The sequence below is a fragment of the Pinus tabuliformis genome, chromosome 2_1 (genome assembly GCF_031772625.1).
Source record: "Pinus tabuliformis cultivar Carrire ecotype Pingquan chromosome 2_1, CPIR1, whole genome shotgun sequence".
NCBI lineage: Eukaryota > Viridiplantae > Streptophyta > Pinopsida > Pinales > Pinaceae > Pinus > Pinus tabuliformis.
This window is the reverse complement of record NC_142299.1, coordinates 489,886,817-489,958,905: the sequence shown is the minus strand read 5'-3', so window position 1 is coordinate 489,958,905 and position 72,089 is coordinate 489,886,817. Positions and strand designations below refer to the sequence as shown.

At 33.5% G+C, this 72,089-nt stretch overlaps 2 protein-coding genes and 2 pseudogenes across 2 annotated transcripts; all 4 read left to right on the top strand.

Annotated features, from left to right (window-relative positions):
- Positions 1–14,578: 14,578 nt before the first annotated feature.
- LOC149201060 (UDP-glycosyltransferase 86A1-like) lies at positions 14,579–16,428 on the top strand (annotated as a pseudogene).
- Positions 16,429–28,159: 11,731 nt separating this feature from the next.
- LOC149201059 (ras-related protein RABA4d pseudogene) lies at positions 28,160–28,486 on the top strand (annotated as a pseudogene).
- A 1,890-nt stretch (positions 28,487–30,376) lies between these two features.
- Positions 30,377–65,592, top strand: LOC149201058 (uncharacterized). The gene is made up of 5 exons (XM_089401186.1): positions 30,377–30,472; positions 30,564–30,774; positions 30,927–34,522; positions 63,025–63,462; positions 65,503–65,592. Exons 1-5 carry the CDS (start codon positions 30,377–30,379, stop codon positions 65,590–65,592), a joined length of 4,431 nt encoding a protein of 1,476 aa, XP_089257312.1.
- A 58-nt stretch (positions 65,593–65,650) lies between these two features.
- Positions 65,651–69,829, top strand: LOC149201057 (uncharacterized). Its single transcript, XM_089401185.1, has 3 exons — positions 65,651–65,746; positions 65,838–66,048; positions 66,201–69,829. The coding sequence occupies exons 1-3, from the start codon at positions 65,651–65,653 to the stop codon at positions 69,827–69,829; spliced, it is 3,936 nt and encodes a 1,311-aa protein (XP_089257311.1).
- Positions 69,830–72,089: the final 2,260 nt, after the last annotated feature.

Here is a 72,089-nt window from a genome sequence, read left to right as displayed (position 1 = left end):
TCCGATTTGGTGTTGAATTGGCTTAGGTACTCTACTCCATGATGCATTGACTACCACCTTGACCTTGCTCCACAAAATGTATATTTTTCATGTAGCAGACTTGTTTTTCCAATTTATCTCAAATGGTAAATATGATTCTCCTGAAATTTTCTGATATTGTTACCATTACTATTATGCATCTTCCCACAAAATATCTCGTCCAATGGGTACACAGATCTTGAAAAAATTGAGAAATGGTTGTAGGTGAAAGTGACCGACTTCTTGAAAAATACAAACTGAAATTTCTTGAAATTTTGTGTATTTATTTACCGTAACTCAGTGCATTTACCATAAAAAATTCAGGACCAACAGATGCACGGTTTGCAATATATGGTCAAATCAATTTTTGCTCTGTTTCACCCTTCACGTTGCCCAATGTTGCAAAAAAAACATATGCCACGAACTAATTTTAAGGCCAAATTGACTGTTTCAAAAGGAGAACAATTTTTTTTTACCTTTTTTATTGCTACATGCCTTCAAAATCCACTTTTGATGATGAAAAGGAGATGCTGTGCAAAAATACCAAATTCTGTGTTAATCTGTGCACAGTGATAAAAATTAAAAATCTGCCTTAAAAATCAACCGAAAAGTCCTGGAAAATTGCATTTTTTGGAATTCTCCCCACATCTTACTCAATTTATCATACTCTAAGAAAACCTGAAATCTCAATTTTTTTTTTAATATTTCTGCTCCAATCTCTTGCAATACTTGTGCCAAAACTACCTCTGGAACAAGTTGCTACAACAAAGAAAACGGGTTGTTAGAGAAATAGATGCAGAAACTGTAACTTTCCATAGTTGTTGTAGAAAATGTCAATTTTTGCAGAAAGTTGTTTTCTCCGAGTTTGAATTTCTAATTTGGATATTGTACGACATGATAAAGTAGAAACCATGAAACATAATGCATATTGTCTGAAATAGACCCAATTTTATTGTTTTCTTGAAAATGAAATGAATGAAAAAGCATTTAATGGTGTCATCATGCTGTCGTTTTTTTTTTCTAAGTTAAGACTAACCTAAGTACCCACGGGGGATTTGAACCGGTGACCTATCGCAAGGAGTGTCTTAACAGAACACCCATTCACCGTCAATGCAAAACCCCGTGGGCGTCATCATGCTGTCGTTGAATGACAAAAAGATGAACATTCTGCTACAAGAAACCAATAAAATATATCGCTGCAAGTTGTTGTTGATTCCATAAAACTATATAGTCTTCATCCAAAACCAAAATTCATGGTACACTTCTTACCATGCGAATGAATGTGCCGAAGTCAAGCATGGAAAGAAATCATATTGTCGTTTTTTCCCTGCTAGGTTTAGTTCTTGTGGCGTTACTTTTAATGAAAAAATGATTTGTTTATTTGTTTGATGTTATGATCAGGTAGTCATGAGGGAAGGCTATCTTTTTCCGCTAGGTCGAGTTTAGGTGACGTTATGTTTGGAGAAAAAAATTATTATGTTTGATGCTATTATTAGGTATTTAAATATGAGAGTTATTTTCGTTGGAATAGATTTTAGAATACTTTGAAATTCAAAGCACAACAACAATGTTAATAGTTTCGAGTATTTGTAGAATTCATAATTGAGATAAGTTTAGTTGTTTTCACAATTTTACCAATAACAACAATTTTCACAGTTATACCAATATTTTTTTATTAATAGGTAAATTTACATTGTTATTTACAACATAAGCACCTAATGCTAGTATTATAGAGTTTTTGGAGTTGTCTTTAGTATGACTTTTTTGAAGCTCTTCTGGTGGGTTTTTCCGGTCAAATTTTTCTAAAATCCGGCAACAATTTATTGAAATCACAAGTTTGATGGGTAATCCCTTCACAATTTTAGTATGACTTTTTTGAGGCTTTTCTGGTGGGTTTTTCTAGTCAAATTTCTCTAAAATCCGGCAACAATTTATTGAAATCACAAGCTTGATGGGTAATCCCTTCACAATCAAAGTGTCTTAGGGGTTTTTGAGGGTGTTGAATCCAAATATGCGGTTAAAAAACCAGTTTGAATAACACAAAACAAGATTTCACCTCAAATTTTTCCGCGGATTCTGAAATCTTCAAAAAATCGCACTAAATGGGCTTAAATCTGAAATCTTATTTATAAGCTCGAAGGGAATAAACATTCATGAATGGGCTTTGTACAGACTGATGACTCAAAAGAAAAAGTACTCAGGCAGATCTGGGCGGATCGCCGAAAGAAAGATTCGGGCATAGGACAATATCGTCCTATGTTATCTCGTCCCTACTCTTTATCAGAGAGCCTGAGGCATGTGGGGACCGAATCTTTAGTACAAACTGTATTTACACAGAGGAAATTCATAAGTGAACCCTCGAAATACTGAAATGACATAAGGGATGAGATTTGCAAATCTCAAAATGTACAAAGTGGAGATTCCAGAGCGAGGGAATCCACGAAAGCTCGTTCAGCACCATAGTCCGCTGAAAAGACATCAATCAAAGGTATAGTAATCAATCTGTGGATAAGTATAGTACTGATAATTCCATCTTTCAATCAAGTAATTGGAATAATATTGTACCCATACTTCTTTTTCAGTTTCCCAAGTTGAATTATCATGAGGATCTGGAAGATCTAATTCATTTAGATTCAGGAAATGATTTAGTTCAGGATCAGCTTGTCGATGAAAATCTTCGTAACCGGTACTTGGGTTTATTATTCTGCACTTGTAGTGATTCATTACAAACCATCTCACATGGCCACATCTTCTGACACCATTCAGGAAATCTGTACTGTTGATATTTACCAAATCTCTTATTGATTTATCCAACACTAAAACCATCAATGTACTATTAGGACTGAAGTTTGGTATTTTCATCATGCCCATGGAGTATGGTTTCATGAGTAATGGGGATAATCCATATTTCTCCCACCAATCCATGAACCATTCTGGTACAGGATCATCTTCTTCCATGTCTTCTACTGGAGTGTCTTCAAACAAAAATGAAAACTGCAAAGAATAAAACATATTAGTGGAATAATTTTGCATATTCATTGCTGTGTAAAAAGCTTCTTGCTGCCTATCTGAATCATAATTGTCTCTATGAAGATGATTGTCAAATCTTCTGAATGTTATATGACAACTGGTGATTTTGTTATCATCTTCATGATCTCTTTCAATCACATAAGCAATGCTCCCAATTTGTCTTAAATAATCTAAAGCTTCAAGAGCTTCATCATTCGCTTCATCTTGATGAGGATCTGTCCAAAGAAAATCAATCCCTGTTCTGTACCTGACTTCTTTTATTGGTCTCCAATCTTCATCATGATCTAGAAGGAGTGTGTCTAGATTATATGAAATCCATCCAGAAGAGGTCTCAATTTCCACAGTATTTTCATGTCTTCTGATGAAATTACATTGCAGACTCATTATTGAATGTTCAGATAAAAATTCTCTGCTTAACATATCTGCAAAGTTGTTCTTATTTCCTTTGACAAATTCAATATCAAAATTATACTGGCTGAGGTGCATGATCCATCTTACTATAGCAGCATCTTCAAAATCACATTTATGAATATCATATTTTAATGCTTGGAAATCTGTTTTAATGGTGAATCTGGTATAAATAACAAAATCTCTGAATTTTTCTATCCCTAAACAGACTGCTCTAAGTTCTTTCTTTAAGCTTGACCAATTTAATTGATTCTTGGCCCACAAACCTGATGCATACTGACATATTTCAATCTCATTTTTGCTGCTAGGATTCTTCTGGCATAGTACTGCTCCCCATCCTTCATAACTGGCATTTGTCATGATTATTTTCTCCCATTATTCTCTAATAGGAGAGAGAGGTTGGATTTTTCTGACTTTTTCTTTTATTGTTCTGACTGCCTGGGTGCAGTCATTATTCCAAGGTATTGGATCCTTCAGAAGCCTTTTATTCAACAATTTCCTTTCTTGTGCGCAATGCTTCAGAAATTTAGAAATGTAATTCAAACTTCCCAAAAACCTTTGTAATTGTGTTTTATCTTTAATCTCATCAGGGAAGTGATCAATGAAATTCAAACTTCTTTGGATTACAATATATGATCCATACTGTATATTGTAACCCAAGAAATCTATTATTGGCCAAAATAATTTCATCTTGGATTCTGATAATACTATGCCCATCTCTTTGACCCTGCGAAGAAAGATTTTCAAATGTTTGATATGGTCAGCAATTTTATCAGAATGAATCAATAAATCATCAATATATTTTTTCAGGAAATCTTCCATTCCTTCAAATGTTTCATCCATTATTCTCTGGAAAGCTGAAGGAACATTGATCAGACCGAATGGCATGATATTCCACTCATAATGTCCTTTCGGTACAGAGAATGTTGTCTTCCGTTTATCTTCTTCTTTAATTCCTACTTGCCAAAAACCAGATTTGAGATCAAACTTGGAAAATATCTTGGACTTTGATATCTGAGCAAGTATGGAAGATGGCTTTGGCAAAGGATATGCATCATAATCCAGAATATTATTCAGAGGTTTATAATTCACGACTAACCTTGGTTTTCCTCTGGCAATTTCAGCATGCTTATTAACATAGAATGCAAAACATGCTATGGGACTTTTACTTTTCCTGATAAGCCCTTTCTTTAAGAGATCCTTTATTTCTTCTTTGCAAAGCTTCATCTGTTCTTCATTCATTGCTACTGCTTTGGATCTCCTTAACTTTCCACTGAAATCTTTTTTGAGAGGAAGTTCTACTTCCTGTTTCTTAATATGCCAAAAAGCATTTGGATCATCTGAACAACATTCTTTAAACTGAGCAGTGAGATTTGCTATTTCTGAAGCAAATTTTCCATTATCCAAATGTTCTTCTGTTTTTAGTACTTCTCTCTTTATTTCCATTTTTGCCAGCAGATTTTCCATTCTTTCTATTCTCTTAATTCTAATTGGAGAATTAGAATTGATAAATGGAAAAAAGACTTCTTTATTATCAAAATTGACAAAGTATCCATACCTCTGGGTTTTTATATCAAATTTTGCTCCATGCATGTTAAAATTCTGAAAAAATGGCGTCCCGAGGTACATTGCACAATCCAGTCCCGGAACAACAGGACAAACTAAATGAACTCCAATTTTTTCTGTAAGCAGAACATCAATTTCTGCTTCATGCTTTGTGGGGATATCACCACTTGCAGTGATTACCCTTGGACATGTTGTTGGCCTTCGGTGATGCATACCAACCACTGTATCACTTACAATGTTTAACCTGGAACCAGTATCCATAAGAACTTTCCAGAATTCATACTGGTTTCCAATTTTTACCTTCATTTTGACACAATACATGACATCTCTATTCATGCTATTGCATCCAAAATCTGTTCTTGCTATCTCTTCTTCTTCTCCTTCTTCTTTGCTATACTGCTGGTGAACTGGTCCTGAATGGTAAGTCCAATTTTCTGTTTTTCCTGAAACAGGACCTTGTGATGAAGAGGCAGAAGGTGCTTGTGCATTTAATATCTTTAGACTTAGCTCATTGTGCCTTTCAACACACAATCTTCTATTTTCCTTGATTGTTTTTCGCAATTCCTTGATAGCTTGGTGTACTGCGGGCAAAGTCTGTGGTAGATCTTCTCCAAAATCTTCATTTTTGAATTGTCTTGTCAAAGCTTCAACAGAGAAAAGAGTAGCAGGAGGCACATACCCTTTATTTGGAGAATTCTTTGAACTAGAAGGTGACTTCTTCAAATGTTCTGTCAGCAAAGATCTGTACATTTCTTTCATTTGCGGATCTGTAGCAACCATCATTTGTGCAAAAATATTTTTACTGATTTCATCATAATCAGTCTTCATCGTCCTGACTGCATTACAAGTACAGATATCAGGGTCATCACAATCACAGTATTTACATTCTGTACAATGGGGATCATTACATAATTCTTCAGCAGATGATTCTTCTGATTCAACAAAATTAAAGTCATTCTCAGAATCAGAAGATACAAGTTCATCACAACTGCTAGGAAGATCAAATGAATTTATCTTTCCTTTCTTATTTCTCTACTGGACTTTCTTTTTAGAAGAGTCTTTCTTTTTATTTGGACAATTTGGAGCTGTGTGACCTTTTTTGTTACAGTTGTAACAAATTATTTCTTTATCCTTAGAAAACATCTTTGTATGCTTGTAAGGTTTTGCTTTGTAATGTTTTCTTTTTGGCTTTTCTTGGGAGATCTGGGAATTCTTTTTGAAATGTCTTTTTCTCCTCTTATGCCCCTCAGAATTTCCAGCTTTACCAAGATGCCATTGCTTGCAGAGCTGTTGATATCCATGTGGCTTTTTAGGATTAGTAGCTGCTCTTGCAATCTTCATTTGTGAACATAATTCTACAATAATTGCTTTCACAGCTTGTCTGATTATGCCAACTTTATAATCCCCAACCTTCCTGGGTAATTTGTTGACAATAGTTGAAGAAACCCATTGAGGAAGTGATGCAACAAAAATTTCCTTCCATTTTGGCTCAAGAATAAGATCTGGAGTCAATGTATGCAATCTATGAAGGAATTCATTAAAGTATTCATCAAAATGTTGCATATTATGCAATTTCATGGCTAGCAAAGTAATGGTAGTAATGTCATTGGTTATCTGTGGAAAACCAATAAAGTTGACAGTAATAGCATAGAGAAGTTTTCCTATCATATTACTGACAGGCAAATTGGTAACAGGATCTATGTGAGTAGATCCATCTTCATTTAAGACAACAGCTTGTTCCCATCCTGCAAGGAGACTTGGATCTTTTAAAGTCTCAGCTTTTAGCCAAGAATCTAATGTTCCTTCAAATCCTCCTATTATTCTTCTTGTAGCATTAATAGGACCTATATCATCTGCAAGATAAGTCCTATAACATACAAGCATGGAATGCAAAACAGACATAATTTCAGCCTCTGTACAATTATCAATATTCCATGAATAAGTAGAATTTGCAGACCAATCCTTATGGTATTCTGATTTCATAAGATCTCTTCTATCAGGAGCAGGGTTCCAAGTAGTCTCCCATCTTGACCTTGATGATGTAGCATTAACTTGATCTTGATCATTATCAGATTGGTCTTGGTCTGTAATAGAGAAGTTATTGATGCAGATCTCAAGATCTTCAATTTGTGGATCTGCTTCTATTTTGTGGAGAGTCATGTCAGATAGTGATGTTTCTATCTTATGAAAACTTGTATCATAACTCTCTTCTTCATCTTTAGTGTATGAATCTTCAGATCTGAAATTAGAAGATTCTGGTTTGCTTGACTCTTCAGTTTCTTTAAATTGCTTTATGGCAGGATGTGGGCTAAAGAAACTGGGATTTGCAAACAGGGAATATGGATGAGAGGAAGTAGGCGGTGGAAAAGTTATAGAGTTGGGTGTTCTGATAAGGCTTTCCACAGAAGGAGTAATAGAATATGGAACAAAAGTCTTGGGTTCTGAGAATATGGTTGCAGATTTATAGGCCTCGACCCTAGGCTTCTTTTTCAAGGATTCTATCCCCTAAGTTACTTCCCAAACTTGTTTCTTTACTAGAGAATTACTGATCTTTACAATTTCTTTTCCATGAGCTGAGGTAGCATCACGGGTTTTATTATCTATCTGTCCTGTTTGTAAAGATAATCTATCAAGACTCTTAGCTAGAGCCTTATCATTTTCTGCCAAAGTTGTAACACTACTATTCAAACATACTGTATTGTAATCTTGTTTTCTAAGAACACTTTCCAGCATGGTCTTCATCTCGGAGTTAGCAGTTTCAATGTTTTCAAACTTAGAGCTGACAAATTTCTCAAGGCTAGACAAAGCTAAATTTGTCTAATTAGTAGCAGCCACAGCATCTCTTGCTCCTAGATTAGAATCATCAACATGAGATGGAAGTAGTTTGTACAGCTTTCCATCTTGGCTTCTTATCACAAAATTTTTCCAAGGGGGAAACTCTGTATCTGTTTCTAAAAGGCTTCCATCAAGGAGTTCCCACTTGTGTTTATTTGGGGTCCCAGTCCGCATCATATTTACTTGGAACTGAGAACAAATCTTTCTTAGTAGTTTTTCTCCTTCAATTTGAACAGCAATCAGAGATCTGGGAATATTAGGCTTATTCAACATGCTCTGAATTTTTTACTGAAAGACATGTGCTTTCAAAGGCGGAGGAATAACTACTGGATTTTCCTTCAACTTTTCTTCTACAAATTTTTCTGGATCCTTGATTCTTTTCTGTTTAGCCTGGTTCCTGAATTGTTTCATCAAGGACTGTTCTATTATATTTGCAGAAGGATAATACCATTCATAGAATGATATCCATTGATTTTCTACCTTCATCCATTCTTTCCAATTTTTAACATTCTCTCTGTTGAAGGCAGGACGATCATCTCTTGGAAGAAGCATTACTTCTTCAAAATAAAAATGTTCCTTTTCATGTGTGAACATATCCCAATTGAACATTTTCTTTTTCCACTGATCATCAGGATCATATGGACTGATTCCTTTAAAAATCTTTAAGAATGCAATTATCTCTGAATCAGAAGGAATTTCTACAAGCTTGGGAATTTTATCAATGGGATTCCTTCTGTATTCAGGAATAGGTGAAGAATCAACATAACCTAAACCATAAGTAGAAGAACTGGATACAGTATGTACAAGTAGTTCTTCTTGTGGATTAAAAAATACAACTTTTTGTAACTTTCTTCAGATGAATCAGACGGAGGTGTAAATCTGATCATGTTTATTTTATGACGGTCTGATGACTCCCCATGTGGAGTTGGTGGTTCTGAAGAAAACTGACAAAAGGTTTTAGAGCAGTGTGGATGGTCACAGACTGAACTGAAAGGCTGAGATGGGCCTGGCTGTGAAAATAATCTTCTGATAGAATCATACACTGCTTGGTCAATTACAAACTGAGGAGGTGTAGAAGTCTGACCAGGATGTAACTGACTAATTGTAGTAGGGATTGCAGAGACAGAAGTAGAAGGTCCATTATGCTGAACTGTGTTGACTCTTGGAAATCGGGTGGTAACCTTTCCATCTATCTCTGTTATTATTGACTGTGCAGCAGCAACAGGTTTCTTTGTGGGTTTTCCCCAATTGGTTACCCAGTCATCAGGAGGACATAGGTCATTTCGGGAAACATAGACTGGTGCTACAGGATTGCAAGATGAATCATACTGGATAAGAGTGACTCGGCCTTCATCTTTATCAGGAGTATGTAATACAGCAGGGATTGTTGTATTATAAAATCGGACACAAGTAATATAAAAAATGGCCAAATTTTTTGATTTTCTTTTGAAATTTTCATACCCAGCGGTCTGGATACCTAAGGTTAGGCATTGCAAGACATTAGGGTCATCAAGTGCAACAGAGAAATCTGGAAAAACATCATACTGTACAGGGCCTTCAGCAAGGCTTGTTTCAATACCACCTATCATGGCTTGTGTAAAAGTGGTCCATCGATTATCAAATAGGGCTGAGAATACATAGGCTTTTTGTCCTTTTCTATGGAGTGCATTCAGTCCTATTCTCACCATCCCCAGATGGACATACTGGTAACCTGCTTTAATTGTTGCTTTTATATGTTTGTCTTCTAGGAGAGATAAAGTCAGCATAGCATTCAAAGTTAAGTCTGCTTTGATGGATTTCTCTTTGATTTTGATTTGACTAAGGGCACGGAAATTAAAAGAGGATAAATTTCTATACACATCATGTGGCGAAACTGGTGGAAGTTTCCAATTAACAGAGGGATCTGTTTCTTCTTGTTCTATGATAGCTGAATTACCAGAAGTAGATTCAGATCTACATAACCCTTCCAATCCAGATTTTAATTTTTCTTCATCCTTCATAGTTCTAAAGTGCTTAGATCCAAAAATAGATTCAGAAGATTCAGCTGAAGAATTTCTAGAAGCATCCATTTTAGAGTAGGTAAATACCCGTTCAAAAGTCTTGCAGAAAATGATGAGAAGAATTGCGGTCTTCTTCTGAGGGAGAAATTGCGGCAAATTCTCGTCCAACGTCTTCAACGCTCTCCAACGCCAACACCAGCAACAATGAGCTCGAACGCTATTCAGGACTCAAACGAATTTTTTCACTCAAACAATATCTCACGACAAAATATCAACTCAAACAATACTTGGCTCTGATACCATCTCACAACAAGATCGCGGAAATTTTGAACTGGAATTTTATTATATGGATGCAGATTTTACATATGAGATATCTCCTTACAGAGATAGACTGTCTATGCTTTTACCGGACTTTATACCGTTCGCAAGGAACAAGTATTACCAGAGGCTACCTGGCAATAGACAGACTCTACCTAAGAGATCAGACAAATTCTCAAACTTCCCTACTTTGGGTGAGACCTCAGTCCGCGCTCTGCAGATTGTTGCCGAAAGGGCCAGTAGTACAGGGATTTGTTTGGCTAATTAACTCCGAACCTGGGTTAGGCCCCAACAAGCCAACAATTGTTTTGCATGCCTCAGCCCACAAGTGTAGTGGTAGGCCCTGATCATGCAACATCGCCCTTGCTACCCCTATTATGCTCTTGTTCTTCCTCTCGGCAGCCCTATTCTACTGAGGGTCAGGAGGTGTCGTCAACACTCATTTAATCCCTTCTGGTGCACATAATTTATTAAACTCATTGGAATCATATTCTCCACCATTATCACTAAGTAGAGCTTTAACCTTCTTGCCTAACTCTTTCTCGACCAATGCTTTGAATTCACAAAACTTTGTGAATATCTGATCCTTTCTCTGCATGAAAAATATCCAACATTTACAAGAATAGTCATCCACAAATATAACATAATACTTGTGTTTGATAATGGATACTCTCGAGAATGGTCCATTTATAGTTACTTTATTAATTGAATAGTGAATTTATGAAATTAATATAGTTTAAAACTCTTTTTCATCATTCATCTTAGATTATATAAAAATAATTTTTAATTTGATTAAAGCTCTTATAGCACTTTTATCTCTGAATATTCACATTTCCATAAAAATTTCTTAAGAATTCTTCATCTCATTATCTTTTCGATATCCCAATTACTTACAATGCTCTATTTGGTCCCTGATGATGGATGGAGTCACCATCTGAAATGTTGGACAAATCAACTACATTACAAAGTGAATCTAGAAACATCAAACAATATATTAAAATATATCATTTAAAAATATTTGAGATATTAAAATTTGTGTAAAAGAATCATGTAAAATAAATAAATAAAGTTATAGTAAAATTTTAACTAATTATATAATAATTATTATTTATAAATTTTTTTAATAAATATAATTATTAAATTTATAAAAAATTGTTTTTATTAACCATTAGTAATTAAAACAAAATATGTTTTGTCAAATTAAAAAAATAAAAAATAAAAAATAAAAACAAACAAACAAATTTCTTTACCTCATAATAAATATACAATCACAATACTCATTATAACATTATGAATTCATAATATTCAATATTCTAAAATACAAATATAAAGATAATGTGTCAATCTCCTAACTAAAATATAATAGGTAATAATCCATATAATTGAAATCCTAAATCATCCACTAATAATAACATTATAAATATTAGAAATTTTATACGCATAATGATGATGAGATTGATTCTACTTTTCTCTAATGCTTTTTCCATTATAAATTGATCTATACACAAATTGATATAGTATTGTATTGATTTGTACAAATTGTTTGCAATATAAAACTTTACATCATGGAAAACATAAGAACATAACCATATTAAATTAACATAAGAACATAACCCTATTAAATTATATTATCTTAATTGAACCATCTGAAATGTTGGACAAATCAACTACATTACAAAGTGAATCTAGAAACATCAAACAATATATTAAAATATATCATTTAAAAATATTTGAGATATTAAAATTTGTGTAAAAGAATCATGTAAAATAAATAAATAAAGTTATAGTAAAATTTTAACTAATTATATAATAATTATTATTTATAAATTTTTTTAATAAATATAATTATTAAATTTATAAAAATTGTTTTTATTAACCATTAGTAATTAAAACAAAATATGTTTTGTCAAATTAAAAAAATAAAAAATAAAAACAAACAAACAAATTTCTTTACCTCATAATAAATATACAATCACAATACTCATTATAACATTATGAATTCATAATATTCAATATTCTAAAATACAAATATAAAGATAATGTGTCAATCTCCTAACTAAAATATAATAGGTAATAATCCATATAATTGAAATCCTAAATCATCCACTAATAATAACATTATAAATATTAGAAATTTTATATGCATAATGATGATGAGATTGATTCTACTTTTCTCTAATGCTTTTTCCATTATAAATTGATCTATACACAAATTGATATAGTATTGTATTGATTTGTACAAATTGTTTGCAATATAAAACTTTACATCATGGAAAACATAAGAACATAACCATATTAAATTATATTATCTTACAATTAAATGTTTTTTTATAATTAATTTTTTTATAATATTTTATTAAATTTTATATTTACAATTATCAAATTATTAAAATAAATTTAGCTTAAAAATATATATATTTTATGTTTATATTTTTTGTAAACCAATTATAAAAATTATAGATGTGTGATAAGTTTTAGATATTTTATTTTTTTAGTTTTAGAAAAATAAATAATGTAATTTTTATATATAATAAAAAATTTTAAAGTAAAGATATATTCATTATGAATAGAATCTGGGCATTAGACTTCTAAACAGTGTTAAATTGTTAAACAATATTAGATTCATATTTTAAAATAATTTAGTAATAAAAAAAATCAGAACTTAAATGATTCATTTGCACTTTAAATGAGTGAAGAACATTAAATAATGTGACGTATTAAACATTATGAAATATATGTTTTATTAAGATAAGTATCTGATTAGCAATTAGTGAACATTGATAGGTATAAGTGATTATGCTCCATGTTTATCTTATCAATATTTTGTTGTTAATGACATATTTTATAATGTTGAAAATTATATTTGAAATTAAATATTTAAATTAAGCAATTAAATCTACATTAACAATTTAATGGAGATTAACAAGACAATTAAACAATTAACTTGAAAGAAAATATTCTTTAAATAATAAAGATAAAAAATTATTGTACCCCATTTTCAATAAAATATCTAAAAGCAATTTAAATAATTAAAAAATACTACTTAATAAATTATGTATTTTAAAATATCTAAATATAAATCATTTTTATAATTCAAAATTATATCTTATTTATTCAAATTATTGAATAATATATATATATATATATATAAAAGAGTAAATAATTAATTTTTTTTATTAAATTTAAAACTTTAATTATATTTAAATTTAATTAAAATTTGTTTATGAGTACTTCAATTGGTTATCATGAATTTGTGAAAACGGAAAGATCCAAAATTCTAATCTCTTGTTTGGGACCTTATTTACAGAGAAGAAAACAAGTTGTAAACCCCAAAAATTTATGTCAAACTAGATATTAAAAATTATATATCAGTTTCTCTAAAATACAAAAAAAAATTCAAATTAAAATCTTTAATTATTTATTTATTTTTTACATTTTAATATATATAATTTAAGAAAAATTAATATAATTCTCTCGCATTCAAATCATAATGTTTCTTTAGTAAGTACTACTATCTTCTCCTCATCTCCGCCATTTTATTATTCATTTGGTCCTTAAAATACGCCTAATGTATTTATTTAAATTTATAAATTATTACACAAGATTATTAAAATTATATATATTATGTATTTAGTTTATAAAATATAACAAATTTTATATGGTTTAATGGTTATTATGTTTCAAACATGGTTCCTAATTAAAGAAATAGACTATACATATATTTTATTTATTTATTTGTTTGCTTTTTACATATTTCATTCACATATAAACTTATGTTATTTCTACATATTAAATATAAAAGAAAAAAAAGGTGAAAATGTCATTACTACATGGTTTTTGTATAATTATGTTTAGTTAGAAATAATTAATTCTTACTTGTGTATGGTTGTAATTCTTCATTTGAGGAATTTGTTCCTACATATTAGGAATTTAGTTTCTCCTAGTTTAGTGTGTGGTTGAAAGAATCTCTCAATCACACTAGTGTACGTCCAATGTAGAATTCTTATCTTGAAACTATTAATTGTATAAATATGTGTGTAATTTTCTCATTCATGAATAATAAATAATATATTGCTGTATGTAATTTTATCTTGTGGGTTGAGTGGGTAAACATTGTTCACCCTAACAAAACGAAAACTTGGATTTCGCCCTTCCTTTATTGATGTATGTTTGTCCCTCCACCAATAAAATCTTTCCATTTGTCCAAATAGTTTTATGCCCACGTTTCGGCCACCTGATGCATATCTCTACGACACGCCATGGCTCCATACCTGTGCTCTCCCTTCCGCCTTTCGTTTTGACACCCTTCTCCTTCCCATTGTTCAATCGAGCCTGTTTGCCATACCTCCTGCATTGAATTGCACTGTCTGCCATCTCCCTTACATGGCGTTACCTGTGTCAACATGGAGTTACCTGTGTTAAAGAGGCATGTACCCTTCTCCTTGTTGTTCAGTCGATCCACATCCACCATACCTGTGCTCTCCCTTCAACCTTCAATTTCTACGCCCTCCTCTCTGGCACGTTGTACCCTTCTCCTTCTAGCTGGTCAATCAAGCCTCTGCTCGCTGGTTAATGAAGCCTGTTCGCCATACCTCCCGCGTTGGATTGCATTGTCCGCCATCTCCCTCACATGGCCTTACCTGTGTTAAAGAGGCTTGTACCCTTCTTAGCACAACTCTATGAGACATTATAAAACGATGAACATTTAAACAAAATGAAAGGGAAAATTTTCGGATCAGTGTGAAGGCAAAACTAGTATTCATGTCGTAGTCATTCCGATTCCTGGGCAAGGCCACATCAACCCCATGATGCAGCTCACAAAGAAGCTCGCCTCTAAGGGCATTGCCATCACATTTGTCCTCACACAATCATGGCACAACATCATCACTCACGGTCATATCGACAACGGTCTGGATGCATTTGCCCAACCTCGAATTCTTGGCCTCGACATTCGGCTGGTGGCAATACCTGATTTCCTGCCTGGCGAGTTCGAGAGATGGAACAAGATCCAGGAGTTTGCTCAGTCTTTGGAAAATATGGAAAGCCATTTAGAGGAGCTCATAAATAATCTCAATCAATCCAGTGCAACCCCCGTCTCCTGCATTTTCGTCAATACTTACCTTGGTTGGGCAGTGCCTCTCGTCAAGAAGTTGCGCTTGTTGTCCGTTTCCTTCTCAACGCAGAATGTGTCGATCTTTTCCATAACTTACCATTCATATTTAGGTGATTTCCGCCATTCATATTTACCATTCATATTCATGTATATTTCCCACTTTTTCTCAATGTTCTAGTAATTTGTTCTTCAAGTTGTTTTGCAGCGAAACATCCGCAGGAATCGACAATCCACATTCCTAGCGCGACCCCTTTATAGATCGCTGATCTTCCCTGGGAGTTAAAATGAATCCCAGCTGATGTAATATCTAGAGTGGTTGCTCGTTGTTTTCAAACAGTCAGAGAGGCAGACTGGGTTGTAGCCAATTCCTTCCATGCTTTAGAAAGTCATGTGGTAGAGGCTTTGTGGGAGAAAATGCGAGTGTATTGAGTTGGGCCATTGCTCCCTTCGACGTACCTCGACCTCTCAAATTCTCGTGAGTACGTTATGGGAACTAGTTATCGGGTAGAGATGGACTGCACACAATGGTTGCACGACAAGTCCCCCAAGTTGGTCATATATGTATTGTCCAACAGCCTATTCCCTATGTCAAAAAGCCAAATAGAGGAAATAACAATGGGTCTCAAGGAAATCGATTACAATTTCATTTTGGTTTTTCAACGTCCAGGCGAAGAGTGCTCCGAAGTCTCATCCATGCTGCCAGATGATTTTATGAACAAAACAAAGCGACAAGGACCGGTTGTTCCTTGGTGTTCATAGGTGAAAGTGCTCTCTCATCCACCCATCGGTGGGTTTTTCAGTCACTTTGTGTGGAACTCCACTTTAGAGAGCATCTCCTTAGGCCTCCCCATGCTGGGATTCCCTTTGGGTGGGGAGCAATTTACCAACTGCAAGTTCATAGCCGATGAATGGAAGATTGGGCTGAGACTAAGGACCGAGGATGATACAGAGAAGGTTATTGGTAGGGCTGAAATAACGGGAAATATGAGGAGATTGATCGAAGGGGACGAGATGAGAAGGGCGGCCGAGAGACTAAGAGATGCTTCCAAAATGGAAGCAAGGAAAGGAGGAACTTCTGACAGTAATTTGGAAAGCGTTGCAAAGGGGTTAATGACCAAACTCTTTGAAAACAAAATATAATCTTCATCTTCTCCCAGTGGATTCATGTGAGGGAAGAGACGGAAAATGAATGCTGGTGGAATTTAAATTTCAACGGTATAATAAATTAAGCAAGGTCTGAGTATTCTGTGGAGCAGCATTTGATGTTGTATATATGGGTGGATCCTATTATAATGATCTAACCACAGTATTAGCCCTATAAAAGAGATATGTCAATCATATTGTCGTTTTTTCCCTGCTAGGTTTAGTTCGTGTGGCGTTACTTTTAATGAAAAAATGATTTGTTTATTTGTTGGATGTTATGATCAGGTAGTCATGAGGGAAGGCTATCTTTTTCCGCTAGGTCGAGTTTAGGTGACGTTATGTTTGGAGAAAAAAATTATTATGTTTGATGCTATTATTAGGTATTTAAATATGAGAGTTATTTTCAGTGGGAATAGATTTTAGAATACTTTGAAATTCAAATCACAACAACAATGTTAATAGAAAATAATGATAATAGTTTCGAGTATTTGTAGAATTCATAATTGAGATAAGTTTAGTTGTTTTCACAATTTTACCAATAGCAACGATTTTCGCAGTTATATCAATAATTTTTTATTAATAGGTAAATTTACATTGTTATTTACAACATAAGCACCTAATGCTAGTATTATAGAGTTTTTGGAGTTGTTTTTAGTATGACTTTTTTGAGGTTTTTTCGATGGGTTTTTCCAGTCAAATTTCTCTAAAATCCGGCAACAATTTATTGAAATCACAAGCTTGATGGGTAATCCCTTCACAATTTTAGTATGACTTTTTTGAGGCTTTTCTGGTGGGTTTTTCCAGTCAAATTTCTCTAAAATCCGGCAACAATTTATTGAAATCACAAGCTTGATGGGTAATCCCTTCACAATCAAAGTGTCCTAGGGGTTTTTGAGGGTGTTGAATCCAAATATGCAGTTAAAAAACCAGTTTGAATAACACAAAACAAGATTTCACCTCAAATTTTTCCACAGATTTCGAAATCTTCAAAAAATCGCACTAAAAACAACTCATTTTTTTTAACACAAATAAAATGTACATAAATTAATTTGTGTGAAAGGAAATTAAGAATAAAATTAATTAAATTATTTCAAAAAGTGTCTACACTCTATTTTAATAAAATCATTTCACTTTAAAATAAATATTCCTTACTATTTATAAAACTAAATCCACACTTAATTTGTTCACACTTATTAAATAATTTTCCATTATTTAATAAAATAAATTTGTAAATTTTATTTATTTATATTCGCTATAATTTTAAACATCGTCTATACCCAAACCTAATAATAATTCGTGTATAATTCATGGTACGATGGTATAAGGTTAGAATATTAATGATTACTGCACACTGATCGCCGAATCCTGTCAAATATGATCTGACGCATCGACTGCAGTGATCATACTGCAATTACGTCTTTGTATATGACGTACTTTGGTAACACAATAAGTGTTTCCTTAATAAATTGTTATTGATTTTCTTGAACACAGCTAACACCATAGCCATAAACCTTTCAGTTCTGTTCTCATGAAATGGAGATATCTTCAACCACATTAATAACGAATAAATTTTTCCATGTTTTCTTTGGACCATTTTAGTAGTGCCTTCATCGTTGGTTTACTTTATCGTGCTTGTATTCATTGAATGCTACATGGATTAAATGAGTGGTCCATGCATTGATTAAATATATGTTAATTTAAATTTTAGGTATTAGTTTGCACAAAATTTTTATATTTGTTTTCACATATGTGTTTCAGAACTTTGTTATAATGTAGGTAGAGTCAATGTTCGTAATTTATTGATTTTTATATTTTGTTGGTATTATTTTGGTTGATGGAGATGTTTTTGGTTTAGTATGTAAGAGATGTTCATGTGAATCCATGGTATTATCTATCATATTCATGTGGAATATAGCCTATTTAAAAAGAGAAATTAAATTAGTCTAGATTTATCTTAACTCTATATCTACTGAAGGTTGAGAGGAAACAAATCTCTTGAGATGAAAATATATTAATATGCAAAAAAATTAATCCTTTCAAATCTTGGAGTTAAGATAGTTATTTTTGAATCATTCAATCCCTATTCTACATAAACAATATATTATATATATATTATGACTTTGATATATGACTTTTAAATAAAATTATGGTAAATTTAACAACATTTTGTTTTTACAAATTAAACAATGATTATGAACCAGATATTAAATTTTACTTTAATTAATTAATTTAAATTTAAAAAAAAAACATATGGTAATATGTAGTGCTCGCAAAAAAAAAATGGCATACCCATCAAATTGATTGCCCTACTCCATCACTAATTTTCAAAGTTTATATAATGATATTGCGTAACTTATACCTTCACTGCAATCGCATGAATTGCCTCAAACATTTCACCATGAGATCATGATATATATTATTATTTATATTTTACTATTTTTAATTAAATATATTTTATTATATCTTCTACCATACTCCATATAAATAGTTATATAAATATAAAAAAATATTAAAAATTAATATAAATATATAATAGTATTTAAAGTTAATATAAAAAACAATAATATTTGTAATAATCCTATGAATTTATATTATATATAATATTTTTTAAATATTATTATAGTTAACATTATAATTGTAAAAAAGAATATAAATTTATTTTTACATTATTGTATTAAATATTAATTGTTTCATTTATTTTATTTTCAACAAATGTTTTATTTTTTTAATATCAATTTAGGGTTAATTTTGTTATAAACTTTATTATATATTTTAAAAATTATGTGTAATAAGTATTTTATATGTAATTTTGATTATTTTATATCTTGCACAATAATAAAGAGTACTATTATCTTTATTTTTCTTATTTAGCTATATTTAAGGTAAGCGCAGGTACTAGCTATTATGTAACACTTGTATTGTAATCGTTTGTAAATGGAAATATTTTGATATATATATTTAGGCAGATAAGCATTTTCTTTGTTGGCTTGGGGTGGGCAAACATTGTTCACCCCAACCAATAGGAAAGGTTGAATTTCACCCTTCCAACCAATAAAATTTTTCCATGTGTTTGTCCCCCTAACCAATGGAAATTTGCCATCTATCCAGATTGATTTCCGCTTGTTTTCCCATAGCTACCTGTTTCTGCAGCGCTCTACTAACAGAAATCCTCCACCCTGTTTTCAACCCTTCTACTCCTCTCTGGCAGGTTGTACCATTCTCCTTCTACTCCTCTCTAGCACACTACCCTTATTCACGTTGATCAATCGAGCCCCATTCACCATACCTCCAGCATTGAATTGCACTAAGGATAGGGTATTCGTTACAGGTGTGATAGGAAACACTGGAAAAGGGATTGTAACCCAACTCTTATCCAAAGGATTCAATGTCAAGGCCGGTGTCTGTGATGTGGACTGTGCCAACAACAATTTCCCCTCTAATGACGACAAAATTCAATTTGTCAAGGAAAATGTGACAGAGGGTGCTGCTAAATTGAGTGAAGCAATAGGCAATGTTGAAGCTGTCATTTGTGCAACAGGGTTCCGCCCTTCTTTGGATTTTATGGCTCCATGGAAGGTTGATAACTTTGGTACGGTGAATCTATTTTATGCATGTCAGAGTTTCCAGCTCTAACGTGTTTACAGATTTTACCTAACGAAGCAAGGATGTGTAAGAACTGCACAACATTGAAAGACCTAGGTTCCTCTTCTCCCCATCGATTACCTCCATCTTCACTATTCCAGAGCTCTGAACGTTAGGTTTAGATTATTTTCATCATAAGCTTGGATTCCCAATTTCCCATTACTCTTTTTCAAAATTGTGACTGATAGGCTTAGCAATCTCAGTGTTTGGGGATCTAGGTCCTCAACAAACTATTGATTTGTTGTGTGCAAAGGAAGTGGGTCTAATCAAGCATGTCTTCTGCGGGATAGAATTTGGCAGCCTTTTCATCATATTTGGGCACCCGCGGTAGTTTGGCATACTGGGGAAAATTTCCCCCATTCTTTTCCTTGAGGGCCCAAATGCCTCTTTTGTGATACATTTTTGATCTGGAAAAACGACCTAGTTGTTGGAAATAATACTGAGAGGGGGGGTGAATCAGTATTATCAGATTAATAAAACCTTTTCAATTTCCTACTCAGAAACATATACGCGACTTCTGTTAAGTGAACCAGCGTGTACACGCGACTGTGTCTAAAGCAACTAGCGTATATGCAGATATCTTATGATTCAGTTAATCTTATCTTCAGTAAATGCTTCAGAACATTATTAAGCAATTTAGCAGTAAACAGGTGCAGTATAACAGAACAGAATCATCACACAAGAGCCACACACATGAACACCATGATATAAGGTGGAAACCCAATGTGGGTGAAAACCACCTGCTGCAATTCGTCTCTTTCTTTCTTTAATGAGAAACTTCTTTTACAATATACTGGTGCAGTCCTTTACCAGTATGCAGGCTACAACCTGCAGAGGGCTACAACCCTCTCTCTCGTTTTCCAACTACTTTTGGAAGGGAGCTACAACCCCCTCAGCTCTTGTACTAGCTGATCTATTTACTAGTACGTAGGTGCTGACCCTACAACCTTCAGGGACCACGTTTCATCAATTTTCAGACTGGATCCAAGAGTACAAAGCAAACATTACCACAATACAATCATCAACTATACTTGCATCATAATTCATTAAACAACCCAATACCGAATCACTGAAACCCTGTCATTAAGAACACAGAACCCAAACCAGAATCTAGAACTCTGCAACAACCACCAGAATCAGCAACAACCTGAAATATCAACCCTTATCATGCATACGCTACTTCACTGTACCAAAACCGCGTGTATACGCGCTTTCTCCAAAGGCAACCCGCGTGCAGATCTAGAAATGATTACTCCTGCCTTTGCTGTCAGATCCGACCCTTACCAAGCGTCCCGAACAGATAACCAACAATACCAGATCCTCTCACTGCGTCAGCCACACACAATTCATACTCCTTTGCCTAGTGATCTTCTCCTTATATAGCTTTAGGCCTTGTTCAATACCAAGAGCCAAAACCATAGAAACACAATACCATCAACCTCGAAACTAGGGATCAACACGTCCGTCGAGACATTATGGTCCAAAAACCATAGGCACAACTTCCAAGGACTAACTGCCACTGACCAAAGGTACGTTTCCACATACACGCGCTTTTGCTGAAGCCAACCTGCGTGTACACGCTGATTCTCCTTGCTGAACCTGCGTATATCTCTTTCTTGACCTGCTGTACTGAGATCTGTCCTCTGATCAAGTTGCCATCGCCTGTACCAACTTCTGAGCACCTGTACCAACCTCTGAGTGAGTTGCCATCAAGGACAACACTTGAAACATAAAGCCAACACTAGTCCCCTTATCAATTCTTTGTTTCTTGAAACCCTCTACTTCCTTGTTATGGTCATCTCTCCTGTTGCTGCATCAATCTCTTCCTCTGATATCAGTTGTAGCAATCTCTTCCTGTGATACATTTTCAATCTGGAAAAATGACCTACTCCCCTTATTGGTTCTTTGTTTCTTGAAATACTCTACTTCCCTGCCATGGTCATCTCTCCTCCTACTATTGCAACAAACTCTTCCTTTGATATTAGCTACAAAGGACTATGAAATGCTACAATTTTACTGCTAGGGTTCGGGCTTTAACAAAGGTTTGGTGCACTTGGTTTGGTAATAAAAACATGTGTAGACCGCAGTGCTTTTTATTATACACCAATTCTAGTCCCTTGGATACTAATTTAACATGCGTTGAGTTTTATGGAGAAAATGACCTTGCCTCCAAAGAAAAAAGAAGACAAAAAAGTCCTAGATGTTGAAGTCCTAAAGGCCTTATAATATGTTCCTGAGATGAAGCAGTATTTGGCTGCGAGGTTTAGTTTGAGATCAGGAGTGAAGACACATGAGCTTGTTTCCTGAAAGATGAGCAACTCCAGATATTCCTTTTTCATGATTGAAACTATTGTTAATAAGTTTAGAATTTTTAATATAAGCCTTTCTCCAATTAAGGCTTGAAATGTTTTGCGTCAATTTTATGCAGTTGTTTTTGGTATCCATATTTAGAAATTATTAAATTTTAGGAAACAATGTTTCACTTGAACCCTGTGGGTGGGCTTGGTAAAATATATGGTTTATATTACTTGATGTTGTTAGTTGATATGAGAGAGGGCATGCTGGGGAATATTGTCCCCGTTATTTTCCTTGAGGGCCCAAATACCTCTTTTGTGATATATTTCGATATGGAAAAACGAAGGCTACACCCCTTATCAGTTCTTTGTTTCTTGAAACCCTCTGCCTCCCTACCATGGTCATCTCTTCTCCTGCAGCTGCAACAATCTCTTCCTCTGATATCAGCTGCAACAATCTATTCTTGTGATACATTTTCGATCTGGAAAAATGACAGACTCCCCTTATCAATTCTTTATTTTTTGAAACCCTCTGCTTCCCTGCCATTGTCATCTCTCTTTCTGCTGCTGCAACAATCTCTTCCTCTGATATCAGCTACAAAGGACTTAGAGGCTTACTATGAAATGCTACAGTTTTACTGCTAGGGTTCGAGGTTTAACAAATGTTTGGTGCACTTGGTTTGGTAATAAAAACATGTGTAGAACGTAGTGCTTTTTTTATACGCCACGTTTATTCCCTTGGATACTAATATAACATGCCTTGAGTTTTCTGGAGAAAATGACCTTGCCTCTAGAGAAAAAAGAAGATAAAAGTCCTCGATGTTGAAGTCTTAGAGGCCTTAGAATCTGTTCCTGAGATGAAGCCGTATTTGGTTGTGAGATGAAAAAGCCCATTGGTAATATTGAACTTGCAAGTCAAAAGGGCAAAGGGAAATGAACCAGTAGAATCATTGATGTCACTGTTAATTTCAATTGAGAAATGAGAGAATTCTATGGATCCTGACTTCTCTCCCAAGGACTCAATGACAATGCGAACAAGTTTTTTTGGGTATCAATAATGCTCACAAAATTCGTAATATGCATTCTTTCACATGTGATGCATAAATATAAATATATTGTAGATATTATGACTACTAAATAATTGCCTATAGTGGTTCTGGTGACTCCAAGCTCTCTCATAATCTTGCTCTCCAAAAAAATCAAACAAAACTGCATGATGGGAGAGGTATTGTTGAATATAAAAAGTTAAAATCCATTGGTCTGCCTCTGCGTCATTATCCAAATTATGTTATCCAAAAGGATCAAACAAAACTACCTGAGGGGAGAGGGAGGGTTAAACATAAAACCCAGTTGGTTTGCCTCTGTGGGCTTTGAAGAGAGAGCAAGCCCTCCTCATATGTGCGTTAACTCATGAGTCCTTGGTTGGCAAAAGTCATTCCAACTGTAAACTGTCACAAACATTTGAAAAAAAAAAACAAATATGTGATGGATGTTTTTGGTTCACCTAACTTTATAAGTCAGTCTAGTTGTAAACTCTCACAGACATTTGAAAAAGGAAAATGGAAAAAAACAAACAAATATGTAGTGGAGGTGTTTGGATAAGTAATTTCATGCTCATTAGGCATCCATGTTCAGACTATGGTTTGGGAAGACCACACCTATCACTCACATATTTTCAATTATTTTGGTTTTCTCCATTTATGATGATTTCTCTTATAGTGGTTTTGGTGACCCCAAACACTCTCTAAATCATTCTCCCCAAAAGTATCCAACAAAACTGCATGAGGGGAGATGAGCGTTGAATGTAAACCCCAATAGCTTGTCTCTGTGTGCTTTGAAGGGAGTGCTTTCTCATTGGTTGACAAGAGGAAATCCAACTTTTAACCCTCACAAACATCCAATAAAGGAAAAGGAAATAAAAACCACAAAGAAATATGTGGTTTGTGGCATTGGGCTACAACTCATATGTGCACCAAATGTCTCCTTAGTTTTGAAATAGTGAGGACTCGTGCCTAGTTTTTGTAGAGGAGAAATTGGGGCACATTAATTGATGTGTATAAACAAGTGGGAAGGCAGTAAAATGGAAAGAGTAGGGTTCAAGAATTCATGCCCACACAGCTCCCACATTCCACATCTATGCTTGGGAATGGAAAAATTACTTTCTTTTGGCTAGGTAGATGAGTGTTATGGCTTTCGACTGGCCTTGACACAATGCCACAGTGATTTCATTTTGGTCACTTGCAAGTATTTTGAAATTTTGTTTCTCTAAATGCTCATATTTCCATATGATTCATAAGTAGAGTGCAGGGTTTGTAATTTTGTACCTTCTTCAATAAGATTTAGGAATTCATAGACTTCGTGAAGTTGGGGACAAAAGAGAACCCTTTGAATATCTCCTTTGTTTATTCTATATATTTTTTTTAATCCTGACTGATTCTCATGCCATGCAGGAACTGACAAAGAGATGTATGTGCCAATGTGCTAAGCAATTTATTCTTTCTATTTTAATTGTGCCAATGTGCTGAGCAATGTATGTGTTTGTGTTGTGTCTGTAGGAAAGACAGAGAGAGGGAAGGTAGAGGAAGAGGGAGAGAGAGAGGTATTTAATCTAAAATTATGATATCTTTGTGGCATTGGCAGAATTGGATAGAGATGTTGGCAAAGAGGAAATTAAATCTGCTCATAAATGTTTAGCCAAACAGTATCATCCCGATGTTATGCATTTTTTTCTTCTAGTTTTCAACTACTGAGGAGCTTAATAATATGCATTTAAGTTGGCCAGTCTATCTATTATTTGTTCTTTGATGTTTGAATCTACGAGTTCATATTCCAAGTTTCTAAACAGTAATAGATTGACATAATATCACCAAAGTGAAGTAGTAAGAAGCTGCAGGTATTTAGTGATTACTTATGCTCTAAAAGAATTGAAATTTGTTGTGTCGCATTGCATATCTATTTAAATAACAAATTCTCTTGGATTCTTAGTAAAGGCACCCACCATAAATTTTATAATTGCCAAGAAAGGCACAATAAATTTCTTATTTTAACAAGTTCTTCCTAAAGCACTCTTAGAACAATAAAAGATAGTCCTTCATGTGGTCACTAGTTAGTGAATCTTCTTTGTAATCCCAAATTATAATATCTGGAATTTCCCTCAGAAAACAATGGCAAGCTGGCTTGGGTTGTCATGCATTGATCTATTTCATGAACCATAGAAGTGAACTTTCATGTTGTAGGCCCTGCACCATGTGTGCCCTGCTTATATAATGAAAATTCAAAAATAATTTTTGGTTCTTCAATTCGTTTCACCCACTAAATTTTATCTACTTGGTTTACTTACAAATCCATGTTGTTTGCTGCTGAACGATTCGGTATGGCTTGTTGAGCAGCCGACCCAAAGAATGCGTACATCAAGCTGAAACCTATCTGGTTGATCCGGATTTAAGCAGGAACGCAATAGATTACAGAGATAACCATAAATACAGAGATGCGATAACCATAAAAACAGAGATGCAGCGGAAATAATACTTCATTTCATTAATGGAGAATACTAAAATATGCTTACAAATAGAAATAACCCAGCTAGGGCGATGGTAGCTTATCTCTGAGAAGAGATGTGTCGGCTACATGCCTCTGAACTGTTTCGAACTGTGTTTACAATGAGGATCGAAGGCCTATTTATTATTGAGAAACAATGGAAAACCCTTCACATTCCAAAACCTAACCCTAGAAGATGAAACGCCAAATTGTGGACCCCGTTTTGGGGTGAGTTGGACAGCCAACTTACCGGGGTCACAAATTAGTCGTATTATCTCCGTTTGACGCGCATGATAGCCCGTTGGAAAGATCTCTCCGAGGACTACGACGGAAAAGACGATTTTTATCAAAAATATCGCTAGCGGTGGATTTCCCAAAAAACTTCGTTTAGGGCCTCAAAACAGCTCCGGAAGTTTAGGACCGGAAAAACTGCTAAAAATAGTAAACTGTGGTATAATTAAGGAAACTGAAAAACTAAAAGAGACAGTTGTGGGGGTCCAAATGGGATAGGTGGGTGGCCACCAACATCCACCTGGATCACTGGTAATGATGTGACTAAGCTCATTCCCAGCACATGATTCCCATATATAGTGTGGCTTGGAGGATGTGTAGTAGTCAATTCTCTATTTAGCCCTACCATACACAATCATTATTCTAAGAAACTGTTTAGTGATCTATTTGATTGAACTGGAGGCCTGGTAAAATATATGGTTTATATTACCTGATGTCGTTAGTTGATGTGAGAGAGGAACTAACACCTTTTCAAAAGCGGCATAAACAAAGAAAATAAATTTGTTTTTTAGATGGGTTAATAAAACTATAAAAGGCATCAATTTGATTCCAATTTGTGTTGTGAAGATATGTTTTATACATGTTAAATTGTAAACTACTAAATTTTAAATCTTCTAGTTTGCTCAAAGTTGTTTCTTATGTATACATTTATTTGGTTGATATATATATTTTCCTCATTTTGGGGACAATTATACAAATTTATGGCAAAGCAAAACTGATTTAACTCTATTTGATGATACAAGAATTGGAGTTGTTGGTTTAATCTGTTGAAAAACCCTTTTGTTGAATATATTTAGTTTATCGTAATTTGTAAATTATGAATGGAACCTGAAATTGTTCTCTTATTTCATCTATCTTACTTTAAACAATTGTAAATGCTTTTTGGTTGCCTATTCAAGTTTCTTGAACAATTGTGTGTATCCATTGAATTTTGTCTACTACTTTGGAAAAGTTAAGATGTAGATTGGGTAGGGAAATTGATTGAATTCAAATAAAAATGATTGTCAATGTTATGGGAACCACCTTAAAAATAACCCCTAAAAAACTGTTAATTTCATATATTACTAGTTACAACTGATATTAGTTACAACCTATATCAATAGACATAAGAGTTGCATGAAGATCTTCTTTGTAAGTTCTAGACATGAATATATATGGTCTTAAACAATACCCCAAGCAATAAGGAGTTTTCATGCTTTGAAGCATATTAATCTGAATTTTGACATGGAGTGTTTGTTGATCTTTGAACACTCTGAATTCTCCTTATTAGAAGTGTGAATTGAAAGTGGATTCCTCGAGCGACAGTTGTGCATATCTTTTATTAAGGAAATGCAATAACAAAAAGTTATGTGGTTTATCATATCTCTTTGCAGCAAACCTTTGATCAGTTAAGTTTGATAATAATATATAAGTAATTGTATTACGGTTGAAACTTTGCCCACCAAAAAAGTTATCTTTGCAGATAAACATGGACACAAAGCAGGGCATGCTTCACTATTTCTCATTTTCAAATCTCTTTGCAACAAACCTTGATCATTTATGTTTAAAAGTTGTATACACATAATTGTATTTTGGATGAGTCATACCCAACAAGATTTGCAAATAAGCATGGCCACAAAACAAGACATTGTCCACTATTTCTTCTTTTTAAATATGAAACACTGAACATTGAAAATTGCAGAGATGTTTTCTTTATAATAAGGTTAAGGTTTTATAATTTTTTAAAAATTTCAAGATAGAATTCCTAGAACTGAAATCAACAGAAATCTAAAATTTACTAAGATATAGTTATCTATTAAGTTTGATATTCACATATTGACTGGTTTTGTTAGGAATTAAACAAAAGCAGGTACCCGACAATCATAAGAACTTATTATAGAGAAGCTCTAGGGTCACTAATAGTGTACGATATCTCCACATGGTACTCGTTTGAGCATGTACCTTGGTGGCTTAAAGAGCTGAGAATGCATGCAAACAACAACATTGTGATCATGCTTGTTGGCAATAAATCTGATTTAGGGAACTTGAGGGAAGTCCCAACATACGATGTTAAACAATATGCAGAGAAGGAGGGCATGTTTTTTCTTGAGACTTCCGCTCTTGATGCCACCAATGTTGAGAATGCATTTCTCACTGTTCTTCGTGAGGTCTACAAGGTGGTGAGTAAAAAGGACTTCACTACAAGCCAGGATGATGGGCCTGGGCTTAGGTGCATTATGTCAGGAAGAAGACTGGCTTTAACTCCATATGATGATAATAAGGCTAATAGGGTAGGATCTTGTTATTCATAAAGATATTCATGTTCATAATTGGGCCTATGGCCATTCAAATTCCAGAGGAGAGGCCGACATTGGATGTATCTGAAGCATAAATATCATGACAGATATGTGATACATATGAGGAATAAGATCAAGGGTTATTGATCCATGGCCTATAATGTTCACTTTCTTGTAAAGGTATACCTTTTTTTTTAATTAATTGTTCTTTCACGGTAAAACTGATGAATACGTCATACCAAACTACTTTTTCAGTTAAATTCAAGTTGACAATTTAATACAAAAGTTGAAAGAAAAAAGCACAAAAGCAATAATTCTTATAAATGAACATGAGTTAGGAGTTGATTTATGCAACTGCAATTGCTTTTTATTGTTTTTAGTAGTATTTACAATTGATTTACTGCGTATTTACATCTAGATTTCAAGAACTTGGGCGTAAGTTAAGTCTCGTTTATCCTGGTCATCAACTTGTTTCAGGTTTTGCCATTGAGCAGAATGCCATACTTAATGAAGGTCCTCCCATTTAAATGGTAAACTTTTCATTTATATCCCTCTAAGAATGTCATACTTAATGAAGGTCCTCCCTTTTAAATGGTAAGCTTTTCATTTATATTTCTGTAAGCCTATTGTCGTATATTTATATCAAATTAAGTTGTTGCAAGAGCCTTAACAAAAGCTAGAGCGCTGGTCTTGAGAAAGCGTTCACTGAGTGATATTTCCACAAAAACCTAATTCCCTAGGTATACATCCATCTAATCGGTATTCATCTAAACTAATGGCGATCAAAGTGCTTAGATTACCTAAGTGTACTTGATCATTGTATTATGTTTCAATGAAGAAAAATAGACTACTATATTCATGATCAACCATAATGTGACCATAATTAACCATGTTCAAACATAATTACGGAACATAATCATCATCAAATTTATCCATAATCAATCTTAAGATGTTGTAACTTAATATATGGCGCCAAAATTTCCTTCCATATTTCCCCACTCCTTGTAGTGAGGTACGATACTATGTTGCAATTGCTAATTATATGTGTTTTCACAAAATTAAAAAAAATTAAAAAATAGCTTAAATTTCAGATATATGAGGAAGCCATTAATTAATGTGTTAACAGCCCACACGAACATTTCTCGTCAACAGTTAATACTAAGGTTTTATTTTGAAGTATGGAGTTTGGAGGCGCAGCAATTATGGAGAGGCCATTACTTTGATATCTTGGGAGGCGCAGCAAGTACGAAGAAGCCATTAAAACACTAAGATCTCCATGGGCTGCGCAAGAAAACGAATACGAACATTAATGGTCACAAATACTTCGGTGGCTCCGCAATAAAACGAATAACTGGCATGCCAATTCACAGAAAATGCCGAGCCCATTGTTAGATTACTGGCTTGTCAATATCTAACGGTATTAATTATTTATTTTCGTTGGATTTTGGCAGAACAGTGATCCCACTACGAACATACACAGACTCCCAATGCCAGCTACTTGTTGCCTTGCGGAGCCACCGAGGTATTTATGACAATATTATTGTTCGTATTCCCCAAATTTGACCTGATCTGACCCGACAAATCGTTTCGTTCGGCTTTGAGTTTATTCTATTCCTGACAATTTAGAGCTTCACGTGAAATTCCCTCCTGTGATCAAGGGTTAGTTTGGCCGTTCTACAGAGGGAATCGTGATTTACTGTGTTGTAATTGAAGTTAAGTGTCTCTGGGGGTTTTAGTATGTTTTGGGACTTTTACAGTGGAGTGGACGTTTAATATGTTTGGGGAATTTTACAGTGGAGTGGTCGTTTAGTATGTTTGGGGATTTTTACAGTGGAGTGGTCGTTTAGTATGTTTGGGGATTTTTACAGGAGTTGGAATTAAAGTTGTCTGTGTTTGGAGATATTTATGGCGACCCCCAAGGAACACATTGAAAAGATCAGGAAACAATTATCTGATGAATTATACAGCAAGGATGTGCGTTTTCTTATGGATCTCATCCAGGTAATTAATGAGTTTCAAAGTTCTAGTCGTTCTTAATTTTATATGTTTTCTCTGTTTTCACGGTAAGATTAGTGTTTTGATTTGGGTGCAGAATGCGGAGGATAATGACTATGCACCAGATGTGCAACCTTCGTTGGAGTTGGTCTTTACAACCGAAGATGTCGCTGGCGTAGGCGCTCCTGCGACATTGCTGGTTTTTAACAATGAAAAGGGATTCCAGAAACAGAATATTGATTCCATATGCAGCGTGGGACGATCTACCAAAACGAATGACAGGGGAGATGGTTATATTGGAGAAAAAGGTATTAAACATATGTTTCAGTCACTCTGTTCCTGCAATGAAATAGACACCTGCCTTGTTTCTAAATTAGACATTAGTGCAATTAGATGATTGTGTGATTTTTATTTTTTATTTTTTCGTTTTTGAAAGGAAAATTATTATTTTGCATTTCAGGTATTGGATTTAAGAGCGTTTTCTTGGTCACAAGTCAGCCTTGCATTTTCAGTAATGGATATAAGATCAGATTCAATGAAATCCCTCCATCTGATGTTAATATTGGATATATTATCCCCGAATGGATAGAAGATAAGCCGTGCATTGCACAACTCAAAGAAATTTATGGTTGCCAACTTCCCAATACTGTTTTAGTTCTACCCCTGCGTCCTGAGAAGGTTGAAGCTGTAAAGCAACAGCTCTTGAGTATTCATCCTGAAGTTCTCTTGTTTTTATCTAAGATAAAGAAGCTCTCAGTTCGTGAGCTGAAACACGGTGATCTTAACAGAACTAATAAAATCTCTGTTTTTCGAGAAAATTACATTCGAAGGTCTGGGACCAATGACACGGAATCCTTCGTTCTGCATTTGGTCGCAGAAGAAGATCACTTTTTGACGAGACAATGCAGTTATTACATGTGGAGGCAATGGTTTCCCGTGGAAAATGAGTATTGGGTTGAGCAGAGGAAAGATGTTGCAAAATGGGCCATTACATTAGCTTTTCCATTGGGCAAACGCTTTACAGGAGAAAATATGATAGCTGCGGGTATCTATGCCTTGCATCCCACCGAAATGGTCACTGGATTTCCATTTATTATACAAGCAGACTTTCTACTGGTTTCATCCAGAGAAAGCATCATTTTCAATAACAATTGGAACCAGGGAATCCTTCACTGTATCCCGTTAGCATTTTGTTCAGCATTCCGTGCTCTGATAAGTGCTAAGTCACCCTTATCTTCAAAAGTCGGGGTTTTTGGGTACCTTCCACGTGATATTCCTTGCTATCCACAGCTAACACAAGTCAGAGATGCCATTCAGGCACAATTAAAAGCAGAAGATGTGATTTTATGCGACATCAGCTTTGGGGGTAAAATTTTATGTAAGCCAACAGAAGCTCGGACCATACTCCCAGCGTTTAAACACATTCTTGAGAGAGCAAGTAAACAAGGTCAGCAAAGCGAACAAGCCCATCTGTTTTGTCGTAATGTACACATAGTCCATCCTTCCCTTGATAAAGAAGAGTTTCACAATAGTTTAAACTTCTTGGGCGTAGTTCACGTCTCTTATAATTGGTATGCTCCCTGTATTCGGTCGTCTGGTTGGTTGCAAGGCCTTCCCGAAGATTTGTATGTTGAACTTCTTTGTTTTATTGCTGAAAATTGGGAGGGACTTTCAAGTCACCTGCAAGACGCTCCTTTGTTGAAGTATATAAGTTCCTCCAAAACCACAGATTTGGCTAGTGTATTAGATGCTACAGGCCAAACCAGAATTTATCTCTCGTCGAAGGAATCGCATATATCATGGCTTACAAAATGGTCTGGAGAACTTGCAAGTGCCGTCGAATATTACTTAATGCCCGAATCTACTCAGAAAGCAATTACAAATCTGGATCCCAAGGAAAGTAAGAAACTGTGTGAGTGGTTGAAACAGCATCCTGAAATTACAGAACTTTCTACGTTAAAGTTTGCTGAGCAGCTACTGGATGCTGTATCAAAATCGAAAGACAGTCAGCATGCCATCACCACTGCACATTTTTTGCACTATTCCTATACAAATAACAAAATCTCGTACAAACAGCTTGTCAGCCTTTGCAAGAATATTCCCCTGGTTGTTGAAGATGGGTATCTAATCAGGGAACGACGGTCGCGAAAGTTTCTCGTGCCTGCATCAACAGGTAACTGGGCCAAGTTAATGGGGAATAATCCCTGGACTCTGGATTTTGAAACACTTTCTGAAGATTACCTTAAACTACCACCTTGTGCAGAAGATTTGATGTATTCGGGCAATGATTTGGTTTCTGAAGATTCCATTATGCTCCCACCTTGTGGAAGAGGTTCGATGTATTCAGATATTGATTTGGTTACATTTTTTAGAAGAGACCTCGATGTTGTAGATATTCCGGAGCTATTTCCTCCGAATGCCAAGCTTCCTGCTGTTTCCCATGCTTTGACAAAGGAGAATGCATTTCTTCTGTTAGAGTGGATCCGATATTTGAAAAAAAAACGCAAGTTGCCTGATGCTTTTCTACGTAGTATTTCGGAAGGCAGATGGCTAGCAACATCCAGAGGCTTCGAATCTCCAGCCAGGTCTTTCGTCTTTGATTCCAAGGGGAAATCTCCCCTTCAATATGATGATATTCCCTTTATTGATGAGGACTACTATGGAGAAACTATTCATGAATTCAAGGACACTCTTAAAAAGGTGGGAGTGGTCACTGAATTTGGAAAAGGATGTGACATAATTGTGGGTCATCATATTCGAAAGCATAAAGATTTTAACGCTATAAAAAGGTTGTATAAGTATTTACAGGCTTCAAAATGGAAGCCTCACGAGAGCAAACTGTTAATCATTTGGATTCCAAATGATGGTTGGCATGAAGCAAGTTCATGTGTTGTGCATGATGTGGATGGCATTTTCAAATCAAGGCTAAAGGTGTTGGAAGGCTGGTATGATGAGCCATCGCTACTTGATTTCTTCTCGAAATCTCTGGGTGTACCTAGACATCCCCGAATGGAAGACTACTGCTCCCTGTGGCGGGAATGGGTAGCGAATTCCAGGCATCGTATAATATTGGAATCAGAATGTTGTTTGGTGTGGAAGCATATTGTACAAAACTGGTCATGTTCCCCCATTCGTATAAAGCAATATCTTAAAACTGACGGTGTCTGTAAAGTGCCAGTATGCACAGATAATGGAGATATTCGTGTTTGTATCAAAGACAAAGCATTTGTCCCTGATGACTTGCAGCTGAAAGAATTGTTCAAAGAATATTCAGGAAGATTAAATTTTACTTGGCAGCCGAATCCCTGTAATTCTGAAATACCTTTGGAAGTGTTGTTTTCAATTTATAATAATCTTGGAGTTAAAAATCTCTCACAATCGGTGAGAAGAATAGAGATCTCTGCTCCAGACAATATGATGCCTTGGGAAAAGCTGACACCAGGGGAGGGGATATTGGGGATGGGATTGTACAAAATTCTTATTGCATATCTTGCAAATCCTGCCTTCAAAATTCCAGCTAATAAGAGACATCAGCTTGTGAAAGGGCTTCTGGATTGTCCAGTCTATGGAGTGAGAGAACCACTCGTGATGCAATATTCTCTGTTATTGGCAAGAGAAACTGGTGAAGCGGAGAATATTCAAGTGAACACAACGAGAATGGTGCGATGGGAAAAGGAAAAGAAGCGTTTACTGGTACAAACACCTGATCCTCACAATAGAAAGGAAACGATGTTGTTTGCCACTACTTTTGCTGAGGTAGTCTCGGATGGTCTGTTAGTAGAATTTCCTGATTTAGTGGCAGGACTATATGAGATCATTAAAGATGGTTGTTTTGTAAATTTCAACTTGGAAGCAGTGGATGTCATGCTTCAGGGTATGAATTTTCAGTTGTTTATGGAGGACGAGCGCTTCCTTTCTTCTGTATTTCTGAAAAAGGAGGTTTCTGGCTCAGAATCATCTACATCTGCACTGTGGGTTCGTGACGCGATTACATATCGCAAGAGGAAGGGTGGGCGCCGAGGAAGGGCAATTTCCAATGACTATGAAGCTGGCAAGGTATTCAGCATTCAGCGGCAGAAGGTCGTTTGACCCTTCAAGTTAAAGGATAACCCCTGTAATGTGAAAAGTGGAGGTCAACCATCTAATCAATGCATTGGAAATCAGATGAGTTAGACATGGTGAATGTTTTCATGTTTTGCCAACTACTGCAAACAGTGGGCCTGTTCCATTGCCGTGGACATGAAGAAGCTGTTTTACTGACACATGAAAAAACCAAAATAGTTTTGACTGGAAACCGCTATGAAAGCGTGTTATATGGATAGATAGCAGCACTGGCAGACTCTTTCATAGGCTTATTATCAATATTGCGTATCTTGTTTTTTAATTAGTATCGTTGTTGTTTTTGCTATCTCTGTGTGATGTTTTGACTTTTTCAATTTTCTGTATCTTGTTTCTGAATCATTATCGTCGTTGTTCTTGATTTTTCTTGCATAGGAATTGTGAAATGTCTGAAGAGATCAATTTATTTTTTTATCCGTTTATAGGAAAGTTTAACTATAAAATTAATGATTAATTTTATAATTAATTTTAAAATTTTTCTTATAATACATAAAAGTAAATATGAACTGTTTTTAAAAAATTATTATGAAAACCACATATTGAAATCGACTCTAATGTAAAATAATATTTCTGCCTTTCAACACTAATACTGTGTAGTATCTGTCTTTTTCATTTATATATATATAAGTAATTTTTTAAATTTATTTAGATAAATGTTATATAATTTGTATAATTGTTATTTTTTAAACATATGATTATATATATATTTTTTCCATTTCTATTACAATTATAAATTATTTTTTATTCATTATTTATATAAATTTAAAATTTTATATATGTTTTTATTATTGGTAAAATTTATATAATTCTGAATACTATTTTTCTTCAATATATATAGTAGTATATATTATTATTTAGTTATTATTTTAGGTTTATATATATATATATATATATATAATTATTTATGAATTATGAAGTATATATTTTTCAAATAAATTTTATTTTAGTATAATTTAATTTAATTATACTATTTCAAATTAAATTAATTAAACTATATAATTTAATTTTTATTAAATATTAAATTCATGTATTAAAATAACAAGTTGAGGATGAAAATTGATTATAAATTATAAAAAATATCATAATAAGAACATTACACAATGATTTTTCTATTTAGTATATAAGCTAACCCTAATTTAAATTCAAGCTAAAATTTCAAAAAGAAACAATCCAAGAAAATAATAAATTTAACTTAAAATTAAAAAAAAAAAAAAACAATCTAAAAAAATAATAAATTTAAATAAATTTATATGAAAAGCAAAACACAATATTTTTTTGGATATAAAAAATATAAATATTGAAAAAATACTTTTTAAATGCTATTATTGTTTGATAAAAAATAAAATTCCACATTTCAAGATTATTAATGTTCAAAATTTTAATCATTTTATAACTGTGCATTTGTTCGATTCATCATCTCAACTCTAGCTAGAGATTGATTTGGTGGGACTAATTTTCGAATATGGAGTTCACTTTTGTGTACTGGTCACCATTTTGGAATATAGAATTCTATTCAAGATAATTTTATTTGTTTTGATTTTTTTTATTATTAATATTTAGAAGTTATGATATAATAATATCATTTTTTTTTATATTATTTAGTCTTAATTTTTGAGAAGAAATTTAAATATAAATTAATTTGATAGATGCTAATAGCAATATAGTTAATTTTAGGTTAAATATTTTGTATTTTTTTATTATGCTCTAAAAGGGTTTATTTTAAATTAAGTTTTCTAGAATTTAATTTAATTGTCAATAATTTATTAGGGGATGATATGTTTTATTCTATACATTACTAATATTCTAAAATGTTCTAATAGTAACTATAAATTAAAAGTTAAGAATTATCTTAAAATTAATTATAAATTAAAAGTTAAGAATTATCTTAAAATTAATTGTATTATTTTTTCCTTTTAATTAAATAAATATAGTTTTTTTTGAAAATATAATATTAATAAATTATAATATTTTAACGAAACTTATTTACATATTAACAATATCAATGCATTTTATCTTTATATATATGTATATCTATTTTTAAATCATAAAATAAGTATTTTAATATCACTCTACATATACCAATTATTTGATTTATATAAATCGTTGAAACCGTCCTGTACACTAATATTGGATTTGGTTGGAATGAACCAGCAATCATTTATATAAGGTATCAAGTTCCAACACCCCTATATGATTTAATATGGATTGGCTTGGAATGAACAATCAAGCATTTATATAAGGTATCAAGTTCCAACACCCCTTTATGATTTGACATGAACTGTTAATAATTTTTTTTTATGATTGTTATAGAAAAAATTATATGTAAAATTTCTCATTTTAATCTTCCCATTTTTAACTAACTTATATTCCTTATATATGATATATGAGGTGCTCAGTGTCATTGTTTTTTGAATTCTATGCTCTCTCCTAGTTGAATTTTTAATGGAAACTTTTATACTCCCGATTTTTTTTTATTTTTTTTAAAATAAGAATATTGATACGGGAGATCTTTCCAATGTTTGCTTCCAAATTTCAATATTAGATGAAGGTGGAAGCATTATCAGGCAACCTGGCTAAGTAAAGAATTTCATTATTGCATTAATGAGGAAGTGGGCCAAATTAATGGAATGGTACACCTCAGTGAGATGGATATTCGAAAGCAATTTCTTTGCAATGTGCACTTTTCCTTTTTAGTTGTACCTCCTCCTTATACATGAACAATATTGGCATAGGTAGTCTTTGGAAGGCTCGGCATACATCAAGAATGAGTATATTCATCTTTGTTACGCTATTGGAATTATTTAATATTTGTTTAAAATAAATTAATAATATATATAAATGTACAGATAAACAAGTAAAAATAATACAATGTCCTTATAAATGAATGAGGTTTGTAGGGAGAATTTTTGTTGGTTATGATTAATTATTATTTAATATATTTGTATTTTTATAATAATAATATTTTTAAGACATGTTAAGTGGTTGGATAATGGAATGTTATTTCATTTATCTAGTTTCTATTTCCATGAGGGAGGGAAACCTTTAAAAAAGTATTATACTTTTTTCGTGGGTAATTTTGACATTAATGATATGTTTATTTAGATTTGTTATGCTTGTATTAAGTTTTTTTTATCTTAATAAAGACTAACATATTGAGATTTATTATTATAAGTAATTATTAGCACTATTTAATTTTATTACATTTTGTTGAATATCGGTTAGATGTATATATTCCATCAAAGTTATTCAAGATTCATATTTATTCCTAAAAATTATTAGCATGAAGCCATTGGCACTATTTGTTGCAGTGATCTTAACTACAAGTTAGATTTCCATTCTCACGTGGTTACCTAGAATTTGCACTTGGTTCCAGATATCCCATGTGCGTGTAATTGTGGTTGTGTATGGTGGTACAGAAATCACAGGTGTAAGCAAAAGCATTACCATATCATTTGGGAAGACTTTAAACTTATGGATGCTATATTCACTGCCCACTTTCATCCCCCGTTAATCCAACATTTATTTTCCATCAATTCATAAACATCTCAAAGTTAAAAATGTTATCAGTGGTAAGCAAAATCGATATCTTTATGTTGCAAGAAAAGATTTCTTTGCAAAATCTTCAATTAAAAGGAATAGGGTGTTAGAGACATGCTTACAAAATACTTGTTGCATATATTGCAAATCCTTTCTTAAAATCCGTCTTTGATGACATACATTGAATTGTAGAGTGCTTATAGTATGCCCAACCTATAGTGAATGCACCACCCATATTGGAACACCCTTTTATTAGTTAGAGAAACTAAAGTGAGAAATATTCGTGTAAAAACAATAAGAATGGTGTGATTGGAAATGAACTCCAAATGGCTATTGATAAAAACATGTGATCAAGACAATCCAAACCAAAATGTGTTGTTTTCCTTTTCTTTTGTTGAGGTAATTTAAGAGTTGGTTTTGTTAACAAAATTTCTAGATTGGGTTGTAGGTTTATGTGAGATAATTAACTTTTGATGTGTTTTAGAGTTTAACTTATGTGAGATAATTAAATTTTGATGTGTTTTAGAGTTTAACTTCGAAGAAATTGGATTTCATTCTCGAGTGAAGACATTTTTAGTTGTTTGATGATAAACACTTCCTTTCCTATATTCTCAAGAAAAGTAGACATTGCGAAAATTGATGCATTTGTAAAAGAACATTGAAGTGGCAATGTGATTCCATTATGTAAAATAAATGTTGATTCCAAATGATTCAACTGCAAAGATTTTTATTTTGGATATTAATTTTTTTCAATAATGAATTAAGAGACACTGATCAAGTTTTAATGTAGACTTAAAAAAATAGATTTCAGTCGGTCCCCATCCACCAAAGTCGACAGGGTTTAAAAGTCGTTTGATCCGCGGGGCATGATGGAGAGTACAAGTGGGGCCCATTGGATGGAGTAAACACGACAGTTAGTCCACCAAGTGCCTCCGTAAACATTTTTGCAGATCTTTGTTGGGCACAGATCAATGGTGCATATGCGTTACGGGGGGACTCCATCGCATTTCCTCCGTACAGGAGTGTGCCCCCGTAATACGTCGGCAAGCGAGTGTGGTTGTTATCTATCTGTTCTGTCACTGCATCATCATCATCCCATCATAAATGAAGATACAAATTTGCAATTTCCGGTCTCTCTAGATGATGAAGAGATTGAAGAAAACTGTAAGAAGTTTACATATATTATGTAAGAAAAATTACATAAAAAATATGATCTTAGGTCAAGAAAGAGATCAAGAGTTCAAGACAGTGTAGAGGAGCAAACCAATCACACAGTTCAACAAAAGTCACCAAAGCAGGTTGATAAAGGAAAACAACAGATGAATATAGTCCCAACAGTGACAAAAAAACAAGGGCGAAGTTCCAACAATAAGCATGACTCAAGGGTGTTGCACAAATGTGTTCAACAACCTATTGTTAGTTCTCAGAATGTGTCAAATCAAAAGTTACATGAAAAGGAACAATTGAAAACAGTGAAAGAGGGTAATTCTTTTAATAAATTAAAAGAATTAGAAAAAAAATTAAAGTTCCAATTCATTTGGCTGAGTTAGTAAAAACTCCTACTTATAAAAAAAAAGTCTCTCATTTTATAAATCTCTCGCAGGATAATCATTTAGCAGATGCAACCAATTTGTAGGAGGAAAGGCCAGTGGTGATGTTTGGCCCTCATATGGAAGAACAAGATTCTTTTACACCTCCTTTTTATATTTCACTTCTTATGAATACTTTCATTCTCCATAACTGTGTGTTGGATTAAGGAGCTTCTCACAATTTAATTCTTCTTTTAGTTATGAAGCAACGAAACTTGAAAATTACAAAAGCTTATAAAGAACTTTATTCTTTTGATCCAAAAAGAGTCAAATGTGTGGGATTAATTAAATATTTGGTGGTTTCATTGGCTCAAATTTCATCCATGAGTATGTAATGGATGTGTTTGTTGCAAGTATTCCAACACGTTTTGGAATGTTGCTTTCTAGATCTTGGGGAGCCACGCTGGGAGGAGTGCTCATATTGGATTTCACATATGCTATTATTCTAGTTTTTGGTGGAAAAGAAAGGAGGTTATATCAAGAAACTAGGTTTATAAAGTCTATCACAAAGGAGGTTTCAAGTAATTATCATGTTTACAGTCAGGAAAATGATGACTTTTCCCGTTTTATGTTATAAAACTCTCCTGAAATTGTTGAAAACATAGAAGTGAAACTCCCTTCAACAATTAAAAGCAAGGAGCTAGTAGTCAGTGGAGTCTGGAAGTTGTATTTTGATGGTGCATATTCGAAAGAAGGGAATGGAGTTGGAGTTCTTTTGCTTTCTCCAAGAGGTCATATTATTTCCTTCTCTTATAAGTTAGAATTTGACTCTACTAATAATATCACTGAATATGAGGCCTTGGTTTTTGGTTTACAAGCTGCAAAAAAATTAGGAATACAATGTATTTCTATTTTTGGGGATTCAAAATTAGTGGTTAAACAAATCACGAATCAATTCCATACCAAACATTCGAGGCTTAAAGCATATAGGAATGACGTATGGGATTTAGTGGATAATTTCTTTTCTGCTTTTAATATACAATTCCTACCTAGGGAAGGAAAAATACTAGCTATTTCATTCACATTTGCAGCTAATACTTTCAAGCCTCCATTAAATCCTAAGCTTAGGTATGAAGTGGAAATCAGGGACATAGCTTCTATTCCAGTCTCCAGATAACATAAAGTATTGGTAGGTGTTTGAAGATGAAAAACAAATTAATTTTTTTTTGGAAATAATAGGTGAATTTTCAAATTTGGAGATTGACCAAGAGGATGAAACTGAAGAAGTTCAAGAAGATGAACCAAGTAGAAAATTTTCTTTAAAAGATTCTATAGGGGATCAAAAGATAATGGAGCTGAAGAACAATGTGATACCTAAAGGTTGGTGACCTTGGAGATACTATTTAATGTTAATGATGTTGTTCTCAATATAAAGTAAACAAACTTGGAAGATGATCTTGAATACTGCAACTTTGGAATAGAGAAACAACCAAAGATGGTGAGATTGGCAAAGGATATTCCAAAAGAATTCAAACAGAGGTATGTAGATATTTTCAAGAGATATGTTGATATATTTGCATGGCCTTATGAAGACCTACAAACTTATGACACCAACATTATTCAACATAAAATTCCTTTAAAGCTAAGGGTTAAGCCATATAAACATAAATTGAGGCAGAGTAATCCTTTGTTGTTGCCATTAATCGAGAAAGAAGTTAATAAATTATTACAAGCCAAAATAATTGTTCCTCTTAGATATTCTGATTGGGTGGCCAATTTAGTATGTGTGAGGAAGAAGAATGGGGAAATCCAGTTATGTATTGAATTTTGGAATTCGAATAGAGCATCATTGAAGGATAATTATCATCTCCCTAAAATGGATCACATTTTGCAAAAACCAACAAGATCTTCTAGATTATTGATGATTGATGGCTTTTTAGGTTATAACCAAATTTCAGTGCAACTAGAAGATCATAAAAAGACAACATTTAGAACCCCATGGGGAGCTTTCATATATGCAAATATGCCTTTTGGATTGATGAATGTAGGTGCTACATTCCAGAGGGCTTTGGATATAACCTTTGTAGGTGAAAATAGAAGCTTATGGTAATCTATTTGGATGATATTAAAATTTTCTCCAACTCAGACGAAGAGCATTTGAAACATTTACAACAGACTTTTGAAAAATGCAGAAGGTATGGTTTATCCTTAAACCCTAAGAAATCTCATTTTGTTTTGACAGAAGAAAAAATACTTGGTCATATTGTATCTAAAGAAGGGGTTATGATTGATCCAAAAAAAGTCGAAGCAATTAAAAACATACCTATTCCAAGGAGCAAAAAGGAGATCCAAACTTTTTTTGGGAAAGATAAATTTTCTCAGAAGGTTTGTCCCAAATTATGCGGAAATTGTAAAAGAAATCACTCACATGTTGAAAAAGGATGCAGAAGTCAAGTGGACCACAGTTTCCAGGGAATCTTTCTCGAGGATCAAAGAATATTTTCAAGAAGCCCCTGTATTGGTGAGTCCTGATTATGAAAAACCTTTTCAGATATTTCCATTTTCTTCTCCTTTTACTCTTGTAGCGATACTTTTACAAAGAATGAAGACAATAAGGAGCAACTAGTAGCATTCTTCAGCAGGGTGTTAAGGGATGTAGAGCTAAAGTATAATATTTTGGAAAAACAAGCCTATGTTTTGGTAAACACACTAAAGGATTTTAGAGTTTATGTTCTTGAGTCTCAAATCATTTCTTATGTTTCTAAAGCTATTGTCAAAGATGTGATGGCTCTGAGTGATAGTGATGGAAAGAGAGAAAAGTGGATAGTGAAAATCCAAGAGTATGATATGGACATCAAACCAACTAAGCTGCTAAAGGGATAAGGATTAGCAAAATTTTTGACAGAAGCTAATTATCAAACTATGGGAATCAATTTGCTCGCTGAAGTTGTTGAATCCAAAGCTAAAGAAGAACAAGGTAATAATAAAGAACCTGCTAACAAAATTCAAAACAAGTATCTTTGTTCCCAATGATATAAAGACATTTTCTATTATCTATGTTTCTTAGTTGTCCTGCTTCTTTAGATAAAACAAAATATAAAGCTCTCAGAGTCAAAGTTCAAAAGTATGTCATGGTAGATAGAAAGTTGTATTGGAGAGATTCAGCTTGTATTTTACTGCTTTATTTGATAGAAGGAGAGACTATGGAAGTTGTCGATGAATATTATGGATGTGTTTGTGGTGGCTATTGCAGTTGGAAGGTCACATCACATAAGGTCTTGAACGTTGGTTTCTTTTGGCCCTCTTTGTTTTCTGATGTTTACAAACTTGTGAGAAGTTTTGAAAAGTGCCAAACGTTTGTTGAAAAGAAGACATTAGCGCCATTACCATTGATTCATGTGTTTGGTGAAGAACCTTTTAGACAATGGGGTCTAGATTTTATAGGGGAAAAAATCTACCTTTTAGTAGACAACATAAATGTATTTTGACAGGTACAAATTATTTTACTAAATGGGTGGAAGTTGTTCCAACTAGGAGAGCTAATATTTCAATGGTAATTAAATTTCTGGAAAAAAAAAATTTCACCAGGTTTGGCTCTCCGAAAAAATTAGTAGCAGATAATGCACATGTGTTTAGGTCTGCAAAGTTAATTGATTTCTGTCAGAAATATAATGTGATACTCTCTCATTCTAATACCTATCACCCCTTAGGGAATGGGCTGACAGAGTCTTCAACTAAAGCTCTAGTGAAGATACTTAAGAAAACTACTGCACAGAATAAGAAAAACTAGGATTCAAAGCTAAAATTTTCCTTGTGGGCAAACAAGGTGTTGGGTAATTTAATTGGCTGTTATATTACTTGCATTTATATGTCAATCCGGGTACGTGAGCTTGCAAAGTAGATTACACCGTATGTGCTAGGAGATTAACTTTCAATATTTATGCATAACTGAAATGAATTGGAAACTTCAAAAGGAAAATAGATTCTTTAATATAAACTATGAAATACATTGTTTTTGTAAAGGAAATTAATCTTAAACTAAAATAAATCATAAATATTATTGATCTAAGAAAACATGAGATTTTATCCTATGAAAGCATGGAGATTTTGTTCTAAAATTTACAAAGTGTAATCTATGGAATCATGAACATTTTAATCTAATAAAGAATAAACATTTAATTTGTGGAAAGTATGAGTTTTTAATCTATGATAAACATAAACAATTAATCTATGTAAAATAAACCATTCGTGAGAATATGAAAGAAATGGAAAGCATTTATACTACTCTCACAGATCTCCAGGGGGCTCTCCTGAAGACTACAAGGTGTTGAAAACTCAGATCAAGAGAAGATATTTCAGTAACCAATTTCATTCAGAGTTGTGCCATATTAAAAAAAATTACATTTAATGAAAAAAATAGAGTTCTTCTCCTTCAATAAGCAGCAACAATTACAAATTAAGGTCATCCTTGACATCTCTGATCATCCCTCCTCTCATCAAAGAGACTGCAATTTATAGAATTCTGAGACAATTAACAAACTCACAATTTTCTTGCTCGAGTTTTGGTCATGAGATCAAATCAAATAAAATTTCATGGATTTTTGGATCAAAGATCAGCCCAAATATGATCAAACTTATCTCTATGCAATGAATTTGCTAAAGAACAACTTGTTTAGGCATTTTTGTTGACCGTGCATTAAATCAAAAATTGAAAAGCAGTATCCTTGTAATCTGCAAAATAAAGCTCCAAAGAACTTCAAAAATCTCTCAAATGGTAACAAATTTGAGAAAAATGATCACTAACAACTTAATTGGGCCCATTTTTAATAAAACCCATGCTTTTAGTTTTCTAAATTCGTTTTCATTTTCTCTGAAAATACATTTGAAGTTGATTGGTAAAAACTGCTACGTTTTTCCCTTGATCTTTTGCTGGAGGTCCACATGTGCGCGCTGGGTGAAATTTGACAAATAAAAATCCATATTAGAGATTTTAGAAACCAAGTCCAAGTGTCAGATTTCCTTTTAGAGTGGTGCTACTACCTCAACCATGGAAATAGCTACAGAAACTTGCCAAAACTGCAACAAATTGAACTTGCTAAACTGTAATTAGTAAAACCATACAAAATTCTTCTTAATTCATTAAAAATAATGGAAATAATAATAATAAACCATGTAAACATGTATGTGGGAATTTCGTGCGTTTATGAAGAAATATGGTTAAAAATTATGACAATGGGTGAATGGAATGATGTGAAAATGGATGGTTTCATCAACAAAATTATGAAAAATTGGAGGCCCAACATTCCCCCACACCAAATATTTTGCATGTTCTCATGAAAACAAACCACTGAAAAGTTTCATAATCCAACCGGTTCCTTGTGCTCCTTTATTGTGTCATTTCAACTAAATCCTTGACCAAAGCTCCAAGAGAGAAATATTAACCCTCTATTTCAATAAGATGCACTTTTCTCTCTTTGTTTTTCAAGATTATCAATCTAGTAGCATAACTCTTTGTTTCTACACTTGCTTGTTGTGTCATTGTAGTAAGAAAAAAGAGTTATCCATCCTCCTGTGAAAGTCAAACAACTTGAAGTCTTCACATACGAGGTTACTAATGGATGCTAAAGAGGTAGAAGTGATACCTACTGATTTGCTCTTTTCTTAATAAAAGCAACCCTTCATTATTTATTATATGCAACTTGTGTGAAAGGAAAGGATGCCCACATAGTAGCATATCCAAATACTTGTCACTATTTTAAGCCTTTGCAAATATAACTCTTTCAATAACTTGGCAACAACTTACAAGTTTCTTGTCACTACTTAATTGTTCTCAAATTGTTCAAGCCTTGGTACAATACCGTATTGTGATGAACACATCAAGTTTTTTGCCTCATCTATAAAATGTGCTTTCCATCCTTGTGAATCTCATCTCAATATTATGGCTGGAAATGATCATAGATTGCAGCCCATAATGATTGTCTTCTTATCATCCATGCATAACAACCAATCCTATTTCAACAATGTTATCAAATAGTTTCTTCAAGAACTCACAAACTAATGAATGAAGAAGACTTCCCAATGTGAAGCTTTGACAAGATGAGTTGCACATAACACAAAATAAGAGTTGTTGGTGAGGGTTATACAACTTATCAAAGCCTAAAATATGCTTCCAAGTGATTTCAAGAGTGTGTGAACAAAGCCTTGTTGCAACCTTCTTCTTCTTGTGGATTTTTACTCATCATTTCTTGGCTTCCATTAAAAATTTGAAGATGAACAATATGACACATAATTTAAGTTCTCCATGTACCTTTTGATCATGTGCTACAAACATGTGCCATGAAGTCAAGTTTTTCTATTTGTAAAATAATTCTTTTTCTCAAGAACATCATGTTGATGGAACATTAAGGAAAACATGGATTAACAAGAAGAGAGAGTTCCAACAAGAGAGTGGTGAAATCATAGAAGAACATCATTATGACCATGGAAAACAATGAGATGATTGCATGGGTGGATTTTTTTTTTTGATAAAGAATCAATCATAGCTTGTGGGATTGGTTGTTAAAGGGTATGACAAAAAATAGTGAGAGATAAATTGGAACTACATGTTTACAATAGCTTTTGATCAAAATTTCTAGAATTTTTAACAAATTAAAAAGTTTAAGGCTAGTTCTACCTAAAATTTACCTTTTGGAATTGGAGAAGAGAATACGATGTGATTTCCGATTTGGTGTTGACTTGGCTCAAGTACTCTACTTCATGATGCATTGACTACCACCTTGACCTTGCTCCACAAAATGTATATTTTTCATGTAGGAGACTTGTTTTTCCAATTTATCTCAAATGGTAAATCTGATTCTCCTGAAATTATATATATGAATTAGGTTTATAATTATATGAATTAGGTTTATAAATCTGATTAGCTTTATAATTATATATATAAATTATGAAATATATATTTTTTCAATAAATTTTATTTTAGTATAATTTAATTTAATTATACTATTTCAAATTAAATTAATTAATTTAGTTTTTATCAAATATTAAATTTATGTATTAAAATAACAAGTTGAGAATGAAAATTGATTATAAATTATAAAAAATATCACAATAACAACATTACACAATGATTTTTCTATTTAAAATATAAGCTAACCCTAATTTAAGTTCAAGCAAAAAAACAATCCCAAAAAAATAATAATTTTAACTTAAAAAACAAAACAAAAACAAACAAAGCATCCTTAAACAAAATAATAAATTTAAATAAATTTATATGAAAAACAAAACACTATTTTTATATAAAAAATATAATTAAAAAATACTTTTCAACTACTATTATTGTTTGATAAAAAATAAAATTCCACATTTCAAGATTATTAATGTTCAAAATTTTAATCATTTTATAACTGTGCATTTGTTCGATTAAATCCTCTCAACTCTAGCTAGAGATTGATTTCGTGGGACTAATCACAATTTTCGAATATGGAGCTGACTTTTGTGTACTGGTCACCATTTTGGAATATAGAATTCCATTCGAGATAGTTTTATTTGTTTTAAATTTTTTTTATTAATATTTATAAGTTATTTTTAAATAATACAATTTCTTTTTATAGAATTTAGTCTTAATTTTTTTGAGAAGAATTTGAATTTGAATTTGAAATTAATTTGATAGATGTTAATAGTAATATAGTTAATTCTAAGTTAAATATTTTGTATTTTTTTATTAAGTTTTGAAAAAATGTATTTTGAATTAAATTTTCTAAAATTTTAATTTCTATATAATATTAATATTCGAAAATGTTCTAATAGTAATTATAAATTAAAGATTAAGAATTATTTTAAAATTAATTATATCATTATTTTTTTTTTAATTAAATTAATTAACTAAAAAAATTGCCATATAATAATAGTTCTTTTTAAACATATAATATTAATAAATTCTAATATTTTAACAAAAACTTATTTAAATATTAACAATATCAACACATTTAAAAAAATTTGATACATATCTTTATATATGTATTTTTATAAATATTTTTAAATCATAAAATAAGTATTTTAATATCACTCTACATATATCAATTATTTGATTTATATAATTTTACTGATTCTAACAGCAATTTATAATAAATTTGATATATTCTCAACCATCGATCCTACTTATTTGAAACCGTCCTGTACACTAATATTGGATTTTCTTGGAATGAACCAGCAATCATTTGTATAAGGTATCAAGTTCCAACATCCCTTTATGATTTAATATGGATTTGCTTGGAATGAACAATCAATCATTTATATAAGGTATCAAGTTTCAACACCCCTTTATGATTTAATATGTACTGTTAATAATTTTTTTTTATGATTGTTATAGAAAAAATTATATGTAAAATTTCTCATTTTAATCGGCCCATTTTTACCCCACTTATATTCCTTATATATATATATATGATATATAAGGTGCTCAGTGTCATTGCTTTTTGAATTCTATGCCCTTTCCTAGTTGAATTTTTAATGGAAACTTTTATACTGCACGATTTTTTTTTGGTAAATAGGAATATTGATACGGGAGATCTTTCCAATTTTTGCTTCCAAATTTCAATATTAGATGAAGGTGGAAGCATTATAAGGCAACCTGCCTAAGTAAAGAATTTCATTATTGCATTAATATGGAAGTGGGCCAAATTAATGGAATGGTACACCTCATCAGAGGTGATATGGGTCCTAAGTATTTAGTTGGCCTATGCATTAGACAACACCTCAGTGGGATGGATATTCGAAAGCAATTTCTCAGCAATGTGCACTTATCCTTTTTAGTTGTACCTCCTCCTTATACATAAACAATATTGGCATAGGTAGTCTTTGGAAGGCTCGGCATACATAAAGAATGAATATATTCATCTTTGTTACGCTATTGGAATTAATTAATATTTGTTTAAAATAAATTAATAGTATATATAAATGTACAGATAAACAAGTAAAAATAATACAATGTCCTTATAAATGAATGAAGTTTGTATGGAGAATTTTTTTAGTTACGATTAATTATTATTTAATATATTTATATTTATTAGAATTATATTGGTATTTTTATTAATAATAACATTGGTTAAGACATGTTATTGTGTTATTATTAATTATTTTATTGTTTTAGATTAAGTGGTTGGATAATGGAATGTTATTCCATCTATTTAGTTTTTGTTTTTATTTTCACGAGGGAGGGAAACCTTTGAAGGAGTATTATACTTTTTGCTTGGGTAATTTTGACATTAATGATATGTCTATTTAGATTTGTTATGCTTGTATTGAGTTTATCTTATCATAGAAAAGACTATCATATTGAGATTTATTATTATAAGTAATTATTAGCCCCATTTAATTTTATTACATTTTGTTAAATAATAGTCAGACGTATATATTCCACCAAAGTTATTCAAGATTCATATTTATCCCTAAACATCATTACGGGGAAGTTTGTTGCAGTGATATTTGGCTAAGCAACTACAAGTTAGATTTCCATTCTCATGAGGTCACCTAGGATTTGCACTTGTTTCCAGATATCCCTTGTGGGTGTAATTGTGGTTGTGTATGGTGGTACACAAATCACAGGGGTAAGCAAAAGCATTACCATATCACTTGGGAAGACTTTAAACTTAATGGATGCTATATTAACTACCCACTTTCATCCCCCATTCATCCAACATTTATTTTCCATCCACTCATAAACATCTCAAAGTTAAAAATGTTATTAGTGGTAAGCAAAATCTATATCTTTATGTTGCAAGAAAAGGTTTCTTTGCAAAATCTTCAATTAAAAGGAATAGGGTGTTAGAGACATGCTTACAAAATACTTGATGCATATATTGCAAATCCTTTCTTAAAATCCGTCTTTGATGACATACATTGAATTGTCAGAGTGCTTATAGTATGCCCAACCTATAGTGAATGCACCACCCATATTGGAATACCCTTTTATTAGTTAAAGAAACTAAAGTGAGAAATATTCGTGTAAAAACAACAAGAATGGTGTGATTGGAAATGAACTCCAAATGGATATTGATAAAAACATGTGATCAAGAAAATCCAAACATAAATGTGTTGTTTTCCATTTCTTTTGTTGAGGTAATTTATGAGTTGGTTTTGTTAACAAAATTTCTAGATTCAGTTGTAGGTTTATGTGAGATAATTAACTTTTGATGTGTTTTAGAGTTTAACTTCGAAGAAATGGGATTTCATTCTCGAGTGAAGACATCTTTAGTTGTTTGATGATAAACACTTCCTTTCCTATATTCTCAAGAAAAGTAGACATTGCGAAAATTGATGCATGTGTAAAGGAACATTGAAGAGGCAACGTGGTTCCATTATGTAAAATAAATGTTGATTCCAAATTATTCAACTGCAAAGATTTTGATTTTGGATATTAATTTTTTTTTAATCATGAATTAAGCGAAACTGATCAAGTTTTAATGTAGACTTAAAAAATAGATTTCGGTCAGTCCCCATCAACCAAAGCCGACAGGGTTTAAAAGTCGTTTGATTTGCTGGGTATGATGGAGAGTACAAGTGGGGCCCATTAGATGGAGTAAAACCGATGGTACTACATACCCGATGGTTAGCCCACTGAGTGCCTCCGTAAACATTTTTGCAGATCTTTGCTGGGCACAAATCAATGGTGCATATGTGTTATGAGGGGACTCCATTGGATTTCTTTCGTACAGGAGTGTGCCCCCATAATACGTCAACAAGCGAGTGTGGTCGTTATCTATTTGTTCTGTCACTACATCATCATCATCCTGTCATAAATGAAAATACAAATTTGCAATTTCCGGTCTCTCTAGATGATAAAGAAATAGAAGAAAATTGTAAGAAGTTTACATATATTATGTAAGAAAAATTACATAAAAAATATGATCTTAGGTCAAGAAAGAGATCAAGAGTTCAAGACAACATAGAAGAGAAAACCAATCACACAGTGCAACAATAGTCACCAAAGCAAGTTGATAAAGGAAAACAACAGATGAATACAGTCCCAACAGTGATAGATCAATAAGGGAAAGTTCCAATAATAAGCATGACTCAAGGGTGTTGCACAAATCTGTTCAACAACCTGTTGTTAGTTCTTAGAATATGTCAAATCAAAAGTTAAATGAAAAGGAACAATTGAAAACAATGAAAGAGGGTAATTCTTTTAATTTATTAAAATAATTAGAAAAAAATAAAGTTCCAATTCCTTTGGCCGAGTTAGTAAAAACTCTTACTTATAAAAAAACAAAATCTCTTATTTTATAAATCTCTCATAGGATAATAATTTAGCAGATGCAACCAATTTGTAGGAGGAAAGGCCAGTGGTGATGTTTGGCCCTCATGTGGAAGAACAAGATTCTTCTAGAGCTCCTTTTTATATTTCACTTCTTATGAATACTTTCATTCTTCATAACTGTGTGTTGGATTAAGGAGCTTCTCACAATTTAATTCTTCTTTTAGTTATGAAGCAACGAAACTTGAAAATTACAAAAGCTTACAAAGAACTTTATTCTTTTGATCCAAAAAGAGTCAAATGTGCGGCATTAGTTAAATATTTGGTGGTTTCATTGGCTCAAATTTCAGCCATGAGTAGTGTAATGGATGTGGTTGTTGCAGATATTCCAACACATTTTGGAATGTTGCTTTCTATATCCTGGGAAGCCACGTTGGGAGGAGTGCTCAAATTGGATTTCACATATGTTATTATTCCAATTTTTGGTGGAAAAGAAAGGAGGTTATATCAAGAGACCAGGTTTTTAAAGACTATCACAAATGAGGGTTCAAGTAATTATCATGTTTACAGTCAGGAAAATGATGAATTTTCCTATTTTATGTTATAAGAATCTCCTGAAATTGTTGAAGACATAGAAGTGCAAATCCCTTCAACAATTAAAAGCAAAGAGCTAGTAGTCAGTGGAGTCTGGAAGTTGTATTTTGATGGTGCATATTCAAAAGAAGGGAATGGAGCTGGAGTTGTTTTGCTTTCTCCAAGAGGTCATATTATTCCCTTCTCTTATAAGTTATAATTTGACTCTATTAATAATATCACTGAATATGAGGCCTTGGTTTTTGGTTTACAAGCTGCAAAAAAATTAGGAATACAATGTATTTATATTTTTGGGGATTCAAAATTAGTGGTTAAACAAATCACGAATCAATGCCATACCAAACATCCGAGGCATAAAGCATATAAGAATGAAGTATGGGATTTAGTGGATAATTTATTTTCTACTTTTAATATATAGTTCCTACCTAGGGAAGGCAAAATACTAGCTAATTCATTCGCAGTTGCAGCTAGTACTTTTAAGCCTCCATTAAATCCTAGGCTCAGGTATGAAGTGGAAATCAGGGACATACCTTCTATTCCAGTCTCCAGATAACATAAAGTATTGACAGGTGTTTGAAGATGAAAAACACGTTAAAAGATTTCTGGAAATGGTAGGTGAATTTTCAAATCTGGAGATTGACCAAGAGGATGAAACAAAATAAGTTCAAGAAGATGAACCAAGCAAAAAATTGTCTTTAAAAGATTCTATAGGGGATCAAAAGATAATGCAGCTGAAAAACAATGTGATACCTAAAGGTTTGGTGACCTTGGAGATATTGTTTAATGCTAATGATGTTGTTCTCAATACAAAGTAAAAAAAACTTGGAAGATTATCTTGAACACTGCAACCTTGGAACAGAGAAACAACCAAAGATGGTGAGATTAACAACGGATATTCCAAAAGAATTCAAACAGAGGTATGTAGATCTTTTCAAGAGATATGTTGATATATTTGCATGGCCTTATGAAGACCTATAGACTTATGACACCAACATTATTCAACATAAAATTCCTTTAAAGCCAGGGGTTACGCCATATAAATAGAAATGGAGGAAGATTAATCCTTTGTTGTTGCCATCAATCGAGAAAGACGTTAATAAATTGTTACAAGCCAAAATAATTGTTCCTCTTAAATATTCTGATTGGGTAGCCAATTTAGTACATGTGAGGAAGAAGAATGGGGAAATCCGATTATGTATTGAATTTCGGAATTCGAACAGAGCATCATTGAAGGATAATTATCATCTCCCTAAAATGGATAACATTTTGCAAAAACTAACAAGATCTTATAGATTATCGATGATTGATGGCTTTTCAGGTTATAACCAAATTTCAATGCAACCAGAAGATCATAAAAAGACAACATTTTTCAACCCGATGGGGTGCTTTAATGTATGCGAATATGCCTTTTGGATTGATGAATGTAGGTGCTACATTCCAAAGGGCTTTGGATATAACTTTTGTAGGTGAAAATGAGAAGTTTATGGTAATATATTTGGATGATATTAAAATTTTCTCCAGCTCAGACGAAGAGCATTTGAAACGTTTACAACAGACTTTTGAAAAATGCAGAAGGTATGGCTTATCCTTGAACCCTAAGAAATCTCATTTTGTTTTGAAAGAAGAAAAATTACTTGGTCATATTGTATCTAAAGAAGGGGTTAGGATTGATCCAAAAAGAGTCGAAGAAATTAAAAACATACCTATTCCAAGGAGCAAAAAGGAGATCCAAAGTTTTTTGGGAAAGATAAATTTTCTCAGAAGGTTTGTCCCAAATTATGCAGAATTTGTAAAAGAAATCACTCGCATGTTGAAAAAGGATACAGAAGTAAGGTGGATCATAGTTTCCAAGGATTTCTCGAGGATCAAAGAATATTTTCAAGAAGCCCTTGTATTGGTGAGTCTTGAGTATGAAAAACATTTTCAGATATTTCCATTTTCTTCTCCTTTTACTCTTGCAACAATACTTTTATAAAGAAATCAAGACAAGAAGGAGCAACCTGTAGCATTCTTCAACAGGGTGTTAAGGGATGCAAAGATGAAGTATAGTATTATGGAAAAACAAGCCTATGCTTTGGTAAACGCACTAAAGGATTTTAGATTTTATGTTCTTGAGTCTCAAATCATTTCTTATGTTCCTAATGCTATTGTCAAATATGTGCTGGCTCTGAGTGATAGTGACGGAAAGAGAGAAAAGTGGATAGTGAAAATCCAAGAGTATGATATGGACATCCAAACAACTAAGCTGGTAAATGTAGGTTTTAACCCTGTATAGAAATTACTTGCATATGAATTTTAAAACACAGAAAATAAACAATTCGAGAGCATAACACATAAAACACATATACACAGAGATTTTCCCCTGGATCCCAAAACCGGGACTACCAGCTTGATTTTTTATTATATTCCTTTCAATGTTACAATACATATATATACATGCTGAAACATCCAATACCACGGACCGAAAACCATCACGTCCAAAACCATGGACTGAAAACCATAGGTAGGTTCGCCTAACCTAACATAGGGTCCAAATGTTTTTTTCCCAGGGCACTGCCCCTGACACCGTAGAGGGGGGCTACCTGCCCCTCTCAAACCCCCCGGACAGGGGGGGTTTCCGCTCCCCCTGTGTCGTAGGTTAGTCGTGGAAAGAATATAACACAACCCAACATTCTCCCACTTGTTGTTTTCTTTCCATAAGGGGCCACAGGAGAGATTAGTTATTTTTCCAGCCCTGAAATGCCCATTGTTTCTCTACACCAGGAGAACTTCTCAGAGCTCACAGATTTTGTCAATGCATTCGCAGTACTCTTCAAAGTGTCCACCTTTACCAGCAACACTTTTTTGTCTTCTATCATATCTCTCACAAAGTGATACTGAACATCAATGTGCTTTGCCTTTGAATGATAAGTAGGGTTCTTTGATAAGAAAATTGCACTTTGGTTGTCACAGTCTATCCTTATAGCTCCCTGTATTAACCCCATACTTGAACACAATCTCTGCAACCAAACTGCTTCCTTGCTTGCATGAGTGGCTACCATGTATTCTTCCTCTGTAGTTGATAGTGCCACTACAAATTATTTCTTACTCATCCAACTGATTGCACCTCCAAATAGGTTAAACACATACCCACTTTTAGATCTTCTCTGATCCAGATCTCTAGCCAAGTTTGCATCAACAAAGCCATGAATATCCAACACTCTATCCAATCCTAGTCTTCCTTGGTAGCACAAACCATAATCACTAGTGCCACGCAAATACCTGAAAACCCGCTTCACTGTTGTCCAGTGCTCCTTCCCTGGTTTTGACATAAACGTGCTTAATACTCCCACTACATGTGCAATTTCTGGTCTAGTACAAACCATTGCATACATCAGGCTACCAACTGCACTTGCATATGGAACACATGACATATCCTCTTCCTCTTCTTGTTTCTTGGGATATTGTTCAGCATATAACTTTACACCTATAGGAATAGGAACCTTCACCAGTTCACTATCCTGCATATTAAACCTCTGTAGTATTGTCTCGACATACTTCCTTTGGTTTAACCAGAGCTTCCTCTTTGCCCTATCTCTTTTAATTTCCATGACCAAAATATAGTTTGCAGCACCAAGATCTTTCATGTGAAATTTGGAGGACAATTGGGTCTTCAAATCCTGGATAATTTATTTGTCATTTCCAACCAGAAACATATCATCCACATACAAGACCAGATAAATAACACAAACACCAATTAATTTAAAATACACACAATGATCTGCTTTGCTTCTGGTGAAGCCAAGTCCCCGTATACATGTATCAAATTTTTGATACCACATCCTCGGTGACTGTTTTAACCCATACAGAGACTTCTTTAACTTGCATACCAATTCTTTCTTACCCTTCACTGCAAAGCCTTCAGGTTGCTTTATGTAAATCTCCTCTTCTATATCCCTGTGAAGAAATGTTGTCTTCACATCCATCTGTTCTACCTCAAAATCAAAAGTAGCAGCAACAGATAAAAGTAATCTAATAGAAGTTAACTTGGCAACAGGAGAAAAACATATCACCAAAATCAACTCCCAGCAACTCCACCAGATCCCAAGCCTCATTTTTGTGCAAAGATGCCATTTCATCAACCATGGCCTCTTTCCAGAGTTTTCCATCCTTTGAATCTACCGCTTCCTTCATAGTTCTGGGATCATCATCAGTAATCTATAAAGCAAAATTTGAATAGAAAGCAGATGGACTATACCTTTCTGGCTGCCTTCTTTCTCGAACTGATCTTCTTACACTCGGAGTTTGTGGCTCTTCATCTTTTGATTCCTCCTCTGCTGTAGAGTCTGATTCTTTTTCCTTTAGCTCAAACTCTATTTTCTCAGGTTCCTTTCGTTGGACTTCATGTTTAATAACGTCTTTCACCTCTCTGAACACCACATTTCGGCTGTACACAACCTTCCTTGTTGCTGGGTTCCAAAGCTTATAACCCTTTAAACCATCCTTATACCCAATAAAGATACACTTTTTAGATTTACTATCCAACTTGGTTCGTTTCTCCTTTGGAACATGTACATATGCATCACATCCAAATACCCTGAGATGTGAAAGAGAGGGTTTCTTACCAGTCCATACCTCTTGTGGAGTCTTATCCTCCAACGCTGATGAAGGTGATCTGTTGACCAGGTAACTAGCTGTCTCTACCACCTCTTCCCATAATTTCTGTCCTAACCCGGCACCACTGAGCATGCTTCTTACGCTTTCCATCAAAATCTTGTTCATTCTTTCTGCAACTCCATTTTGCTGAGGTGTATATGGAGTAGTCTTCTGCTGTGCTATACCACACTTCTTACAAAATTCTTCAAATTCCTTACTGCAAAACTCTCCACCGTTATCTGTCCTCAACACCTTTATCTTCTTCTCTGTCTAGTTTTCCACCAGAGCCTTAAATTCTTTAAACCTATCAAAGACTTCAGCTTTCTTCTGTGAGACTGTTGCCAACCTTGTTGCCAAGATTGGTTTTGAGATTGGATCTCAATCCCAATTTGGGATTGAGATGGCCAAGGTTGCTAAGGAAAGGGTGTTTGCTAATTAATTTGAGATTGTTGTGCATAACACGAATTAATATATTGCATTCCGGATTGATGAGCCTGTCATGGTCTTCTTGGAGCTACATAATACGATTGTTCCAGTGTTTGATTTTCTCCTTGGTAAACTGCCTTTAACCCTGGTAATGATGGACAATCTTTAGTAGTATGTGACTATGCACAAATTTCACAAATTTTAATGTTATCAAGTGGACATTCATGCAAAGCATGTTTCTTTCTACATTTAGGGAAAAATATAAATGAAGCAACAATCTCAACTTTTTGCTTATTTTGCATTCTTAGCATATCAATTTGTTCATTTAAATTACCAAGAATGTCTAGCAAATTGTTAACTTCAATTTGACTTACCAATCCTGATGTCAATTTACTTACTCTTGCCATAAATGGATCTTGAGGGGATGTTACATTCTTTTCTTTTCCTCTTGATATGTTCTTGCACATTTCACAAATCTCTTGAATTTACAATTGAGAGACATCTCCTTTTCCCACCAGGTTAAGAAGATCAATCCATTCATCCCTTATAGCATTTAATAGGAAAGTTTTTAATGTGTATGATCCTAAATTATGCAATTTAGATCTTTTGATATTATAAGTAAATCTGTCCACTAAATCTTCTAGGTTTTCATCATTTTTTTGGTTCATCTTAAAGACTTCATTTCTAAGGTAATGGTGTATGCAATAATGATATTTATATTTTTCCAAAAATACTCTTTTCATATCAACCCATGTCCTTATGGAATTTGTTCCTAAAGTCATGAACCATTTAAGATATCTATCCTTCAATGTTGTTGGAAACAAATTCGATTTTTGAATATGTAATGAGTAGCCATAAGATCTACAAAGCATTTCAAATTCAAAAAGAAATGTTTCTGGGTCTTCTGATCTCATACCTTTGAAGTTAGGAAGTACAGATGGAGGAATTTTATTCATATGAACATTGATATCAGTTTCTTGAATGGGAAATCCAAAATGATCTTATTCTTTTTTTGGTAGGTAAGTACCCACGAGGATTTGAACTAGTGACCTATCGCAAGAAGTGCCTTAACAATACACCCATTCACCGTCAATCCAAAACCCCGTGGGTGAAAATGATCTTCTTCATTGTCATCATCTCCATCCATTTCTTCAACCTCTTTTTTTCACATCTTCTTCTACTTGCAAAAATAAAAATTCATGATGTGGCTCTTACTGCACCACATGATAAGACTAAAATGAAATTATTCTTATGCAACTAAATGGATGCAACTGAAAGATAACCCCTATGTATACTTCCTTGGAAACGACACCAAAATGTTGGGTAATTTAATTGACTGTTAAATTAATTGCATTTATATGTCAATCCACGTACGTGAGATTGCGAAGTCGACTACACCATATGTGCTAAGAAATTAGATTTCAATATTTATTTATAACTAAAATGAATTGAAAACTTCAAAAGGAAATTAAATTCTTTAATATAAACTATGAAAGTGCTAAGTGTTTGGAAAGGAAATTAATACTAAATTAAAATAAAACATAACTATTATTGATCTAAGAAAACATGAGATTTTATCCTATGAAAGCATGGAGATTTTGTTCTGAAATTTACAAACTTTAATCTATAGAATCATGAACATTTTAATCTAAGAAAGTATAAACATTTAATTTGTGGAAAACATGAATTTTTAATCTATGATAAACATAAAAAATTAATCTATGTAAAGAAAACCATTGGTGAGAATATGAAAGGAATGGAAAGCATCTATACTATTCTCACAGATCTCTAGGGGGCTCTCCTGAGGACTGTAAGGTGTTGAAAACTCAGCTCAAGAGAAGAGATTTCAATCACCAATTTCATTCAGAGCTGCGCCATATTAAAAAAAATTACAGTCAATGAAAAAATAGAGTTCTTCTCCTTCAATAAGTAGCAACAATTACAAATTAAGATCATCCTTAAATATCTGATCATCCCTCCTCTCATCAAAGAAACTACAATTTATAGAATTTTGAGGCAATTAACAAACTCACAATTTTCTTGCTTGAGTTTTCGTCATGAGATCAAATCAAATAAAATTTCATGGAAATTTGGATCAAATATCAACCAAGGGCTGATAGAACTTATCTCTATGCATGAATTTGCTAAAGAACATCTTGTTTAGACCGTTTTGTTGACTGCGCATTAGAAAATTTCAAAAAACCATATATCCACGTAATCTACAAAATAAGGCTCCAAAGAACTTCGAAATCTCTCAAATGGTAACGAATTTGAGAAAGCTGCTTGCACAAAATTAATTGGGTTTGTTCTGAACAAAACCCATGTTTTCGTTTTCAGAAATTTGCTTTCATTTGCTCGGAAAATGTGTTTGAAGTTGACTGGTCAAAACTGCTGCGTTTTTCCCTTGCTCTTTTGCAAGAGGTCCACACGTGCACATTGGGTGGAATTTGACCAATACAAATCCATATTGGAGCTTCTAGAAACCAATTCAAAGTGTCAGATTTCCTTCTAGAATGGTGCTACTACCTCAACCATGGAGATAGTGACATGAACTTGACAAAACTGCAGCAACTTGAACTTGCTAAACTAACATTAGTAAAACCATGCAAAATTCTTCTTAATTCATTAAAAATAATGGAAATAATAATAATAAACAATCTAAACATGTATGTGGGAATTTGGTGCATTCATGAAGAAATATGGTTAAAAAATATGACAATGGGTGAACGGAATGATGCGGAAATGGATGGTTTCATCATCAAAATTATGATAAATTGAAGGCCCAACTTAGGGTTACTACTAGGAGGTCGACTGGAAAATTACCTTTTGAGTTGGTATATGGAGTCTTGCTTTATTTACCAGACAGTTAGAAAAACATGTTGTGGCACTTATCCAAGATGATCAACAAAAGCCAAATCCACCAATAAGAAGGATGAATCAGTTAGTGGAGTTAAATGAAAATAGAGAGAAGGTAATGGAGAATCTGACCAGTTACCAAGAAAAGATGAAGCTGATATTTGACAGAAAGGCCAGAAATATTCTTTTTCAACCTGGAGATTTGGTTCTTTGGTTGGATGTAAGGAGAGAAGATAAAGTCAAACATGGCAAGTTTAATCCTCTATGGTTTGGTCCTTTTAAAATAGCAGAAGTCAGAGCCAATAACACTTTCATTCTAGAAAATTTGGATGGTGAACTATTGGATTTGTTAGTCAATGGGCAATATTTGAAACACTACTTTCAACATTGACTTCATTTATACATACCAGTTTGATCACTGTGAATATTCAGTGAGCTCTTCATTGCAATGTTTCAAGCTATAATTTTGACTCCATGCCCGAGGTGAACACACTAATCTACGGTTCTTAGTGTTTTGTTTAAAAACACCATCCCCAGGTGGAGCCAGATGTTGTAGCTCGTTTTAATTGTCTCCATGTATTCCAAAAAATAATATATGTATATATATATATATACTCAAACAAAAAAACAAAACAAAAAGAAAGGAAATGAAAGGCAAAGGTTTGATTTTTGATATTAATTAATTTTTAATCATGGATTAAGCAACACTGATCAAGTTTTAATGCATAATTAAAAAACAAATTATGGTAGGTCCCCATCCACCAAAGTCGACAAGGTTTACAAGTCGTTTGTTTTGTTGGGGGCGATGAAGAGTACAAGAGAGGCCCACTAGATGGAGAAAACTCAACGACTCTACACGCCCGACGATTAGCCCACCGAGTGCCTTCGTAAAAAATTTCATAGATCTCCACTGGGAAGATATCAACGGTGCATATGAGTTACGGGGGGACTCCATCGCATTTCCTTCGTACAGGAGTGTACCCTCGTAATACGTCGACAAGCAGGCACGGTTGTTATCTATCCGTTCTGTCACTACATCGTTATCATCTTGTCCCCTTGTCCACCTCATCCATCTTGTCACCTGTCACCTTATCCATATTGTCAACATGTCATCAATTCAAACACCCACGTTTGCATTTATTATTGTTTTCCCCCCCGTTTTTCTGTTCCTTCCATAAATCTCGTTACTCCTGCTCATCCAATTTATCATTGTTCATTGCTCCTACTTCTGTGGATTGAGACAATACAAATCATAGCTCCAGTCAGCATCACTCATCGCTAATCATGTATTTTCCCGACATATTTTGCATCCTAGTTGTCAAAATGTCCAATAAAGCCATTCCAACTGGTTCTTCTTCTCATAATCCATTAATGGACATGGAAAGGTATGCATTTTACCCAATTTTCTCCATTAACTTCATAGAATTTCACCAGCATGTCCTACTCAACCAAGTAGAGTCTCTTGTATATGCTTCTACTGTTAGGTTTGGTGTTTTTGCTGCTATGATTCCTCAAACATATGTTTTCCTAGAATTCATCTATTGACTAGTGTTTGCCCTGTATCCACATAAATGTTTTGTCATAAACAAATTGGGGGGAAATATTTTCTAAGTGTCTTCCCTTTTGATTCAGCAAGCATTGTGCTTTCCTTCTTCAAATTCATATACTTCTTTCCCAGAGGAAACTCCGTTGTTTTCCTTCTAAAATCTGTTTGGGTCAAATTGTGCTCAATTAACTTTCTTTTTAATGCCCAATGGGGAGTATTTGCCTTCGGAACCCACTTATTTCCATTTATATACTTTTGCTAAGGATATCAGAGTTGTTCTTCAAATTTTGGCCAAGATTTTGGGAAGAGAAGATACAACTACTATTGGCAGAGATATCGTGGGAATGTTTAGTTTAGGCCTCAAAACAACTCCGGAAGTTTAGGACCGGAAAAACTGCTAAAAATAGTAAACTGTATATAATTAAGGAAACTGAAAAACTGAAAGAGACAGTTGTGGGGGTCCAAATGGGATAGGTGGGTGGCCACCAACATCCACCTGGATCACTGGTAATGATGTGACTAAGCTCATTCCCAGCACATGATTCCCATATATAGTGTGGCTTGGAGGATGTGTAGTAGTCAATTCTCTATTTAGCCCTACCATACACAATCATTATTCTAAGAAACTGTTTAGTGATCTATTTGATTGAACTGGAGGCCTGGTAAAATATATGGTTTATATTACTTGATGTCGTTAGTTGATGTGAGAGAGCAACTAACGCCTTTTCAAAAGCGGCATAAACGAAGAAAATAAATTTGTTTTCTGGATGAGTTAATAAAACTATAAAAGGCATCAATTTGATTCCATTTTGTGTTGTGAAGATATGTTTTATACATATTAAATTGTAAACTACTAAATCTTAAATCTTCTGGTTTGCTCAAAGTTGTTTCTTATGTATACATTTATTTGGTTGATATATATATTTTCCTCATTTTGGGGACAATTAAACAAATTTATGGCAAAGCAAAACTGATTTAACTCTATTTGATGATACAAGAATTGGAGTTGTTGGTTTAATCTGTTGAAAAACCCTTTTGTTGAATATATTTAGTTTATCGTAATTTGTAAATTATGAATGGAACCTGAAATTGTTCTCTTATTTCATCTATGTTACTTTAAACAATTGTAAATGCTTTTTGGTTGCTTATTCAAGTTTCTTGAACAATTGTGTGTATCCATTGAATTTTGTCTACTGCCTTGGAAAAGTTAAGATGTAGATTGGGTAGGGAAATTGATTGAATTCAAATAAAAATGATTGTCAATGTTATGGGAACCACCTTAAAAATAACCCCTAAAAAACTGTTAATTTCATATATTACTAGTTACAACTCATATTAGTTACAACCTATATCAATAGACATAAGAGTTGCATGAAGATCTTCTTTGTAAGTTCTAGACATGAATATATATGGTCTTGAACAATACCCCAAGCAATAAGGAGTTTTCATGCTTTGAAGCATATTAATCTGAATTTTGACATGGAGTGTTTGTTGATCTTTGAACACTTTGAATTCTCCTTATTAGAAGTGTGAATTGAAAGTGGATTCCTTGAGCGACAGTTGTGCATATCTTTTATTAAGGAAATGCAATAACAAAAAGTTATGTGGTTTATCATATCTCTTTGCAGCAAACCTTTGATCAGTTAAGTTTGATAATAATATATAAGTAATTGTATTATGGTTGAAACTTTGCCCACCAAAAAAGTTATCTTTGCAGATAAACATGGACACAAAGTAGGGCATGCTTCACTATTTCTCATTTTCAAATCTCTTTGCAACAAACCTTGATCATTTATGTTTAAAAGTTGTATACACATAATTGTATTTTGGATGAGTCATACCCAACAAGATTTGCAAATAAGCATGGCCACAAAACAAGACATTGTCCACTATTTCTTCTTTTTAAATATGAAACACTGAACATTGAAAATTGCAGAGATGTTTTCTTTATAATAAGGTTAAGGTTTTATAATTTTTTAAAAATTTCAAGATAGAATTCCTAGAACTGAAATCAACAGAAATCTAAAATTTACTAAGATATTCACATATTGACTGGTTTTGTTAGGAATTAAACAAAAGTAGGTACCTGACAATCATAAGAACTTATTATAGAGAAGCTCTAGGGTCACTAATAGTGTACGATATCTCCACATGGTACTCGTTTGAGCATGTACCTTGGTGGCTTAAAGAGCTGAGAATGCATGCAAACAACAACATTGTGATCATGCTTGTTGGCAATAAATCTGATTTAGGGAACTTGAGGGAAGTCCCAACATACGATGTTAAACAATATGCAGAGAAGGAGGGCATGTTTTTTCTTGAGACTTCCGCTCTTGATGCCACCAATGTTGAGAATGCATTTCTCACTGTTCTTCGTGAGGTCTACAAGGTGGTGAGTAAAAAGGACTTCACTACAAGCCAGGATGATGGGCCTGGGCTTAGGTGCATTATGTCAGGAAGAAGACTGGCTTTAACTCCATATGATGATAATAAGGCTAATAGGGTAGGATCTTGTTATTCATAAAGATATTCATGTTCATAATTGGGCCTATGGCCATTCAGATTCCAGAGGAGAGGCCGACATTGGATGTATTTGAAGTATAAATATCATGACAGATATGTGATACATATGAGGAATAAGATCAAGGGTTATTGATCCATGGCCTATAATGTTCACTTTCTTGTAAAGGTATACCTTTTTTTTTAATTAATTGTTCTTTCACGGTAAAACTGATGAATACGTCATACCAAACTACTTTTCCAGTTAAATTCAAGTTACAATTTAATACAAAAGTTGAAAGAAAAAAGCACAAAAGAAATAATTCTTATAAATGAACATGAGTTAGGAGTTGATTTATGCAACCGCAATTGCTTTTTATTGTTTTTAGTAGTATTTACAATTGATTTACTGCATATTTACATCTAGATTTCAAGAACTTGGGCGTAAGTTAAGTCTCGTTTATCCTGGTCATCAACTTGTTTCAGGTTTTGCCATTGAGCAGAATGCCATACTTAATGAAGGTCCTCCCATTTAAATGGTAAACTTTTCATTTATATCCCTGTAAGAATGTCATACTTAATGAAGGTCCTCCCTTTTAAATGGTAAGCTTTTCATTTATATTTCTGTAAGCCTATTGTCGTATATTTATATCAAATTAAGTTGTTGCAAGAGCCTTAACAAAAGCTAGAGCGCTGGTCTTGAGAAAGCGTTCAGTGAGTGATATTTCCACAAAAACCTAATTCCTTAGGTATACATCCATCTAATCGGTATTCATCTAAACTAATGGCGATCAAAGTGCTTAAATTACCTAAGTGTACTTGATCATTGTATTATGTTTCAATGAAGAAAAATAGACTACTATATTCATGATCAACCATGTTCAAACATAATTACGGAACATAATCATCATCAAATTTATCCATAATCAATCTTAAGATGTTGTAACTTAATATATGGCGCCAAAATTTCCTTCCATATTTCCCCACTCCTTGTAGTGAGGTACGATACTATGGTGCAATTGCTAATTATATGTGTTTTCACAAAATTAAAAAAAAATTAAAAAATAGCTTAAATTTCAGAGATATGAGGAAGCCATTAATTAATTAATGTGATAACAGCCCACACGAACATTTCTCGTCAACAGTTAATACTAAGGTTTTATTTTGAAGTATGGAGTTTGGAGGCGCAGCAATTATGGAGAGGCCATTACTTTGATATCTTGTGAGCCGCAGCAATTAATGAAAATCCATTACTGTGATATCTTGGGAGGCGCAGCAAGTACGAAGAAGCCATTAAAACACTAAGATCTCCATTGGCTGCGCAAGAAAACGAATACGAACATTAATGGTGGCTCCGCAATAAAACGAATAACTGGCATGCCAATTCACAGAAAATGCCGAGCCCATTGTTAGATTACTGGCTTGTCAATATCTAACGGTATTAATTATTTATTTTCGTTGGATTTTGTCAGAACAGTGATCCCACTACGAACATACACAGACTCCCAATGCCAGCGACTTGTTGCCTTGCGGAGCCACCGATGTATTTATGACAAGGAGTTGTCTATAATGCGACTTTTTGAGATTCCGGTGACGGAATCCGGCGGAAGAAATTGAGCTGAAATCATGATTTGTTGCAGTTAAAATGGTTTTTTAACTGCATATTCGGATTCAGCACCCTGAAAAACCCCAGGGACAGTTTCATTGTGCAGAAATTAGTTATCAAACTTGGATTTCCATAAATCACTGCCGGATTTTCACCGGAAAAAATCGCCGGAAAAGCTTTCAAAAAGTCGCGTTAAAGACTACGGCTTTATGACAATATTAGTGTTCGTATTCCCCAAATTTGACCTGATCTGACCCGACAAATCGTTTCGTTCGGCTTTGAGTTTATTCTATTCCTGACAATTTAAAGCTTCACGTGAAATTCCCTCCTGTGATCAAGGGTTAGTTTGGCCGTTCTACAGAGGGAATCGTGATTTACTGTGTTGTAATTGAAGTTAAGTGTCTCTGGGGGTTTTACTATGTTTTGGGACTTTTACAGTGGAGTGGACGTTTAGTATGTTTGGGGAATTTTACAGTGGAGTGGTCGTTTAGTATGTTTGGGGATTTTTACAGTGGAGTGGCCGTTTAGTATGTTTGGGGATTTTTACAGGAGTTGGAATTAAAGTTGTCTGTGTTTGGAGATATTTATGGCGACCCCCAAGGAACACATTGAAAAGATCAGGAAACAATTATCTGATGAATTATACAGCAAGGATGTGCGTTTTCTTATGGATCTCATCCAGGTAATTAATGAGTTTCAAAGTTCTAGTCGTTCTTAATTTTATATGTTTTCTCTGTTTTCACGGTAAGATTAGTGTTTTGATTTGGGTGCAGAATGCGGAGGATAATGACTATGCACCAGATGTGCAACCTTCGTTGGAGTTGGTCTTTACAACTGAAGATGTCGCTGGCGTAGGCGCTCCTGCGACATTGCTGGTTTTTAACAATGAAAAGGGATTCCAGAAACAGAATATTGATTCCATATGCAGCGTGGGACGATCTACCAAAACGAATGACAGGGGAGATGGTTATATTGGAGAAAAAGGTATTACACATATGTTTCAGTCACTCTGTTCCTGCAATGAAATAGACACCTGCCTTGTTTCTAAATTAGACATCAGTGCAATTAGATGATTGTGTGATTTTTATTTTTTATTTTTTCGTTTTTGAAAGGAAAATTATTATTTTGTATTTCAGGTATTGAATTTAAGAGCGTTTTCTTGGTCACAAGTCAGCGTTGCATTTTCAGTAACGGATATATGATCAGATTCAATGAAATCCCTCCATCCGATGTTAATATTGGATATATTATCCCCGAATGGATAGAAGATAAGCCGTGCATTGCACAACTCAAAGAAATTTATGGTTGCCAACTTCCCAATACTGTTATAGTTCTACCCCTGCGTCCTGAGAAGGTTGAAGCTGTAAAGCAACAGCTCTTGAGTATTCATCCTGAAGTTCTCTTGTTTTTATCTAAGATAAAGAAGCTCTCAGTTCGTGAGCTGAAACACGGTGATCTTAACAGAACTAATAAAATCTCTGTTTTTCGAGAAAATTACATTCGAAGGTCTGGGAACAATGACACGGAATCCTTCGTTCTGCATTTGGTCGCAGAAGAAGATCACTTTTTGACGAGACAATGCAGTTATTACATGTGGAGGCAATGGTTTCCCGTGGAAAATGAGTATTGGGTTGAGCAGAGGAAAGATGTTGCAGAATGGGCCATTACATTAGCTTTTCCATTGGGCAAACGCTTTATAGGAGAAAATATGATAGCTGCGGGTATCTATGCCTTGCATCCCACCGAAATGGTCACTGGATTTCCATTTATTATACAAGCAGACTTTCTACTGGTTTCTTCGAGAGAAAGCATCATTTTCAACAACAATTGGAACCAGGGAATCCTTCACTGTATCCCGTTAGCATTTTGTTCAGCATTCCGTGCTCTGATAAGTGCTAAGTCACCCTTATCTTCAAAAGTCGGGGTTTTTGGGTACCTTCCACGTGATATTCCTTGCTATCCACAGCTAACACAAGTCAGAGATGCCATTCAGGCACAATTAAAAGCAGAAGATGTGATTTTATGCGACATCAGCTTTGGGGGTAAAATTTTATGTAAGCCAACAGAAGCTCGGACCATACTCCCAGCGTTTAAACACATTCTTGAGAGAGCAAGTAAACAAGGTCAGCAAAGCGAACAAGCCCATCTGTTTTGTCGTAATGTACACATAGTCCATCCTTCCCTTGATAAAGAAGAGTTTCACCATAGTTTAAACTTCTTGGGCGTAGTTCACGTCTCTTATAATTGGTATGCTCCCTGTATTCGGTCGTCTGGTTGGTTGCAAGGCCTTCCCGAAGATTTGTATGTTGAACTTCTTTGTTTTATTGCTGAAAATTGGGAGGGACTTTCAAGTCACCTGCAAGACGCTCCTTTGTTGAAGTATATAAGTTCCTCCAAAACCACAGATTTGGCTAGTGTATTAGATGCTACAGGCCAAACCAGAATTTATCTCTCGTCGAAGGAATCGCATATATCATGGCTTACAAAATGGTCTGGAGAACTTGCAAGTGCCGTCGAATATTACTTAATGCCCGAATCTACTCAGAGAGCAATTACAAATCTGGATCCCAAGGAAAGTAAGAAACTGTGTGAGTGGTTGAAACAGCATCCTGAAATTACAGAACTTTCTACGTTAAAGTTTGCTGAGCAGCTACTGGATGCTGTATCAAAATCGAAAGACAGTCAGCATGCCATCACCACTGCACATTTTTTGCACTATTCCTATACAAATAACAAAATCTCGTACAAACAGCTTGTCAGCCTTTGCAAGAATATTCCCCTGGTTGTTGAAGATGGGTATCTAATCAGGGAACGACGGTCGCGAAAGTTTCTCGTGCCTGCATCAACGGGTAACTGGGCCAAGTTAATGGGGAATAATCCCTGGACTCTGGATTTTGAAACACTTTCTGAAGATTACCTTAAACTACCACCTTGTGCAGAAGATTTGATGTATTCGGGCAATGATTTGGTTTCTGAAGATTCCATTATGCTCCTACCTTGTGGAAGAGGTTCGATGTATTCAGATATTGATTTGGTTACATTTTTTAGAAGAGACCTCGATGTTGTAGATATTCCGGAGCTATTTCCTCCGAATGCCAAGCTTCCTGCTGTTTCCCATGCTTTGACAAAGGAGAATGCATTTCTTCTGTTAGAGTGGATCCGATATTTGCAAAAAAAACGCAAGTTGCCTGATGCTTTTCTACGTAGTATTTCGGAAGGCAGATGGCTAGCAACATCCAGAGGCTTCGAATCTCCAGCCAGGTCTTTCGTCTTTGATTCCAAGGGGAAATCTTCTCCCCTTCAATATGATGATATTCCTTTTATTGATGAGGACTACTATGGAGAAACTATTCATGAATTCAAGGACACTCTTAAAAAGGTGGGAGTGGTCACTGAATTTGGAAAAGGATGTGACATAATTGTGGGTCATCATATTCGAAAGCATAAAGATTTTAACGCGATAAAAAGGCTGTATAAGTATCTACAGGCTTCAAAATGGAAGCCTCACGAGAGCAAACTGTTAATAATTTGGATTCCAAATGATGGTTGGCATGATGCAAGTTCATGTGTTGTGTATGATGTGGATGGCATTTTCAAATCAAGGCTAAAGGTGTTGGAAGGCTGGTATGATGAGCCATCGCTACTTGATTTCTTCTCGAAATCTCTGGGTGTGCCTAGACATCCACGAATGGAAGACTACTGCTCCCTGTGGCGGGAATGGGTAGCGAATTCCAGACATCGTATATTGGAATCAGAATGTTGTTTGGTGTGGAAGCATATTGTACAAAACTGGTCATGTTCCTCCTTTCGTATAAAGCAATATCTTAAAACCGACGGCGTCTGTAAAGTGCCAGTATGCCCAGATAATGGAGATATTGGTGTTTGTATCAAAGACAAAGCATTTGTCCCTGATGACTTGCAGCTGAAAGAATTGTTCAAAGAATATTCAGGAAGATTAAATTTTACTTGGCAGCCGAATCCCTGTAATCTTGAAATACCTTTGGATGTGTTGTTTTCAATTTATAATAATCTTGGAGTTAAAAATCTATCACAAGCGGTGAGAAGAATAGAGATCTCTGCTCCAGACAATATGATTCCTTGGGAAAAGCTGACACCAGGGGAGGGGATATTGGGGATGGGATTGTACAAAATACTTATTGCATATCTTGCAAATCCTACCTTCAAAATTCCAGCTAATAAGAGACATCAGCTTGTGAAAGGGCTTCTGGATTGTCCAGTCTATGGAGTGAGAGAACCACTCGTGATGCAATATTCTCTGTTATTGGCAAGAGAAACTGGTGAAGCGGAGAATATTCAAGTGAACACAACGAGAATGGTGCGATGGGAAGAGGAAAAGAAGCGGCTACTGGTACAAACACCTGATCCTCACAATAAAAGGGAAACGATGTTGTTTGCCACTACTTTTGCTGAGGTAGTCTCGGATGGTCTGTTAGTAGAATTTCCTGATTTAGTGGCAGGACTATATGAGATAATTAAAGATGGTTGTTTTGTAAATTTCAACTTGGAAGCAGTCGATGTCATGCTTCAGGGTATGAATTTTCAGTTGTTTATGGAGGACGAGCGCTTCCTTTCTTCTGTATTTCTGAAAAAGGAGGTTTCTGGCTCAGAATCATCTACATCTGCATGGTGGGTTGGTGACGCGATTACATCGCGCAAGAGGAAGGGTGGGCGCCGAGGAAGGGCAATCTCCAATGACTATGAAGCTGGCAAGGTATTCAGCAGTCAGCGGCAGAAGGTCGTTTGACCCTTCAAGTAAAAGGATAACCCCTGTAATGTGAAAAGTGGAGGTCAACCATCTAATCAATGCATTGGAAATCAGATGAGTTAGACATGTTGAATGTTTTCATGTTTTGCCAACTACTGCAAACAGTGGGCCTGTTCCATTGCCGTGGAAATGAAGAAGCTGTTTTATTGACACATGAAAAAACCAAAATAGTTTTGACTGGAAACCGCTATGAAAGCGTGTTATATGGATAGATAGCAGCACTAGCAGACTCTTTCATAGGCTTATTATCAATATTCTGTATCTTGTTTTTTAATTAGTATCGTTGTTGATTTTTGCTATCTCTGGGTGATGTTTTGACTTTTTCAATTTTCTGTATCGTGTTTCTGAATCATTATCGTTGTTGTTCTTGCTTTTTCTTGCATAGGAATTGTGAAATGCCTGAAGAGATCAATATTATTTTTATCCGTTCATAGGAAAGTTTAACTATAAAATTAATGATTAATTTTATAATTAATTTTAAAATTTTTCTTATAATACGTAAGAAGTAAATATGAACTGTTTTTGAAAAATTATAATGAAAACTACATATTGAAATCGACTCAAATGTAAAATAATATTTCTGCCTTTCAACACTAATACTGTGTAGTATCTGTCTTTTTCATTTTATGTTATATAATTTGTATTATTATTATTATTTGTATACTATTTTTCTTCAATATCTAGTAGTATATATTATTATTTATATATATATATATTTATGAATTATGAAGTATATATTTTTTCAATAAATTTTATTTTAGTATAATTTAATTAAATTGTACTATTTCAAATTAAATTAATTAAACTATATAATTTAGTTTTTATCACGTATTAAATTCATGTATTAAAATAACAAGTTGAGGATGAAAATTGATTATAAATTATAAAAAATATCATAACAACATTACACAATGATTTTTCTATTTAATATATAAGATAACCCTAATTTAAATTCAACCTAAAATTTCAAAAAGAAACAATCTTTTAAAAAATACTACTTTTAACTTAAAATTAAAAAAAAAAAAAAATCATAAAAAATAATAATAATTTTAAATAAATTTATATGAAAAACAAAACACAATATTTTTATATAAAAAATATAAATATTTAAAAAATACTTTTCAAATACTACTATTGTTGTTTGATAAAAAAATAAAATTCCACAAGATTATTAATGTTCAAAATTTTAATCATTTTAGAACTGTGCATTTGTTCGATTCATCATCTTAGCTCTAGCTAGAGATTGATTTGGTGGGACTAATCACAATTTTCAAATATGAAGCTGACTTTTGTGTACTGGTCACCATTTTCGAATATAGAATTCCATTCGAGATAATTTTATTTGTTTTAAATTTTTTTATTAATATTTATAAGTCATGATATAATAATACAATTTCTTTTTATAGTATTTAGTTTTAATTTTTTTGAGAAGAAATTTAAAATTAAAATGCAATCGAAATTTGTTAGATGCTAATAGCAATATAGTTAATTCTAGGTTGAATATTTTGTGTTTTTTTCTTAAGTTTTGAAAGGGTATATTTTGAATTAAATTTTCTAGAATTTTAATTTAATTGTCAATAATTTATTAGGAGATGATATGTTTTAATTTCTATAGAATATTAATATTCTAAAATGTTCTAATAGTAATCATAAATTATAAATTAAGAATTATTTTAAAATTAATTATATCATTTTTTTCTTTTTAATTTAATTAATTAATTAAAAAAATTACCATATAATAATAATTTTTTTTAACATATAATATTAATAAATTATAATATTTTAATAAAAACTTATTTACATATTAACAATATCACCCCATTTAAAAAATTTGATACATATCTTTATATATGTTTTTATAAATATTTTTAAATTATAAAATAGGTATTTTAATATGGCTCTACACATACCAATTATTTAATTTATATAATTTTACTGATTTTTACCGCAATTTATAATAAATTTGATATATTCTCAACCATCGATCCTACTTATTTGAAACCGTCCTGTACACATATTGGATTTGCTGGGAATGAACCAGCAATCATTTATACAAGGTATCAAGTTGCAACACCCTTTTATGATTTAATATGGATTTGCTTGGAACGAACAATCAATCATTTATACAAGGTATCAAGTTCCAACACCCCTTTATGATTTAATATGGACTGTTAATAAATTTTTTTTACAGACTTTTACACGGCCATTTGTGTTATATTTCAGCTATGGATTATTGGAC

Bases quoted from the DNA above. Each gene is read 5' to 3' on its own strand.
- LOC149201057 (XM_089401185.1), top strand. From the start codon at position 65,651: ATGGCGACCCCCAAGGAACACATTGAAAAGATCAGGAAACAATTATCT. The intron at 65,747-65,837 runs GTAATTAATGAG...ATTTGGGTGCAG, and splicing joins TTCTTATGGATCTCATCCAG to AATGCGGAGGATAATGACTA. The intron at 66,049-66,200 runs GTATTACACATA...TTTGTATTTCAG, and splicing joins TGGTTATATTGGAGAAAAAG to GTATTGAATTTAAGAGCGTT.
- LOC149201058 (XM_089401186.1), top strand. From the start codon at position 30,377: ATGGCGACCCCCAAGGAACACATTGAAAAGATCAGGAAACAATTATCT. The intron at 30,473-30,563 runs GTAATTAATGAG...ATTTGGGTGCAG, and splicing joins TTCTTATGGATCTCATCCAG to AATGCGGAGGATAATGACTA. The intron at 63,463-65,502 runs GTAGGATCTTGT...GGACTTTTACAG, and splicing joins ATGATAATAAGGCTAATAGG to TGGAGTGGACGTTTAGTATG.